Source organism: Pseudophryne corroboree, chromosome 6 (genome assembly GCF_028390025.1).
Source record: "Pseudophryne corroboree isolate aPseCor3 chromosome 6, aPseCor3.hap2, whole genome shotgun sequence".
Classification (NCBI taxonomy): Eukaryota; Metazoa; Chordata; class Amphibia; order Anura; family Myobatrachidae; genus Pseudophryne; species Pseudophryne corroboree.
In genome coordinates this window covers 787,767,780-787,839,868 of record NC_086449.1, presented here as the reverse complement: position 1 = coordinate 787,839,868, position 72,089 = coordinate 787,767,780, and positions in this window count along the sequence as shown.

Below are 72,089 nucleotides of genomic sequence, written 5' to 3'. Positions count from 1 at the left end.
CGACCTCGGTGCAAATTTTAGGACTAAAAATAATATTGTGAGGTGTGAGGTGTTCAGAATAGACTGGAAATGAGTGGAAATTATGGTTATTGAGGTTAATAAAACTATGGGATCAAAATGACCCCCAAATTCTATGATTTAAGCTGTTTTTTAGGTTTTTTTGTAAAAAACACCCGAATCCAAAACACACCCGAATCCGACAAAAAATTTTCAGGGAGGTTTTGCCAAAACGCGTCCGAATCCAAAACACGGCCGCGGAACCGAATCCAAAACCAAAACACAAAACCCGAAAAATGTCCGGTGCACATCACTAGTTAAGACCCCCTTGCCATGGTGACCAGTGTCAAGCTGAATATGTATGTTCTAGAGCACAGCTGCACCCTGCTAGATCTCCTGTGCCACTGCCAGGCAGTCCCTCGAAAGGGTTAACCCAGCACAATGCATTCCTGTGTGTAAGCAGCGTGGAAAAGGCATTTGACTTGATAAATGACATCTCTTAAATATATCCCCTGAAAAGTACATTTTCCACAGTGATACAAGAAAAGCTGCAGTAGTCCTGTTTTGGGCATTTTATATATAATGGCAATCTGATTTACAATACGTAATAAAACATATTCATCTGCAATTTGTCATGAGGGGAAGAGAAGACTTCTGGCTGGGTTATCTCCATATGTCACAGGAATAATGAAGTCTAAATAGATGGTTCTTTATGCTGGGTTGAGTCCCTGGCAGACATACAATTATAAAACAAGATAGCACTGAATACACACTGAGGGTCCTGTATTAAAACTACAGCACCTGGAAATGGTTGCAACAAATTGCTACGTACAAAGGGCAACATATGTTTTAAAAGTGCATTTATGCCGTCCCCTGTGCCCGCTTGGACTCCTTCACTTAGTATTGCAAGGTGATGCTTCTCTGGATGCAGGCTTGTTAAAAATTTATTGAAAAACATCACCATCACGTGCAATTGTGCCACCCCAAAAACAAGGTAAAATGCCCAATAAATACCCTTCATAATGGACCACCTTCGCTTGGTAAGTTGCCATCCTTCGTGTCTAGCAAGGGACTCAACATGTGGGCCACCAGCTACTGTGGAACAACAAATCCCAGCATGCCCCTTTACAGTTTTAGCATGCCCTAATAACAAAACTGTGGCAGGACACGCTGAGATGTGTAGTTCCACACTCCTTGTATCTATGTGATATGGATGAAGATTTCCTATGGATTTCAGAACTGCAAAAATAACTGTACTTCTATGGGAACTATGTAAGGATCAAACATGTACATTAATTGAACCACAGCAGTTGTTTTTTTTTCTCAAACACACAATAAAAAATCTTTCAGAAAGACAATAACGAAAAATACTTACGTAGAAACATAGACACATAGAATTTGACGGCAGATAAGAACCACTTGGCCCATCTAGTCTGCCCTTTTTTTACCATATTTTTATCTCAAACCTTATTTGATCCTTATTTCTTTGTAAAGATATCCTTATGCCTATCCCATGCATGTTTAATATACTCTACTGTCTTAGCCTCTACCACCTCTGATGGGAGGCTATTCCACTTGTCCACTACCCTTTCTGTGAAGTAATTTTTCCTCAAATTTCCACTGAACCTCCCCCCCTCCAGCCTCAGTGCATGTCCTCGTGTCCTATTGCTTCTCTTCATTTGAAGAATGTTTCTCTCCTGGACTTTGTTAAAACCCTTGATATGTTTGAAAGTTTCTATCATGTTCCCCCTGTCAAAGTCAGAAAAATATCATGATGCACACTGCCATATTTGCACCTCATATGTGTCCCCGCTGCGCATGCGTACGCTCTCCCGTGCGTGCGCATACTCGCTGTTATGTGCACCCGCAGGCGCACGGTATGCGCATTTACGGTAGAGTTTATGTGCGCCTAGCGTGCGACTCAATCGTTACATATTTTTACCATATAATGTATTTCGTAGATTATGGTCCCTTTGATAGAAACTGAAAGTTTAGTTAATGTAGCATGTTCATGGACAAAGAGATCCCTCTTTGTTTGATACGAAGGGTCAGACAAGGGTTATACAGTGGTGTTTAGTATCCATCGGAAGAGTATTTAATTAGCAATATTCCGGTGTTGGTTGGAAGCGGATTACTCGCTCGTGCGAATAGTTATGGACATAAGAAGTTTATGGACATTTACTATTATTTGCACTTTATTATCCATGCGGCGGGAAACCTAGTTTCCCACCCACCTGAGCAGTTGGAAATAGTCACAGCCCACCTGTATGAATCAACCTATGACCTTTTGTTATAATGCGAAGAGGAATTCCTGTGTCCAATGAACAATAAGAATATAGGGACCATTGTACTGTATTATGTGTAGGGTATAAAAGGACAAGCCGACCTGATCCAGCTCTCTATTCTCTTCAACGGTTCTCATTGCTGATAATCGGGAGCTGGATATCCAGAGGCGCATGCGATTGTTTCCCTTTGTGCGTAAGTTTTCTCCGCAATCATATTGTCTTTCTTGTTATTGTGAGCCATATATCTCTCTCTCTCTCTTCTCCCTTTTCTCTCTCGTTTCTCTTATATTGTTATTGTACTGCTATTGTATTTCATGTGTAGTTATCTGGTTAGGTAGTCTATGTTATATTGGTAGTGTATGACTTGTATTGTATCATTCTTTTTGAACGTTCATTCATTTCCTTAAAAGGCGTCAGACCCTTAGACCGGTATTGTGTGTGTGTTCATTATATTGCAGTGGGTAATAGGAGCGTCTCTATCGCTCAAACAGCTTTAGTGTAAACAAGGTTAAGCAGCGTTATATCGCTACAGTGTTTCAGTACAAGGTTTACAGTATAAGAATATCATTTCTGTGTGTTACATTCAAGGTCTACTGATTGTTATCTTGTGAGCGTCTGCGCCGCTCGTGATCTCCTCGTGGTCTCGAGCGTCCGCTACGCTGATAGCGTAGCATTACGGTAGTCGCTCACCTATAGTGTGCCCGATACCAACAGCGTATTCTCGCGAGTGTTTGTGTCGCTCGAGCGGCTCGCTCCCGATACAGCGTCCGCTACGCTAAGAGCGTACCCTTACGGTACCTCGTGCACCAGTTGCGTACTGTGTTTCTTAACCTCTTTATAGTGTGTTATATAGGATAAATATTTGGCTTTATCAATTGGCGGCTCGTCCGTCCTTCACATATCTGCACTAGGTAATTTCAGCAGACATTATCCATCAGCAAAGGGCGGGAGGTCATATTCCTCGTAGTGCTGTCTGGATAAGCGTCTGCTTCGCTTAGTAAAGGGTGCTGAAGGAATCCGGAACCGGAGGTAAGAACAACACGCTAGTGTCTTTTAAAACTGTTTATTTCTGTCTTGCGTACGCACGCACGCATATATCTGCATTTCTTTTCATTCGTGTATTTTCATATCACTCTCCTGTTTGCCATTTCACAATTGTTAACGGGCTAAGAAAGATGTGTTGCTATCAGTAGTTAAAGAGTAAAAATGATGCATTAAAGGGTAATTTGTAAAACACACGCACAGCTTTGCCTGAGATACAAGGAGAGACCTGTGTGGTGCTTGGTAGATGATTACAGTTAAAAAATCATCTACATTGATAAACGTGCTAATTGTATTTTTGTGGCCAGCGTACACGTGTCTCTAACAAAAGGGTGAGACTAGCGTACGCAACACAAAGGCCGACGCACGCAGCGTATAATACGCAACGGAGCGTCTGGGTACGCCCACCGAAAACTCAAATCGCACAATAGCATTGTTTTAGTGGGGGCGGTATAGTATAGCCACGCGATAATAGCACAAATTGATTTCAGTTTTCCAAAACTTAGTTTAAATACCTTACTTTACTGTAATGCCTCTGGGGAGAGCTATCAGATTACGGGAAATGATTTTTCTGATCAGAAAACTATAGAATGATAGTGGGTTGAAAACGGTATGAGTGTATTGAACTCCTCTTGGTGAAATCTTGGTGCTTGGTGAATCACGGTCAAGGTGAATACGTGATGAGCACGGTCTAAGTGAAAACGTGCGACGGAGTGTGATAAAGTTTTTCGTTGTATTACGCTCTGGCTGTTTTGGAGCACAGTAGGGAGACTCCAATGATCCTACCATTTATGGGCAACAAGTGTCTATAAGTGGTATGATTGGACCGCACGGTTGTAGGTGTGACCAAATAACGCAACGTGATACGAGGTAAATTGCCCTCATACGTGTTGTGGGAAGCACATGCAAGCGTGATTTGTGTAAAGAAAAAGGAAAAGAATTTTCGCTGGTCTCAGGGAAATCTCTAGGGCCTGCAACGGCTACACGTGTCTGCTAGATGGCGGACCGGGGATACCCGGAGCAGAAGAAGCTGGTGGAAGAGCTTGGAGAACTCCCACCGTAGACTTCTGTGTTTGGTGCATTTTAGGAAGTTTTTCTGTGTTAAAAAGGTCCACAATGGAAGCCAAGTGCACAACACAGGGACGTTTAGCAGTCAGAGTTCAGGCTGCAGAGGCTTGCAGACGCCGAGGGCCTGCTCGGTTAGTAATGTGGGGGAGATATGGTCCCCACACTGAGACCTTTTGTGACGAATGGACACGAATGACTGTGGGGGATAAAGCACCATTTCCTGGGATAGGTAGTTTTGACTCAGAGGTATTGCATAATTTAAGGCGGAGGATCTGTCTCATAAAATCCTGGAAACAACGAGTTAAACATTATGATTGTTTGCAGTTATGGCAACAGGAAAGTGAAATGCAAAGAAATTTAACTTACATACCTGATTTTCATCTTGAGAGGAGAGACATGGCAATGGAGAGGATTATGGTTGCCGAGAAAAGCACAATGTTGTACGATGAAAATGCACGTAGTAACTATATTAAGAATGAAAGTAACAAACGTAATAAGGTTTATAAAAATGAAAGTGTTAAATGTACAACTATTAACCCATGCAAGTCGCACCCCATGTTAAACTTTCCTCAGGATCACCAGCAAGAAAGTGAGCCCAGCACGATGTCGGCACCTTTTCCAGCAGCCATCATACAAGACATCTAGGTGGACGCGACCAAATCGGTAAAGGCAGTAATCAAACCCCCTAAGGTGAGGTCGTGTCCACAGGTACGTATGGTGTTATACATCACGCACAAACAAATGTACCTCATATTGTAGAACCAACTCAGAATGACGTTATTGGACTTAATCCTGTCAGGGTAATTGCAGTACCAAATGGGAAAACTGACACTTCAGGAGTCACTCCTGTCAGGAACATTGCCATGTACAGCCCGTTTTCCCGAATGGAATTAAGAACCATAGTGTCTGAATTCCCTGATCCTAGAAAAGATCTAGTTGTAAGTCAGAAATACATCAGAGACCTAGGGAACACTGTAGAGCCCAATAACAAAGACTGGCAGATATTGCTGAGGGCATGTTTACCCTCCAATGTCGACTCAGCTCAATTTTTAGCTGACTGTGGATTGGATCAGGATGTACCCCTTACGGATGTGTACAACCAAGATAATGTAAAAAGAATCAATCTACAGTTAGGAGTATATTTTCCTGCAGTAGTAAAGTGGAATAAAATCTTTACAATAAGACAAAAAGAAAGTGAACCCACACCAGAGTATTTTCATCGGGCTCTGCAGGATATGGCTAGGTACACTGGTATAGATGACATTGAAACTAATGTACACCACAGAGAGGTAGCTGTGTCTGTATTAATGGACGGCTTAAAAGACACACTAAGAATCAGGGTACAAACCTCTCTACCTCACTGGAGAGGTATCTCGGTGGCTGCATTAAGAGAGTCCGCTATCGAGCATGACCGCAATATCCAAAGAACCAGGGAAGCACAGGGAGAGCGCTTGATGGTAATGAGCATCCAAGCACTAGAGGAGGCATCAAGTCGACCAAAACCCCAGGCCCCTAGCACATGGAGGAAGCCAAGGATTTGTTATCTTTGTAAAAGAGAAGGGCATTATGCCAGCAACTGTAACAGCACACATAAAGTCAGACCCCCTAGACAAAGAAATGAGCAAAGTTATGACACACCAAATTATAATCAGGGATCATATAGGAAGAATTTTGAGCCACACCCATAATATATAGTCAGGAAAGGTGATCATTAGGACTGATGGTAAGCCTGAGGTAACGGTTAATAAATTGGGAGGTCATTCCCTGAAGACACAGGAATGACCGGGAAAAATTTGTAATGTATCTGTGAAATGTTTTCTTTTTCCCCATCTCTGACGGTTATCGGCAGGACTCAAACATTGCATAGCTACTTGGTCTTTGCAGAAGTCTACCAAACCCCAGCATGACCTACCCACATCAATGTATCCTGGCCAGATACAAAGGGTGGAGTATGGAGGTGCTGGTGGGAGGGACCGAGCAAGGATACCATTGGACATGTAGATATGACAGCCTCATGATGAACGGCAGATCTGACAATGTTTTAAAATGTTTGAAAAATGTTGTTTTTCCCTGTTGTTGTTTATTGTTGGTTTATGTAATATATATATATATGAATTGTTCTCTCTCTTTTGGGTTTTTTTTTTTTTTTTTTGTTCTCTCTCTTCTCACTCATGTTTTCATATTTTAAAGATGGTATGTCACCCATCAGTTAGACAAATGGTAATGCAAGATTTTTGCTCCTTACAGAAAGATCGCTGGTTTGGAAGGAATATTGTATCACCAGAGTGTTCGTTTGGAAGACTGAGAGACAGCACCTTTGAGATGACAGCAAAACAAGAAGAACAACAAGACTAGAGAACTAATTATCGTAACAAGTTTCTCTCCCCCTCAAATTTTTTTTTTCCTGTACCCCCATTACAAAGTTCTCCTTTTCTCCTCCTGTAAGATGGACTCGCCTCGAGAGACTGTGAGCCGTGTTTTCATGTTGACCCTGATGTTGACCAGAGCAGTCTGTTTCGGTGAGAGTACCAGTGAGGTTGAGAAAGGATCCAGAATGGATTTCTGATGACTAAGACGGAGGTGTGAATTTCCAATAGCAACACAATCACCGAGCAAAGGCGAGTACCGGAAACGATCTAGCAGCCATGTTATTTGTAAACATTGTGAAGGATTGTAAGCTGAAAAGAACTGTATCTGTAGGCTCTGTGACAATGTAGTTGAGGATGGGTGCATCAAGAAATGTCAGTCCAGTTTTAATATCCACATGGACCGGCATCCATTGAGTGACTATCACTCCTTAGTGGGTAAAGTGTTAAATCAGACAGATTGTTGGGTATGCTCTCAAGTACCTCAAGGCCATAGCAAATCAGGATTAGTGCCTTTCCCGTTAACTATAGGGGAGGTACTTGAGCTAAGTGGTGGGAGGCCGGTGGACAGGAGATTTAATATCTCCAGTCCTCCTAGTTTGAAGCTCCACCAATATCATGTGGATAGATCCCTAGTATGTTTTAACATTTCCAATCCCCAAAAGCCGGGAAATTGGGAAGTGTCATGGAATAACCAAACCATGACCTTTTCATACAGAGCCGATAGAATGCCAACAGATACAGAACTTATACGCCACATAGCTGGTAGTGGAAAATATTTCCGATATAGGTATACCCTAGGAAGTAGGTCCATGAGAGTTGGAGAGGTATCACCAGGATACTGTGCACATATCATACAAACAGATACGTGTACTAGACAGATGGGAGAATTAGGGTTAGGAGATTTCACATGGAAGATGTGTAATATGGTTATGTCCTACTCCGTCCCATATGTTCTCCCCGATGATGCATATTTCATATGCGGGAGGAAGGCGTATAAGTGGCTTGCCCCAAACTCTGAAGGATTGTGTTATATTGGAAAAGTACTGCCTGAGGTAATGACTGTAAAATTAAAGATATTCACCGCAGTGCCCAAGCTCCTTATACTCACACTCATTACGAGCACATCGTTAAACGGCACCTGATAGAGAGAACAGAGCATCCGGCCTCTGACCTGATCAGTGAATCCACCGGGATTCAATTCCTAATCGCGTTAGATATCACTCGCACCGCCAGAGGAGTGATAAATTATAAATATATATCAGCGCTTGCAAATTTATTAGACAATATCACTGAAATGTATGATGACACATTCAGGTATACTGGAAGGGAGCTCCAAGCTTATAAAACAGAACTGGTTCAGCATAGGATGATTCTCAATTATCTCACAGCTGTGACGGGTGGGTATTGTGTCACCCTGGCAACTCAGTATGGAATAAAGTGCTGCACGTATATCACAAACAGCACCGAGGACCCGGTCGAGGTCATAGACCAAAAGATGGACGACATTCTCCAATTAAAATGGGAGTTCCGAAGGAAACACAATCTCACCCTTGCCGCTGTGGGTAATGAGCTGACCAGTTGGGTGTCATGGTTGAACCCGCGAAATTGGTTCTCTGATTTAGGAGAATGGGCTCAAGGAGTCATAATGGATGTAGGGAAGTTTCTTCTATGTATCTTGGGTGTTGTCATATCGATTGGCTTGATATTTAGATGCGGTCAGGCTTTAACGAAGTGCAAACGGAGTACCAGGGTAATGAGTCTAAGGAGTGAGTAAATTGTAATTCCAATGGATTTGATTTATGACCCAACGATAGAGACAATGATGTGATGAAAATGTGATTCTACGGTCCGTTTCTTTCACTTGTTTCTCCTTTTCTCCAAGATAAAAAGACTCGCATGGAAGAGGAATTTGATGACCACGTATACAGACAACAGATGGACTAAAGAAGAAGTTTTGACAACCTTGTACACAGACAACTGATGAACTATGCCAGAGACCCCCTTATCCCTAGTAACGTTAAAATCTACGCTAGCCCAACACTTTTTCTAAGTCTATGGACATTGACAAAGCTTTTGCTCGCACTTTTGACAAAAGCCCAAAGAAGACTGCAGTCAACAGACACCAGACAAGACTTCAATCGACAAATGTTCATTAACCTCACATAGAATACGACTGCATTTCCCATAATTGTTCTTTATCTTCATTTCTACAACCTTCAGGTAATAACACACATAGTCGATAGGGAATACCGGCACAGATATCAGCATTCACATATTCCCCCATTCATGTATCATCAACTAAAATGTGCTCCCCCATTTTGTTTCAACCAAAAGCCGAAAAGAGCTCGGTAAAGTTTGACAGCCCATCCACAGACCCTTAATACGGGATAAGAAGGAATTCAAATGTATACTTCGCAATACCTCGAAGCTTGATTTTAAAACACGTACGGCACGATGATACATGACCCCCCAAACATGGATTCATACACACATGCTGCTGCTATCTCACTAGGTCATACCCTTTTCTCACCTTCTCCTCTCCTCCCCTACCCAACCATAGAAATATTTACACATGACATATATTTTTCTCTTTTTGAAATGTTTTAGGAAGTGGCAGTTATTGGTGACTGCCAAAGGGTGGACTGTCAAAGTCAGAAAAATATCATGATGCACACTGCCATATTTGCACCTCATATGTGTCCCCGCTGCGCATGCGTACGCTCTCCCGTGCGTGCGCATACTCGCTGTTATGTGCACCCGCAGGCGCACGGTATGCGCATTTACGGTAGAGTTTATGTGCGCCTAGCGTGCGACTCAATCGTTACATATTTTTACCATATAATGTATTTCGTAGATTATGGTCCCTTTGATAGAAACTGAAAGTTTAGTTAATGTAGCCTGTTCATGGACAAAGAGATCCCTCTTTGTTTGATACGAAGGGTCAGACAAGGGTTATACAGTGGTGTTTAGTATCCATCGGAAGAGTATTTAATTAGCAATATTCCGGTGTTGGTTTGAAGCGGATTACTCGCTCGTGCGAATAGTTATGGACATAAGAAGTTTATGGACATTTACTATTATTTGCACTTTATTATCCATGCGGCGGGAAACCTAGTTTCCCACCCACCTGAGCAGTTGGAAATAGTCACAGCCCACCTGTATGAATCAACCTATGACCTTTTGTTATAATGCGAAGAGGAATTCCTGTGTCCAATGAACAATAAGAATATAGGGACCATTGTACTGTATTATGTGTAGGGTATAAAAGGACAAGCCGACCTGATCCAGCTCTCTATTCTCTTCAACGGTTCTCATTGCTGATAATCGGGAGCTGGATATCCAGAGGCGCATGCGATTGTTTCCCTTTGTGCGTAAGTTTTCTCCGCAATCATATTGTCTTTCTTGTTATTGTGAGCCATATATCTCTCTCTCTCTCTTCTCCCTTTTCTCTCTTGTTTCTCTTATATTGTTATTGTACTGCTATTGTATTTCATGTGTAGTTATCTGGTTAGGTAGTCTATGTTATATTGGTAGTGTATGACTTGTATTGTATCATTCTTTTTGAACGTTCATTCATTTCCTTAAAAGGCGTTAGACCCTTAGACCGGTATTGTGTGTGTGTTCATTATATTGCAGTGGGTAATAGGAGCGTCTCTATCGCTCAAACAGCTTTAGTGTAAACAAGGTTAAGCAGCGTTATATCGCTACAGTGTTTCAGTACAAGGTTTACAGTATAAGAATATCATTTCTGTGTGTTACATTCAAGGTCTACTGATTGTTATCTTGTGAGCGTCTGCGCCGCTCGTGATCTCCTCGTGGTCTCGAGCGTCCGCTACGCTGATAGCGTAGCATTACGGTAGTCGCTCACCTATAGTGTGCCCGATACCAACAGCGTATTCTCGCGAGCGTTTGTGTCGCTCGAGCGGCTCGCTCCCGATACAGCGTCCGCTACGCTAAGAGCGTACCCTTACGGTACCTCGTGCGCCAGTTGCGTACTGTGTTTCTTAACCTCTTTATAGTGTGTTATATAGGATAAATATTTGGCTTTATCACCCCTTTCCCTTCTCTGCTCCAAACTATACATATTGAGATTTTTTAGTCTTTCTGGCTATGTTTTGTGATGTAGGCCATGTGCCATTTTAGTTGCCCTTCTTTGTACAATGTCTAATGTATTAATATCCTTTTGAAGATGTTGCCTTCAGAATTGAACACAGTATTCTAGATGAGGCCGTACCAATGACCTATACAGTGGCATTATTACCTCTTTATTTCTGCTGCTGATTCCTCTCCCAATGCAGCCAAGCATCTGACTAGCCTTCCTCATTGCTTTGTTACATTGCTTACCTGCCTTTAAGTCACCTGAAATAGTGACTCCTAGATCCCTTTCCTCCTCAGTAGTTTCCAGTATAGTGCCATTAATACTATATTTAGCCTTTGGATTTTTGAGACCCAAGTGCATGATTTTGCATTTTTTGGCATTAAACTGTAACTGCGACACTCTTGACCATTCCTCTAGTCTACCTAGATCCTCAATCATTTGTTTTACCCCACCTGGTGTGTCTATCCTGTTGCATACCTTTGTGTCATCTGCAAAAAGGCATGCTTTCCCTTTAATGCCATTTGCAATGTCACCAATAAAGATATTAAAAAGCACTGGTCCGAGTACAGATCCTTGGGGTACTCCACTGGTAACATTTCCCTCCTGTGAATGCACTCCATTTACAACAACTCTCTGTTTTCTATCCTGCAACCAAGATCTTATCCATTCAATAATCCTAGCATCCAATCCCAAACTTTCTTGTTTATTTAGCAGTCTGTGACGTGGAACAGTGTCAAAAGCCTTACTAAAGTCTAGATAAGCTTTATCCACAGCTCCACCTTTATCCATCACTTTAGTCACACAGTCAAAAAAGTCAATATTTTGACACGATCTCCCCCCAGTAAATCCATGCTGTTTAGAATCCTGTAAATTGCTGAACTTGAGATAATCTATAACTCTTTCTTTTAAGAGTGTTTCCATCAATTTCCCTACTACTGATGTAAGACTCACTGGTCTGTAGTTGTTTGCCTCTTCCTTGCTTCCACTTTTGTGCAGTGGGACTACATTCGTTCTTTTCCAGTCCTCTGGAATTACTCCTGTAGCTAATGACTGGTTGAATAATTCTGTTAATGGTACTACCAGCACCTCTTTAAGTTCTTTTAGTATCATTGGGTGTATCCCATCTGGCCCCATAGATTTGTCCACTCTCAGCTTTGAGAGTTATGTTAGGACCTTCTCCTCTGTAAATGTACTTGTTTCATTTTCCTGAATATCCCTGCAACTTAACTGTGACCCCTTCCCCTCTCTTTCAGTAGTGAATGCTGAGCAAAAATAATTATTAGGGTGATCTGCTATTACATTGTCTCCTTCAGCAAGACTCCTAGTCTCTGTCTTTAGTTTTAGTAATCCGCCTTTTGGTTTTCTCCTTTTGCTTATGTACCTAAAAAAGTTTTGCCTCCTTTACCCACTGACTGGGCCATTTTCTCCTCAGCTTGTGCCCTTGCACATCTGATTACCTTCTTAGGGGTAAATTTACTAAGATTCGTGTTTTCCCGTTTGAGGTCAAAATTCATTCACGAATGACATCGAAAGTGTAAATATGCAACTTTTTGAATGGATTACGACTAATTTACTAAGCTGCCGTATTCTACATTTTCGGGTTTTCCGATGTCGATGTCATTCGTTTTTTTAGGCAGTGTTTTACGTGAGTGACTTGTAAAACACTGCCGACTTTAATACAATGAATCTCGGCCGGATCTGAGAGATCCGTGCTGGGCTTAATTGTGCACTTTGTTAAAAAAATAAATAAAGTTTAAATGTAAAAAAAAAATTGCGTGGGGTCCCCCCTCCTAAGGCAAACCAGCCTCGGGCTCTTTGAGACGATCCTGGTTGCAGAAATATGGGAAAAAAATGGACAGGGGTTCCCCCATATTTAAGCAACCAGCATCGGGCTCTGCACCTGGTCCTGGTTCCAAAAATACGGGGGACAAAAAGAGTAGGGGTCCCCCGTATTTTTGAAACCAGCACCGGGCTCCACTAGCTGGACAGATAATGCCACAGCCGGGGTCACTTTTATACAGTGCCTTGCGGCCGTGGCATCAAATATCCAACTAGTCACCCCTGGCCGGGGTACCCTGGGGGAGTGGGGACCCCTTCAATCAAGGGGTCCCCCCCCCAGCCACCCAAGGGCCAGGGGTGAAGCCCGAGGCTGTCCCCCCCATCCAATGGGCTGCGGATGGGGGGCTGATAGCCTTTGTGATAAGTGTTTGATATTGTTTTTAGTAGCAGTACTACAAGGCCCAGCAAGCCTCCCCCGCAAGCTGGTACTTGGAGAACCACAAGTACCAGCATGCGGCGGAAAAATGGGCCCGCTGGTACCTGTAGTACTACTACTAAAAAAATACCACAATAAAGACATTACACACACACCTTGACAGTATAACTTTAATACATCCATCCACACCTCCATATACACATACTTACCTTATGTTCCCACGCAGGTCGGTCCTCTTCTCCAGTAGAATCCATGGTGTACCTGTAGAAAAAATTATACTCACATAATCCAGTGTTTTCGGCTCCTCTGTAACTCCTTTTGTAATCCACGTACTTGAAAAAATAAAAAAACGGATACCCGACCACGAACTGAAAGGGGACCCATGTTTTCACATGGGCGCCCTTTCCCCGAATGCCAGAAACCCACTCTGACTGATGCCTAAGTGGGTTTCTTCAGCCAATCAGGGAGCGCCACGTTGTGGCACCCTCCTGATCGGCTGTGTGCTCCTGTACTGTCTGATAGGCGGCACACGGCAGTGTTACAATGTAGCGCCTATGCGCTTCATTGTAACCAATGGTGGGAACTTTCAGGTCAGCGGTTGACCGAAAGTGACCTCACCGCTGACCTGAAAGTTCCCACCATTGGTTACAATGGAGCGCATAGGCGCTACATTGTAACACTGCCGTGTGCCGCCTGTCATACAGTACAGGAGCACACAGCCGATCAGGAGGGTGCCACAACGTGGCGCTCCCTGATTGGCTGAAGAAACCCACTTAGACATCAGTCAGAGTGGGTTTCTGGCATTCGGGGAAAGGGGGCCCATGTGAAAACTAGAGATGAGCGGGTTCGGTTTCTCTGAATCCGAACCCGCACGAACTTCATGTTTTTTTTCACGGGTCCGAGCGACTCGGATCTTCCCGCCTTGCTCGGTTAACCCGAGCGCGCCCGAACGTCATCATGACGCTGTCGGATTCTCGCGAGACTCGGATTCTATATAAGGAGCCGCGCGTCGCCGCCATTTTCACACGTGCATTGAGATTGATAGGGAGAGGACGTGGCTGGCGTCCTCTCCATTTAGATTAGGAGAGAGAAAGAGAGATTAACCTGAGGCTGATACTGTAGAAGAGAGTGCAGAGTTTAGTGACTGACCACAGTGACCACCAGCAGTGCAGTTGTTTTATTTAATATATCCGTTCTCTGCCTGAAAAAAACGGTACACACAGTGACTCAGTTACATACCATATCTGTGTGCACTGCTCAGCCCAGTGTGCTGCATGCCTGCATCATCTATGTATATATTATATATCTGACTGTGCTCAGCTCACACAGCTTATAATTGTGGGGGAGACTGGGGAGCACTGCAGTGCCAGTTATAGGTTATAGCAGGAGCCAGGAGTACAAGACAGTCACATACCATATCTGTGTGCACTGCTCAGCCCAGTGTGCTGCATCATCTATGTATATATTATATATCTGACTGTGCTCAGCTCACACAGCTTATAATTGTGGGGGAGACTGGGGAGCACTGCAGTGCCAGTTATAGGTTATAGCAGGAGCCAGGAGTACATATTATATTAAAATTAAACAGTGCACACTTTTGCTGCAGGAGTGCCACTGCCAGTGTGACTGACCAGTGACCTGACCACACTGACCACCAGTATAGTTAGTAGTATACTATATTGTGATTGCCTGAAAAAGTTAAACACTCGTCGTGTGACTTCACTTGTGTGGTGTTTTTTTTTATTCTATAAAAAACTCATTCTGCTGACAGACAGTGTCCAGCAGGTCCGTCATTATATAATATATATACCTGTCCGGCTGCAGTAGTGATATATATATATTTTTTATATCATTATTTATCATCCAGTCGCAGCAGACACAGTACGGTAGTTCACGGCTGTAGCTACCTCTGTGTCGGCACTCGGCAGTCCATCCATAATTGTATACCACCTACCCGTGGTTTTTTTTTCTTTCTTCTTTATACATACATACTACTACATCTCTTTATCAACCAGTCTATATTAGCAGCAGACACAGTACAGTACGGTAGTTCACGGCTGTGGCTACCTCTGTGTCGGCACTCGGCAGTCCGTCCATAATTGTATACCACCTAACCGTGGTTTTTTTTTCTTTCTTCTTTATACATACATACTACGACATCTCTTTATCAACCAGTCTATATTAGCAGCAGACACAGTACAGTACGGTAGTTCACGGCTGTGGCTACCTCTGTGTCGGCACTCGGCAGTCCGTCCATAATTGTATACCACCTAACCGTGGTTTTTTTTCTTTCTTCTTCATACATACATACTACGACATCTCTTTATCAACCAGTCTATATTAGCAGCAGACACAGTACAGTACGGTAGTTCACGGCTGTGGCTACCTCTGTGTCGGCACTCGGCAGTCCGTCCATAATTGTATACCACCTAACCGTGGTTTTTTTTTCTTTCTTCTTTATACATACATACTACGACATCTCTTTATCAACCAGTCTATATTAGCAGCAGACACAGTACAGTACGGTAGTTCACGGCTGTGGCTACCTCTGTGTCGGCACTCGGCAGTCCGTCCATAATTGTATACCACCTAACCGTGGTTTTTTTTTCTTTCTTCTTCATACATACATACTACGACATCTCTTTATCAACCAGTCTATATTAGCAGCAGACACAGTACAGTACGGTAGTTCACGGCTGTGGCTACCTCTGTGTCGGCACTCGGCAGTCCGTCCATAATTGTATACCACCTACCCGTGGTTTTTTTTTCTTTCTTCTTTATACATACATACTACTACATCTCTTTATCAACCAGTCTATATTAGCAGCAGACACAGTACAGTACGGTAGTTCACGGCTGTGGCTACCTCTGTGTCGGCACTCGGCAGTCCGTCCATAATTGTATACCACCTACCCGTGGTTTTTTTTTCTTTCTTCTTCATACATACATACTACGACATCTCTTTATCAACCAGTCTATATTAGCAGCAGACACAGTACAGTACGGTAGTTCACGGCTGTGGCTACCTCTGTGTCGGCACTCGGCAGTCCGTCCATAATTGTATACCACCTAACCGTGGTTTTTCTTTCTTTCTTCTTCATACATACATACTACGACATCTCTTTATCAACCAGTCTATATTAGCAGCAGACACAGTACGGTAGTTCACGGCTGTAGCTACCTCTGTGTCGGCACTCGGCAGTCCGTCCATAATTGTATACTAGTATCCATCCATCTCCATTGTTTACCTGAGGTGCCTTTTAGTTGTGCCTATTAAAATATGGAGAACAAAAATGTTGAGGTTCCAAAATTAGGGAAAGATCAAGATCCACTTCCACCTCGTGCTGAAGCTGCTGCCACTAGTCATGGCCGAGACGATGAAATGCCAGCAACGTCGTCTGCCAAGGCCGATGCCCAATGTCATAGTACAGAGCATGTCAAATCCAAAACACCAAATATCAGTAAAAAAAGGACTCCAAAACCTAAAATAAAATTGTCGGAGGAGAAGCGTAAACTTGCCAATATGCCATTTACCACACGGAGTGGCAAGGAACGGCTGAGGCCCTGGCCTATGTTCATGGCTAGTGGTTCAGCTTCACATGAGGATGGAGGCACTCAGCCTCTCGCTAGAAAAATGAAAAGACTCAAGCTGGCAAAAGCAGTAGCACCGCAAAGAACTGTGCGTTCTTCGAAATCCCAAATCCACAAGGAGAGTCCAATTGTGTCGGTTGCGATGCCTGACCTTCCCAACACTGGACGTGAAGAGCATGCGCCTTCCACCATTTGCACGCCCCCTGCAAGTGCTGGAAGGAGCACCCGCAGTCCAGTTCCTGATAGTCAGATTGAAGATGTCAGTGTTGAAGTACACCAGGATGAGGAGGATATGGGTGTTGCTGGCGCTGGGGAGGAAATTGACCAGGAGGATTCTGATGGTGAGGTGGTTTGTTTAAGTCAGGCACCCGGGGAGACACCTGTTGTCCATGGGAGGAATATGGCCGTTGACATGCCTGGTGAAAATACCAAAAAAATCAGCTCTTCGGTGTGGAACTATTTCAACAGAAATGCGGACAACAGGTGTCAAGCCGTGTGTTCCCTTTGTCAAGCTGTAATAAGTAGGGGAAAGGACGTTAACCACCTCGGAACATCCTCCCTTATACGTCACCTGCAGCGCATTCATAATAAGTCAGTGACAAGTTCAAAAACTTTGGGTGACAGCGGAAGCAGTCCACTGACCAGTAAATCCCTTCCTCTTGTAACCAAGCTCACGCAAACCACCCCACCAACTCCCTCAGTGTCAATTTCCTCCTTCCCCAGGAATGCCAATAGTCCTGCAGGCAATGTCACTGGCAATTCTGACGAGTCCTCTCCTGCCTGGCATTCCTCCGATGCATCCTTGCGTGTAACGCCTACTGCTGCTGGCGCTGCTGTTGTTGCTGCTGGGAGTCGATGGTCATCCCAGAGGGGAAGTCGTAAGCCCACTTGTACTACTTCCAGTAAGCAATTGACTGTTCAACAGTCCTTTGCGAGGAAGATGAAATATCACAGCAGTCATCCTGCTGCAAAGCGGATAACTGAGGCCTTGACAACTATGTTGGTGTTAGACGTGCGTCCGGTATCCGCCGTTAGTTCACAGGGAACTAGACAATTTATTGAGGCAGTGTGCCCCCGTTACCAAATACCATCTAGGTTCCACTTCTCTAGGCAGGCGATACCGAGAATGTACACGGACGTCAGAAAAAGACTCACCAGTGTCCTAAAAAATGCAGTTGTACCCAATGTCCACTTAACCACGGACATGTGGACAAGTGGAGCAGGGCAGGGTCAGGACTATATGACTGTGACAGCCCACTGGGTAGATGTATGGACTCCCGCCGCAAGAACAGCAGCGGCGGCACCAGTAGCAGCATCTCGCAAACGCCAACTCTTTCCTAGGCAGGCTACGCTTTGTATCACCGGTTTCCAGAATACGCACACAGCTGAAAACCTCTTACGGCAACTGAGGAAGATCATCGCGGAATGGCTTACCCCAATTGGACTCTCCTGTGGATTTGTGGCATCGGACAACGCCAGCAATATTGTGTGTGCATTAAATATGGGCAAATTCCAGCACGTCCCATGTTTTGCACATACCTTGAATTTGGTGGTGCAGAATTATTTAAAAAACGACAGGGGCGTGCAAGAGATGCTGTCGGTGGCCAGAAAAATTGCGGGACACTTTCGGCGTACAGGCACCACGTACAGAAGACTGGAGCACCACCAAAAACTACTGAACCTGCCCTGCCATCATCTGAAGCAAGAAGTGGTAACGAGGTGGAATTCAACCCTCTATATGCTTCAGAGGTTGGAGGAGCAGCAAAAGGCCATTCAAGCCTATACAATTGAGCACGATATAGGAGGTGGAATGCACCTGTCTCAAGCGCAGTGGAGAATGATTTCAACGTTGTGCAAGGTTCTGATGCCCTTTGAACTTGCCACACGTGAAGTCAGTTCAGACACTGCCAGCCTGAGTCAGGTCATTCCCCTCATCAGGCTTTTGCAGAAGAAGCTGGAGACATTGAAGGAGGAGCTAACACGGAGCGATTCCGCTAGGCATGTGGGACTTGTGGATGGAGCCCTTAATTCGCTTAACAAGGATTCACGGGTGGTCAATCTGTTGAAATCAGAGCACTACATTTTGGCCACCGTGCTCGATCCTAGATTTAAAGCCTACCTTGGATCTCTCTTTCCGGCAGACACAAGTCTGCTGGGGTTGAAAGACCTGCTGGTGAGAAAACTGTCAAGTCAAGCGGAACGCGACCTGTCAACATCTCCTCCTTCACATTCTCCCGCAACTGGGGGTGCGAGGAAAAGGCTCAGAATTCCGAGCCCACCCGCTGGCGGTGATGCAGGGCAGTCTGGAGCGACTGCTGATGCTGACATCTGGTCCGGACTGAAGGACCTGACAACGATTACGGACATGTCGTCTACTGTCACTGCATATGATTCTCTCACCATTGAAAGAATGGTGGAGGATTATATGAGTGACCGCATCCAAGTAGGCACGTCACACAGTCCATACTTATACTGGCAGGAAAAAGAGGCAATTTGGAGGCCATTGCACAAACTGGCTTTATTCTACCTAAGTTGCCCTCCCACAAGTGTGTACTCCGAAAGAGTGTTTAGTGCCGCCGCTCACCTTGTCAGCAATCGGCGTACGAGGTTACATCCAGAAAATGTGGAGAAGATGATGTTCATTAAAATGAATTATAATCAATTCCTCCGCGGAGACATTGACCAGCAGCAATTGCCTCCACAAAGTACACAGGGAGCTGAGATGGTGGATTCCAGTGGGGACGAATTGATAATCTGTGAGGAGGGGGATGTACACGGTGATATATCGGAGGGTGATGGTGAGGTGGACATCTTGCCTCTGTAGAGCCAGTTTGTGCAAGGAGAGATTAATTGCTTCTTTTTTGGGGGGGGTCCAAACCAACCCGTCATATCAGTCACAGTCGTGTGGCAGACCCTGTCACTGAAATGATGGGTTGGTTAAAGTGTGCATGTCCTGTTTTGTTTATACAACATAAGGGTGGGTGGGAGGGCCCAAGGACAATTCCATCTTGCACCTCTTTTTTCTTTTATTTTTCTTTGCGTCATGTGCTGTTTGGGGAGGGTTTTTTGGAAGGGACATCCTGCGTGACACTGCAGTGCCACTCCTAAATGGGCCCGGTGTTTGTGTCGGCCACTAGGGTCGCTAATCTTACTCACACAGTCAGCTACCTCATTGCGCCTCTTTTTTTCTTTGCGTCATGTGCTGATTGGGGAGGGTTTTTTGGAAGGGACATCCTGCGTGACACTGCAGTGCCACTCCTAAATGGGCCCGGTGTTTGTGTCGGCCACTAGGGTCGCTAATCTTACTCACACAGTCAGCTACCTCATTGCGCCTCTTTTTTTCTTTGCGTCATGTGCTGATTGGGGAGGGTTTTTTGGAAGGGACATCCTGCGTGACACTGCAGTGCCACTCCTAAATGGGCCCGGTGTTTGTGTCGGCCACTAGGGTCGCTAATCTTACTCACACAGTCAGCTACCTCATTGCGCCTCTTTTTTTCTTTGCGTCATGTGCTGATTGGGGAGGGTTTTTTGGAAGGGACATCCTGCGTGACACTGCAGTGCCACTCCTAAATGGGCCCGGTGTTTGTGTCGGCCACTAGGGTCGCTAATCTTACTCACACAGTCAGCTACCTCATTGCGCCTCTTTTTTTCTTTGCGTCATGTGCTGATTGGGGAGGGTTTTTTGGAAGGGACATCCTGCGTGACACTGCAGTGCCACTCCTAAATGGGCCCGGTGTTTGTGTCGGCCACTAGGGTCGCTTATCTTACTCACACAGTCAGCTACCTCATTGCGCCTCTTTTTTTCTTTGCGTCATGTGCTGATTGGGGAGGGTTTTTTGGAAGGGACATCCTGCGTGACACTGCAGTGCCACTCCTAGATGGGCCAGGTGTTTGTGTCGGCCACTAGTGTCGCTTAGCTTAGTCATCCAGCGACCTTGGTGCAAATTTTAGGACTAAAAATAATATTGTGAGGTGTGAGGTATTCAGAATAGACTGAAAATGAGTGGAAATTATGGTTTTTGAGGTTAATAATAATATGGGATCAAAATGACCCCCAAATTCTATGATTTAAGCTGTTTTTTAGTGTTTTTTTAAAAAAACACCCGAATCCAAAACACACCCGAATCCGACAAAAAAAATTCGGTGAGGTTTTGCCAAAACGCGGTCGAACCCAAAACACGGCCGCGGAACCGAACCCAAAACCAAAACACAAAACCCGAAAAATTTCAGGCTCTCATCTCTAGTGAAAACATGGGTCCCCTTTCAGTTCGTGGTCGGGTATCCGTTTTTTTATTTTTTCAAGTACGTGGATTACAAAAGGAGTTACCGAGGAGCCTTCAACCATGGATTATGTGAGTATAATTTTTTCAACAGGTACACCATGGATTCTACTGGAGAAGAGGACCGACCAGCGTGGGAACATAAGGTAAGTATGTGTATATGGAGGTGTGGATGGATGTATTAAAGTTATACTGTCAAGGTGTGTGTGTAATGTCTTTATTGTGGTATTTTTTAGTAGTAGTACTACAGGTACCAGCGGGCCCATTTTTCCGCCGCATGCTGGTACTTGTGGTTCTCCAAGTACCAGCTTGCGGGGGAGGCTTGCTGGGCCTTGTAGTACTGCTACTAAAAACAATATCAAACACTTATCACAAAGGCTGTCAGCCCCCCATCCGCAGCCCATTGGATGGGGGGGGACAGCCTCGGGCTTCACCCCTGGCCCTTGGGTGGCTGGGGGGGGGGCCCCTTGATTGAAGGGGTCCCCACTCCCCCAGGGTACCCCGGCCAGGGGTGACTAGTTGGATATTTGATGCCACGGCCGCAAGGCACTGTATAAAAGTGACCCCCGGCTGTGGCATTATCTGTCCAGCTAGTGGAGCCCGGTGCTGGTTTCAAAAATACGGGGGACCCCTACTCTTTTTGTCCCCCGTATTTTTGGAACCAGGACCAGGCGCAGAGCCCGATGCTGGTTGCTTAAATATGGGGGAACCCCTGTCCATTTTTTCCCCATATTTCTGCAACCAGGATCGGCTCAAAGAGCCCGAGGCTGGTTTGCCTTAGGAGGGGGGACCCCACGCAATTTTTTTTCTGAAAATTTATAACATTCCCCCCCCCCCCTTCCCACTGAAAAACATGCACGGATCTCATGGATCCGTGCATGCCTATACAAACACGGGATAAAAAAGCAGGTCTGTTTTTTTTTAGCACTTTTTCACGATTTGTATTTCAGCACGGCAGTGTTTGGCAATTGTCGGCAGTGTTTGTGTTTTGCACTTTTTAGTAAATTCACGTTTTCTAGCAAATTGCAGGCGTATTTGACCGATGGTGTATTGATTCGTGATTTTTTCCTAGGACTTCCAAAATATTACGAATGCCCTCATCACTGCCGTGATTTTTGCTTAGTAAATTACCGAGATGACACTTTGAAGAAAAAACGGCATCTCGGTCAAAATCGGGACCTTAGTAAATATACCCCTTAGTCTCCTTCTGTCTAACAAGATATATCTCTTTGTCTTCATTATTTGTGTCTGCTTATATTTCCTAAAAGCCATCTTTTTTGCTTTCACAATATTTGCTACTTCTTTCGCAAACCATACTGGCTTCCTTGTCCTTATCTTTTTCCTAACACTTTCGATACAAAGGTCTGTTGCCTTTAATATTGCACTTTGTGGTCTAAGAAATATACAATAAGAACAAAAGTAATGAAGGCTGCCTTCCATTGACGCAAACTTACTAACGGTGTGTTGCTTACACTGCACCCCAAATTAAGCCCCTAACCTATACATTTTATTGACAAAATAATACATTTTAAATGGCAGCAGCGCTAAAGAATAGACAGGACAGCTGACATGCACACACATAAGCTCAACGTTGCTGTTCAACTCTCCACTTACCACAACCCACCTGGTATATGTAAGGGTTTGTTGAGGGGAAATCAAAGGCGATACTTCATACCGAAATGAAGTGAAAAATTATAAAATAAATCAGTATACGTCACATGGAATCCCAATGAACTGCTGTGAATGTTGATTTTTTCTTATCCAATGTCTATGATGAATTTTTCTTATTAGTTCAGACAGATCTCCAACGTGGAATACAAAGAAAGCAAAATGAAAGAGGGGCATACAATGTGTAGCAATGTTTGTTATGAAAATAGCATAAAAATAAGTCCAGTGACTTCTCCAACGGAAAAGAAACTCTGTAAGGTGTGAATCTTGATAGATGAGAAAGGGACAGTTCCTCACCACCTTTTCATATAGAGATGAACGTACCAAAACTCACTTAAGAAAATATATCGCCATACATATCAAGGTATCTTTATAATTTCTAAGAAGAAAACAGAAAAAGAGGTCGAAAATTCGTTCAATTGAACGTACCACACTCACTTTCTTGGAATGCAGGTATCCTCATATAAAGGTATCTTTAGAATGGATGTACGTGAGGCCTTCTCTTTTTCAAAAAAAAGGGTCATTTATTGTTACAAATAAAATTAAAATTACATAAAAGAATTTTTCTCCTTATATGTTACCATAAAAAAGGTATAGATACAATAGGTGGGTCAGATTGAATGAGACTGACAAAGGTGAATTCCGGACTATCACCTAGGTAACACCAATGTACTATACCTTCAAAACTTTGGGTGGCAACAGGAGAACGCAGTAAAAACACGGATAAATCACTGTCTGGGTGCACCAACGCCGTTTCGACCCACAGGTCTTTTTCAAGGTGTGAAACGGTGTTGGTGCACCCAGACAGTGATTTATCCGTGTTTTTACTGCGTTCTCCTGTTGCCACCCAAAGTTTTGAAGGTATAGTACATTGGTGTTACCTAGGTGATAGTCCGGAATTCACCTTTGTCAGTCTCATTCAATCTGACCCACCTATTGTATCTATACCTTTTTTATGGTAACATATAAGGAGAAAAATTCTTTTATGTAATTTTAATTTTATTTGTAACAATAAATGACCCTTTTTTTGAAAAAGAGAAGGCCTCACGTACATCCATTCTAAAGATACCTTTATATGAGGATACCTGCATTCCAAGAAAGTGAGTGTGGTACGTTCAATTGAACAAATTTTCGACCTCTTTTGCTGTTTTCTTCTTAGAAATTATAAAGATACCTTGATATGTATGGCGATATATTTCCTTAAGTGAGTTTTGGTACGTTCATCTCTATATGAAAAGGTGGTGAGGAACTGTCCCTTTCTCATCTATCAAGATTCACATCTTACAGAGTTTCTTTTCCGTTGGAGAAGTCACTGGACTTATTTTTATGCTATTTTCATAACAAACATTGCTACACATTGTATGCCCCTCTTTCATTTTGCTTTCTATGTATTCCACGTTGGAGATCTGTCTGAACTAATAAGAAAAATTCATCATAGACATTGGATAAGAAAAATTCAACATTCACATCAGTTCATTGGGATTCCATGTGACGTATACTGATTTATTTTATAATTTTTCACTTCATTTCGGTATGAAGTATCGCCTTTGATTTCCCCTCAACAAACCCTTACATTTATCTTTATTGTGTGTGATTTGTGGCTGGGCAAATCACAAGAGGAGTGAGATTGGGTTGACACTTTAGACCGCGCCAGAATACACACACCTTACTGCTATACTGTTTCCAACTGGTATATGGCCTAATACAGACCTGATTGCAGCAGCAACATTTTTCTCTAATGGGCAAAATCATGTGCACTGCAGGTGGGGCAGATGTAACATGTGCAGAGAGAGTTAGATTTGGGTGGGAGGTGTTCAAACTGAAATCTAAATTGCAGTGTAAAAATAAAGCAGCCAGTAGTTACCCTGCACAGAAACAATATAACCCACCCAAATCTAACTCTCTGCACATGTTACTTCTGCCCCCCCCTGCAGTGCACATGGTTTTGCCCATTAGAGAAAGATTTTGCTTTTGCGATCAGGTCTGAATTAGTCCCATAATCCTTTCCCATGCAGTTTGCTCACATCATATCCTCCACTATGAAGATCACACCCACTAATCCTAAATCATAGCATAAACAGTCCGACTTCTGTTCTTTGCTGCAATTTGTAGGAACAATAAACCATTAACAAAAGGAAAGAGGGTGGGAAAAACTGGATCGAAGTGGCAGATACTGTGCCTCACAACTACTATTAACTTAAAACCCCTCCACAATTTGACTACTATTGGCTACTTACCAGAGAAATTAAACCGCATTTAAAGGGGAAACCACACCAGCACACTTAAAGTGGCAACACTCCAAAACTCCTTGTGGTTTAATGTCCCTCAAATTACAGCCTTCGGTTAATCTTCTGGGAAACATCCTGGATGATGTCCCCCCTGTAATGGAACAAAATAAATCTGGGCCAGTGTGATGTAACAATGGGACTTCAGTATTACCAGTGAATACTGCACAGTTCAGAAGTATAGGTTGCTTAATTGGGGATCCAATTTTAACATCAAATGGAAGAAATGTGGATGAACCCAGAGTATGATGCTCCACTTGTAGTGGTATGCTGGTCACTGAAAGCAGGACATGGAGCTGAGCGCAAGCATTTAGTTGCATAAAAGGCAAATTCATCACAGACAATGTGCAGTTGCATATTTCATATAATGAAAACAGTCATTAAGCCCCACCCACAGGTTCTGAATGGCGCTGACGTAGTCTGCATACATATACTGACCCCAATTTGTTAGTGTCTTGGCCAGTGGTGTCAAGAGAGAGGCAGGGAGAGGGTACTAATTACCCAGGCCCAGGTCTGATGGAGGGGCCCAGTGAGGTCCCAGCAGGAGCCCCAGGCCCCCTCTCCCTTACGTGGAAGCAGCAGTTGCAGCTCTTCTCCGTAGCCCAGCACACACTGCTGTATGCTGGGCTGCAATGTGGCCAGGGAGGCGCTAAAAATAAAAAAAAATGTTCATTATTTTTTTTCTAAGTGTGCATAGCCACGCCTCCTGTGATTAGGCCTCGCCCCCTGAAAAGTACCTGGGCCCAGCCAGGGTCTCTACTGCCCTGGTCCTGGCTATGGAGTCACAATGTCTCAGATCACTAGGCTGACATGGTTGAAATGTTGACATTTCAGTTAGCGTTAGGGTCAGGGAGAAGATGACACAAAAAAGACATTGTCAATATATCATCAACATTCAGAATATTGCCGTGAACATGATTAGTCTAATGTTGACATTACACACGTGACAGCAATCACACATTGATCTCATGAATGTCAATATAATATGCTACACCCATTCCCTGAACCCTGTTGAATGATGGGAATGTGGGAACGGAATCGTAAGTGATGTAGAGAAAGTAAGAAGAGAATCAGAGAACAAAGGAAGTGCCAGATTCAGGAGTGGTTGGAGGGAGCTTCGCCGCTGCCGCAACAGTGATACACAGATAAGGTAACATCAGTACTTTGCTCCCAGGTCAGCCAGAGCGTAGGGACCTGAATCAGACTCAAAGTGAATTAGGGGCCTATTTATCACCATCCACATCCAGGATGCGGATGACAGGTGGTAAAATCACCCAAACTCGCACTGCAATCATTTATTACATCGCAGGGATGTATCAATTATCGAGTGCAGGGACAGAGCTTGCGGTCAAGCTCTGTCCCTGCGATGATACTCCGCAGCATCATCGGGGGATTTTTCAGAAAAAATACCCAGATGTTCTGCTGCGCATGCGCCGCTACCGCCGGAAAGCTGGGCAAATGCCACATTATCGCAGTGCTGTCCTGTGAACTCGCCAGCCTGAGCTGGTGAGATTATCACTGGGCACACTGCAGTATTTTTTCACTTTTTTTTTTTAGTAAATTTGGCCACATCACATTTCCCATTATAAGTATGGGGAATGCGATGTGGGTTACTAAAAGAAAAGTGATTTAAAGGGTTTGGAGGAGTTTTTCATGAAAACTGCTCCAAATGCCCTTTAATACATTCAGGTGATACTAAAATAATGTGAAATGGGTGTGAAAATACCCTTTTTCACATTATTTTAGTAAAAATAATGTTAATAAATAGACCCCTAAGAGTGATAATAAGAGAGACAACAGCCAAGTGAGTAAGATAGATACAACAATGAGAGGGAGCACAGTGCAAAGCATGAGCAGAAAGCAAAGCGTGAGAGGATAATGACACAGCTGCATAGAGTTATGTGATGCAGAAACACGGAACTTCACTGCTTTGTAAATTCATCATTAAAGTTTTCATATGTTGCATTCTTCCAGGAGTCATATGCATCCTACATGACACGTAACACATTCTATTCCTTATTGAGTAAATTTGGCTTCTGCTTGCCTAAGGTAAGTTTTGACAGATGAGATTTATTCAGATAGATTGGTGCATAGGCTTCCTGTATTCAAAGCAAGAAGAGCAACATAGTTAAGAAGCCAAAGATCAAGTTGGTGTTGGATTTACAGTAACTAATTATTTTTCTTCAGTTTATAGATGACCACATATACATTTGTGCATATCATTGTTACACTAATATAAACCCCAGACAACAGCTTTAGCACCTTTTTTTTTTAAAGCTGTATTTTACTAAGCCCAATTGGTGGTCAAGTACGCCCTATCGGCTCAGTAGCAGGTGACCAGAGTACAATAAAGTGCCCATTTCCTCTAGAGAACCTCAGATGCCAATAGAAATTCAGGGAAGTCTCTTGATCAACGTTTTTGGGTCAGCGCCAGCCCATATTTATGCAGTAGCTAAAGAGTGCGGGAGTACATTACACATCGGGCACCCTATGTAGTTGCCCCTCCTCTACAAAGCCTAGCATTGCCCAGTCTTCAACTGTTAAGGACAGTGGTGGGAATGTATCAAACCTTTTATAGAATGGACTATAAGCAACTTGTCCGGTTCTCCACTCTGGCTGATCTCCTCCTTGTCCTCCTGGTGATTGATGGCTAATGTCACTATGAGATAGGGCCTAAGTCCAGCAGGGGCAGTAGGTGGAGCCAAGATTCGGGGGCGAGGCTTAATGTGCAAACAGGCTGATTGCTAGTGACTGCATCTGCTGCAGTTGCTAGAAGCTATATAGGGCTGCCAGGGAAGTGTCTTCCCATGGGAAGCTCTCTCTGTACTATCACTGTCCAGACTGGCAGTCCCAGTGGGAGAAAACACCTCCCCTTGGGAATGCCTGCCTAGCTGTGGTTATCAGGGAGTGCTTCCAATATGAAGTCACTGCCACTGTTATGCAGTCCCCGTGGGTAGCAGACTTTACTGTGGGTCTGCAGTCCTGCAGCTGCTAGGTAAAATCCACCAATGGTCGGATCCCTACCGGCTTCGTTTAAATTAAAGCAATTCACCTTAATTTGTGTCTGTTTTCTTGCTCCATTTGTACTGCAGTCTATTATGGTTTATTACTTTTTAGTATGTTACTATGATGTGTGTGTTTTGTATTATATGACTGGTGTCCCCGTGTCCCCCTTCTCTCTCCTTCCTTTTTGCTTTTCTGTACCCTCTCCTCCTATTGTACAATTTGAAATGTAAACATTATTGAGGATAAAAAAAAAAACTATTATAGAAACTCCAGCTGCTATCCCTTGGGGACTGTGGGTCAATGGCTGCCGGTATTTTGACCGTCCGGATATTGATTGTAGGTAAAATGACTGCATCCGATCCCTTGGTTAGCATATTTTTGTACATTCACAAATTGTGATGCCAAAACATTTATATACTGATTAAGCCATAAATGAGACTAAACAAAGCAGTAGACTACATTTCTAATTAGAATATTGGCTCTAAAGTCCTAGGAGGTCAATCTTTTGACGTGGCGTTTCCACGGACCTATATTATATACATTCAGTGCAAGTTATAGGCAGTGCAACTAGTGCGCTATCCATGGTACTTACATACACAAGGGAAATCCACAACCTAACTGGATGCCATCGTGTGACACCTGCTTGTAGGTTGGGCAACTACTTCAGACAATGAAGTTTTAGGGGCATTGGCCTATATAGGAGCCTGCCCTGTATACAGTCACATGGTATGTCCACAAAGTAAGCTTTTTACTGAATATACTTACATCTATATTGTCACATGAAATCCCAGTTATTTCTGGGAACATAATGGTTGCTAAACAGTTCATCAACAGCCAACAAAGATAGAGATGGCGACAAACACTTCGCTAAATCTTTCTCAACAATGATTGGATTAAAAAATGAACAGTAACAAACATGTACTACCTGGGGAAATTACAATGTGGATCAGTGACAGACTGATCATGGCGCAGCGATGATGCAAAAAAAGGCACTTCTGCACATGCGTATGCGGCGCAATGCGCATGCGCGACGTACTTTCACAACAGCCGAAGTAGTATCACGCAAGGTCTAGCGAAGCTTTTCAGTCGCAGTGCTGGCCACAGAGTGATTGACAGGAAGAGGGCGTTTCTGGGTGTCAACTGACAGTTTTCAGGGAGTGATCGAAAAAATGCAGGTGTGCCAGGAAAAACGCAGGCGTGGCTGGGCGAACGCAGGGCGTGTTTGTGACGTCAAATCCGGAACTAAACAGTCTGAAGTGATTGCAATCTAGGAGTAGGTCTGGAGCTACTCTGAAACTGCACAATTTTTTTTGTAGCCGTTCTGTGGTCCTTTCGTTCGCACTTCTGCTAAGCTAAAATACACTCCCAGAGGGCGGCGGCTTAGCGTTTGCACGGCTGCTAAAAACAGCTAGCGAGCGAACAACTCAGAATGACTCCCTATATACTGTTTTTCAGTAGTTTAATGTGTGCATGTCATATATAATTGAATTCCCCCCATAGTGTCACTGATGGCCCATCGATGACTCACCTGCTCCTGACAGCTGCATAAGCTCCAGTGCATCTTTGTGCTCCTTGCAGTCATGTGACTGTGACTTCCAAATCAGAGCTCCGGTCCCCCAGCTTTCCAGAGAGTATTTCTCTCCAATCCCTACCCCTAACCATCCCTTTAGTACCTAACCATAACCCCCTCCCACATCCTGGCCCTAACCTTCACCAGCTGACTAACCCTAAACTTCCCACCTACAGCCTAACTCTAATGTAGACTTTCTGACTGTTGGGACTTCACCTGTCAACATTATAACAATGTCAACGTCATGACTGCCAACATTGTGGTATTGACGCTGTGAATGTTGACATTGTCATCTTTTGACTACATCCCTGTACACACACGTCTAAGAATACCTGTTGGGAAATATTAAATAATAAAAATGCCATATGAATTGGAGCACACAGTTTAAATGTATGCTGCTGTAAAAGTAAAAACATGGCGGCCATTTACCAGATGCCAAAATGCCAGCTGTTGCACAATACAAAAGTACTTTCTAACCTGCCACGCGCCTCTAGGTAAGCAAGTGTGACTACATTTTTTCGCCATAGCGCATATATTTGCGTACAAGTGTAAACACATTTGCAAATTAGCAGCAAGCTTCCTACAGTGGGGGGATTTTAATGTTAGTATGGCCAACCCATGAAGAGGACATAATTAGCACGTAACAAGCTATAGTCTACCTCATATACGATGCAGTGTTCAGTATGTAATACTCCAGGACCAGCGATCACAGTAAGGCAGGCATGTCCAAACTGCGGCCCTCCAGCTGTTGTGAAACTACATATCCCAGCATGCCCTTGACACAGTTTTGCTGTCAGAGAATGCTAAAGCTGTGTCAGGGCATGCTGGGATGTGTAGTTTCTCAACAGCTAGAGGGCCGCAGTTTGGACATGTCTGCAAGTACGGCAGTACGGCCCGCACACTTCAGCTGAATGTTATTCTATTCCAGATGCAGGCACCATTCCACAATCCAAGGCCCTCACTCAGAGCTGCTACTATTTAGTCTCCACCTCTGAATCAGGTCCATATTTAGCACATATACAGTAAATTATACAAATTGTCAGAAAAATTTGGAACATGCCGTAATAAATATACAGTACATATGTAATATAACCAGTAGGACACAGAACTGAGATATCTAAGCACAGACTCTCCCACCTCATGGTAGGACACCTGTCTCCCCTTACTGGCAGCTGCTCTCTCTTCAAGAGTGGTGACTTTCCACTACACTCCTCTTGCTCTAACTGCTGTTTGACCCCACTCCCACCCTCCACCCACTCTTTGCTCCATCCTGTCTCCTTCATTCTGCATTGCTCCAGTCTCACCCCCCTGTGCTCTGTCCTGTCTCTGCTCCCATACTTGCCCGTGCTGGCTGATTGGGTCCTACGGTGCTAGGTACGTCTCATCTCTCATGCAGTGGGAGCCGTTGGGGAGCATGTCCTGGCCACCACTGCACAGGAGACAGGACAGACCTTACAAAAATATTACATATATATATATATATATATATATATATATATATACACACACATATACATATATATATATATATATATATATATATATATATTCAATGCAAAGCCTGGCACTCCCCAAGCATACTTTCAACTGCAGCCGGTGCCCTCATAGAAATATAAACATGTGTAGCAAAGATGCGGCACTCCTGGCTTAAATAATTCACCAAAAGCAAGTTTTTACTTATCCAGCAACGTTTCAGTAGTCGCTCCTACTGTCGTCAGGCTTTATTACAAAATTCAAGAAGTGTACATACCTTTATACTGTCACCCCCTGTGTGAATTCCCGCCGACTCGTGCCGGGACTCCTCGCCCGCTGAGCCGCATAGCGTCTGACGTCATCGTCAAGCGACGGCGCCGTGAAACAAACACCCATCGCCATAGCAACCAAGAAGCGTACAGTGTAACATACGAGGTTAGCTGTAACAATGTAATAACAGTACATTATCCCATATACTCATTTCACAAAATGTTAAAAAAACTTCTATGTAACCTTGTTATCTTAATTTAATAAATATTACACCTTGTATCAACAGAACCTCTCGATAATTGACACTGTCGGATATTACCCATTATGCTATTTTAAGAAACATGAATATGAGATACTTTCATTGAGGCCTTTCGGATATATTACATCTAAACGTAATATCCATCTTGTTTCTATTTGCAACAATCTTGCACCTCTGTTGCCTCCTCTCATGTCTCCCACTACACAGTCTATCATTCTATATCTAATGCTGTGCAGTGGATGTTTATTTTGGGCAAAATGCCGGGCCACAGGTTGTTCACTATCACCTGTATCCAAGGCATTCCGGATGGCTGACCTGTGAGCTGACATTCTTTCTTTAAATTTTCGTTCGGTCTTGCCGATGTAGCTCAGGCCACATGGGCAAATTATTTGGTATATTACAAAACTCGAATTACAAGTTAGCTGATATTTAATGGGGATTCTTTGTCCCGTATGTGGATGGTTAAAAAAATCTCCTGCCAGAAGATACTGGCAAGTCACACAGGCACATTTGATGTTACCTAATTTCACTCTCATCGGCAAAAAGTTTTTTTGTTTTTTTTTTTTTGGGGGGGGGGGGGGGGGGGGCGTGGCCTGGAGGCTGGTGGAGCAGGCGGTGTTTTATGAGAGCTCTCAGGGATCTGAGAGTTTGTGCCATAAAAACACAGAATATACGAGAGATATCGGCCCAAAACATCTGGTATACCCTCCTGGAGTGTTGGAGCAGGTGGCGAGGACGAGCTGCGGAATCGGGGAGCCGGTTTCCTGGCTCCCGCGGATTGCGGCCTACTCGTCGCCCAGAAGCCGGGACCTAAATTACACGCTGTCCCCCGGCCGGGTGGACGGCCTGCTCGGGGCGCTAGACAGACCCGCCGTGACCCTGATACCCGCGGGGACATCACTGCTCGCTGCACCAGGACCCTGACCGGCTGGTTAGGGGAGACGGGGGTCCGGACGGCTGCGGGACAGCGCACCTCGGAGCGCGAACGGCGGCCATCTTGAAAAGAGAGGAGATGGGAGACGAAGCAGCGGTGGACCGGGGGAAGAGCCCGGCGGCCCTCAGAGGTGAGAGTCTTACTGCGGCTGCTATACGGAGGTGGCAGAACATATCCCCCCCAGGCAGTGACACCACCCAGAAAGACCACGGGCCCGGCCGGAGCTCCCCCCCTGCCTATTAGGCTGATAGTACTTGGCCAATTAAAAGGAGTACCCCCCTCAGTTACTGCTGTACCGGAGATAGCAGGTGTACACCCGGAGGGTCAGATTCCCCTGGAGTGGAGGTGATGCCCCCCTGCGGTCACGTTCTGACCTGCTGAAAACCTGCACTTGGTGGTGGACCCGGTGTGCCTCGGCACTCTGCGGGTCCGCCCGCGGATGTGGGTGGCCCGTGAGACGGAACAGAAGAGCGGCGCAGACCGCAGTATTTAGCAGAAGCCCACCACTGACCCTTTTGACTGACCCTGTTGACCTCGGGACGCATCACTCAGTAGTAGCAGATGAATCCTCCATCTGACTGGACCTCTCTTTTGCAGCAGTGCCACACTCCTGGCCCTACACCTGGTGCCACCAAGAACCTTCCCTCGGCAAGTTAGTATTATCCTTCCGGGTGGCCTTGGGCTTTATCCCGACCCTCTGCAAATTGCGGCCCGACCCTTAGTGTACCTGGGCGGCCTGGGGTGCGGGACAGAAGTTCCCCCCAACGATACATAGGCACAAAGAAGAGGATGGCTAGTTACATAGCCTTGCAAGCCTTGCTCATGCCAATGTAAAGCGAGCAGTATCCCCTACCCTTGCCAATATCTACATGACATCCTGGTAATACCAGAGACAGCGGAGCCTTTAACTTTCCATATCTTACGTGATCAGAACTGCCGAGCTCTCTTACCCTGGCCTTAGCATGCCTTCCAGACGCAGCAAGCCGTCTAAGCCCGTGCAGCAGCTTTCATTTTTCAAGTCATCCCCTAAGTTGCCGGGCCCTAAACCCACTGGGTCCTCTGTTACAGAGACAGTACCGCAAACTCCCCCCTCTCTGGAGATACCTCCGCTCGCTTCCACAGCTGCTACAAGCCTGGATAAAGTTGGAGATGGAGATGCTCTGACCGTGGGCACTATGAAACTCCTTCTGTCTCGCTTTAAAGACGACGTGGCAGCGGAGTTCCGTACCACATTAACAGCGTGTCAACAATCCATAGATGACCTAGGGGGACGTACTGACCATTTGGAAAATAAAATGGAAGAGGTCGTGGGGTCCCATAACTGCCTACTAGACTCCCATGACGCTTTGGAGGCAGAGGTGAAGCTTCTGCGGGACAAAGTCACAGAGCTGGAGGACAGATCACGACGCGGCAACCTTAAATTGCGGGGAGTCCCCGAATCAGTGTCACATAGCAGTTTACACGATTATGCTGTGGCCCTATTCAAAGCTCTATTACCCCAGTCCCCTTCGGCAGATTTCATTATTGACCGAATACACCGATTGCCAAAGGCGAGAGCGGCCCCAGGAGACGCGCCTAGAGACATCCTGATGAAAATGCACTACTTTCACGTTAAGGAGGCATTACTGAAAGCATCAAGACCGACGTCGGACAACTCTTCAGCCCTTAAGGGACTTCAGCTTTTCGGGGACTTGTCTGCAGCTACTCTTTACAAACGGCGTTCCTTTCACCCCATTACGGCAGCTCTCAGGAAGGCGGATATCCCTTACCGCTGGGGCTTCCCCACCAAGCTACTGATCCATCGAGATGGCTCCACTGTCTCTATTTCTACAGCAGATGAAGGGGCAAAGTTGCTCAAATCCTGGAACATTGCGGAACCCTCAGCGGACTCCTCACCCCGTCGACTTCAGCAGGACTGGTCCGCGGTGAAGTGAGGTGGCATGCTCGGGATCGGATACCGTCCGCAGAAGCTATCTCGGTAACGTAATGACTCTAGTGACTCTCCAGTTATGGGTATCGGAGTTTGAGGTATAAGATGAGTCGCTGGAGAGATCCTAACGACGCTTCTGACGTCAGTGTCTGTCTCTATGCCTTGTGTCCAGACTGGACAGTTTTTGTTAAGTAATGTTTGTTCCTCATGTTCTATTTACATGCATATGCCCCTATATGCCTTAATATTACCAGGATGTTTATGTTTATGTGTTTAGTATAGAAGGTAGTATAAAGTATGGCAACGGGTAGGCGCTACGCCACTAACCCCCCCCTTAGCCTACACAGCCGCCTTATCATGGCGACTGGTTATGATCTCAAGGGAGATCAATTCAGTTTTGTTTTTTTAGTTTTTTTTCTGTCTGCCTTCCCACCCCCGGAAATGTTTCCCTTCCCCTATCAGGTATATCAGCTTAAGCACGGAAATCGGTCATCGGAACTATTAGCTTTTTTTGCAAAGGATTATGGTTAACATAGTTTCTATCAATGCCAAAGGGCTCAATTCCCCTCACAAACGAAGAATTGCCTTAAATTTTTTTTATAAACTTAAAGCACATGTGGTGGCAGTGCAGGAGACACACTTCCAGAGCCAAAATCCCCCCTCATTTACTAACACACGTTACCCCCTCTGTTACATGGCAAATGGGCCCGCCAAGAAAGCTGGTGTGGCTCTCCTTATAGCACAACATTGCTCGTTTGTTCTGTCTGATAAATATGAAGACCCAGACGGGAGATATCTAATCTTAGTGGGTAAATTGGATAATGTAGAGACTACCTTGGTCTCCTGTTATGCGCCCAACGCCAAACAAATCCCATTCCTTAGAACCTTCTGTAGAACTCTCAAGGAACGTATGAAGGGAGCCCTTTTGATCTTAGGGGACTTCAATATGGTACTGGACCCCGTTGTTGACCGCTCCCGTCCGACCCGGGCCCTCCGTAGCAGCCCGCCTCAGGACCCCTCAGGCAAATTTAGCCAACTGCTGGCTGAGTACGCGCTGTATGATGTCTGGAGGGCTAAACACCCACGAGAACGAGATTACACTTTTTATTCCCATGTCCATAGTTCGTACTCTCGTATAGACTTAGCATTAGCGGATAGATGGACATTAGCGACTATTAGCAAGATAGACATATTACCTATGTCTTGGTCTGATCACTCTCCGATTATTGTTGTTTGGGATATTAGTAAGAGGGTGGTTCCCCACGGCCCCTGGAGAATGGGCCAACACCTGTTGGCTCATCCTGAGGCTCACCAGGCCATTCAGCAATCTCTGGACTTATATTTGGCCACTAATTGTCCCGGAGACACATCTGTTTTTACCCATTGGTGTTCCCTGAAGGCCGTGATTAGAGGCTCTGCAATTCAAATCGCAGCTAGACTTAAGCGCGAATACAGGAAGAGACACGAATCAGCCGACAGAGAGGCTGCGCGGTTGGAAGCGGCCCATAAAAGAAGCCCCGACAATAAATCTCTTTTTAAGCAACTCCTTACTGCCCGAGACAAGGTAAACGCCTTTGCCTTAACCGAAGTACATCGCAACCTGCAGCGGCTAAATCAAAATTATTATAGGCTTGGTAATAGAGCAGGAAGGTTATTGGCGCGCAAATTAAGAGGACGCAGAGCCAAGGAACGCATACATGCTGTCCATACATCTTCAGGAGTCAAAGTAACTGACCCGGTCGAGATAGCGAATGCGTTTGCTGAATACTACTCACAGCTGTATAACCTCAAGGATGACCCTGACACCCCTCAGCCCACTTTAGCAGACATCAATGGTTTTTTAGACGGGCTATCACTCCCCACTATAGATGCCCAGACCCGTGAATCCCTTAGCGCCCCCTGGTTACTTGACGAAGTCATAGCAGCTATAGATTCCTGTCCAATAAATAAGGCCCCTGGCCCAGATGGGTATCCCTCCAACTTCTACAAAACATTTAAACTAACCCTTGCTCCACTCTTATTGTCAGTATACAATGAAGCCTCTGATTCCACATGCTTCCCGAGAGAGATGTTGGAGGCCCGAATAGTCACCATCCCTAAACCAGGAAAATCCCCTACAGTGGTTCAGAACTACCGCCCTATAGCATTGCTGAACACTGACCTTAAATTGTTCGCCAAGATGGTTGCAAATAGGATCGCCCCTCTCCTGCCAAGTTTGATTAACCCGGACCAGGTAGATTTTGTTCTGGGCAGGCAAGCGTCGGATAACACACGTAGAGTTATTAACTTAATTGACCGCTGCCAGGCCCGGAACGAGCCTCTTTTGCTTCTCTCTCTGGATGCAGAAAAAGCATTCGATAGGATCCATTGGGACTACCTAAGGGTTACCCTGGGCCATTTTGGATTTGCGGGTAGAATACTCGATTCTATATTAGCTTTGTACTCCTCACCCTCGGCTTCGGTTTTCACCAATGGGTACAACTCCTCCATATTTAATATTACTAATGGGACCCGGCAGGGTTGCCCATTATCACCCCTTATTTTTGTACTAGCGGTGGAGCCTCTGGCGGAGCAAATTAGGATGTCAGGTTCAATTATAGGCCCAGAAGTGGGGGGGATGCCGCATAAAATCTGTCTTTTTGCGGATGATATTCTGGTGTGTCTTAGAGAGCCTGAAGCGTCTTTACCCCATCTACATTCTCTATTAGACTCATATGCAGCGGTTTCTTACTACAAACTGAACACTACTAAGACCGAGGCCCTCCCTTTGAATATCTCCGACAGCGCTCTTAGTCGTCTAAAGAATGATTATAAGTATGCGTGGCAACTTAGATCACTTAAATATCTGGGTGTTCATATATCTAGGGGGCGGGACTTAATAGGATGCAACTATGACCCTCTTTATCGTACATTTGAATTGATGATTAAAGATTGGATGATGCAAGAGGTCTCCTGGGTCGGACGGGTGGCGGCGGCGAAGATGGTCCTTTTGCCAAAGTTGATGTACCTGTTTCGCACCATCCTAAGGGCTTTCCCCAAAGATGTTTGTAACAGATTCAATCGTCTTTTGACTAAATATATATGGGGGGGCTCGAAGCCGAGAATAGCGAAATCCACATTGACGGCACCTAAATGGGTCGGGGGTGTCGCGTATCCAGATCTAGAGAGATACCATATCGCTTGTTTACTTACACAGGCTAGAGACTGGTTCACTCAGAGCAATTTTAAACCATGGGTATCCCTGGAGCGGGACGCGATATCCCCCTTCACATTATCGGATTTGTTGTGGTTGCCCACCAACTCAGTTCCAACCAGAGTTGCTGAATGCCCCGCAGTACACACAACCCTGATGGCATGGAAAGAAGTAATTAAATCTCTCCCTCCTGGTGCTATCCCCTCCCCCCAGTTGTCCCTCCACACTATAGCCCTACTGATACCAGATATGCAATTATACCATTGGCAGGACTTAGGCCTCACTACTCTAAAGGATGTCCTCCGGGACGGCACCTTAGTTTCCTTCTCCCTGCTCCAAGAACAGTTTCAGATTCCCAAGCAGGACTTTCATAAATATCTACAATTGCGACATTGGCTTCAAAGCTGCTCGCCAAATCGAGTCCCACATACTGATTTCCCTAAATTACTGATGTCACTCCTTACACCCAGCGGCAACAGGGGAGGCATATCCCGATGGTACCAGCATCTTGTGTCTGAGGCCCATCATGGAGTTTTCCCTGCACAGACCAAATGGGAAAAAGATCTCCCTGCAGCCTTCACTGAAGATATTTGGAGAGATATCTTTAAATTAGTGATGAGCGGGTTCGGTTTTACTCGGTTTTACTCGGTTTTACTCGGTTCTCAAAACGGCATCTTATTGGCTCACGGATGTCACGTGTTTTGGATAGCCAATAAGATGCCGTTTTGAGAACCGAGTAAAACCGAGTAAAACCGAGTAAAACCGAACCTCGCTCATCTCTACTTTAAATCTTGTTTTAGAATTTCTAAATGCGTAAATCATTGTGAAATGTATTACAAATTGGTCCATAGGGTATATATAACACCAGATCGCCTGCACAAAATTTGGCCCGATGTCTCCGCTAGTTGCTGGAGAAACTGTGGGATGGTGGGGGATATCCTACATATATTTTGGTTGTGTCCAGTAATTCGGGCGCTATGGAGGGAAGTGTTTCTACTTATTTCCCACATACTGGGAGTGGTACTTTTGCCCGAACCTCTCTTGGCACTTTTCCATTACTATGGGAAGGAAATGTCCAGCGGAGATAGATACCTCTTAGGCCATATCCTTATAGCCTCTAAAGCCGCCATCGCCTCCAAATGGAAATCAGCAGTTGTTCCCACTATTTCTTTGATAGAAAATAAAGTTCATCAACATTATGTTTTTGAAACAGCACAGGTCAAGTATTCCTCAGGAAATACCTATATTAGCAAGAAATGGATTAAATGGTCCCTTTACAAGGAGGGTTCGGGCAAGATAGGTGCCCCTTGGGCTTCGATTACTACTCCAGACCTCTCCGTACTTCACTCCCCCGGTCCATACCAGACATTAACGGGTTAAAGTGAAGTAGACCTTTTGTTTTACACTCTACTATGTTCTCATTGTTGTATTATGATACCCCTGATATGTACTTCCCCCCCAATGTCTTTATTAGTTTTGTTTTATGTATGTCTCTTTAGCCTCATCCAGATTTTGTATACCAATTTACATATACATATTCATGTAATCTGTGTGAAAATTCAATAAAAATTTAATATTAAAAAAAAAAAAAGTTGTTTTTCTAGTGGAGTCTCTCTTTAATTTTGCCACATCTGTTTTTACAAGTAAGTCTCGCAAGTTTTGACCTCGCGAATAACAGGGCATTAATTTAGTATCACTAAGATGTAACATACTGTCTGAACTTACAATAGGCCAATGTTTTTTGGATATAGAATTAATATGCGTAGAATTAACATTATATTTATTGACCCATGGTAAAACTGGCCTATCTGCCCTAGTTTTCTTAGTTGTATTTAATAATGTGTCTCTATTGAGGGCCATGACTCTGTCTTTTGAGCTTTTTAGACTGTTTATAGAATAACCTCTGTCTACCAATTTGTCTATTAGACTATCTATTTGTTGTTCTGCCATCTTCTTGCTGCTGTTAATACGTCTAATTCTAACCATTTGAGAGTACGGGAGACCTCTCATCATTGATTTTGGATGACAACTCCTAGCATGAAGCAGTTGTTGTCTATCAGTTGGCTTCATATAAACAGTAGTGGTAAGTGTAGAATTTTTAATCTGAATATTCACATCCAAAAAATTAATAGCCTGCTGATTCATACAATAGGTGAGCTTGATGGGTCCCTCTGTGGCATTGTACTCAGTAATAATATTTTCCAATACTGTATGATTACCTTTCCACACGATGATTAAATCATCTGTATATCTATTAAACAGTAACGCCTGAGCATTAAACAATGCGTTGTTATAAAACAAATCCTCTTCTACCCCAAACATCACTATATTAGCGTACACTGGAGCCACAGAAGAACCCATCGCACACCCCCTAACTTGCATGTAGTACTGTTTATCATATAGGAAAAAATTCATTGTCAGAATTAATTCTAGTAATTGTAATATCACATCTACCTTGGCCAAAGTAAATGCATTTTTCTTCAACAAAAATCTTTTAACAGCATTTAATCCAAATTGGTGCGGAATCGATGTATAAAGACTTACTACATCTACTGTAATTAACCATGTATCATCTGGAATTAAAGTTAATTCCTTTAAATTGTTAAGTAAGCTAGTTGTATCTAGCAGAAAACTTGGTTCGTTCCGAATTAACGGCTGCAATAGAGAGTCCAACAGACAGGCTGTCAGTTGTAATAACGACCCTCTGGCCGACACAATTGGACGGCCCGGCGGGGGATCCACCCCTTTGAGGATCTTAGGAATCAAATAAAAAATTGGTACCAATGGATACTCAGGAATTAGAATCTTAAATATATCTTCTGATATTAAACCTACTGTTAATGCTTGTTGCAAAATAACTTCCAATCTCTTTTTACAAAGATTTGTGGGGTAAGATTGCAACTTTCTATAAACCTGTGAATCAGACAATTGTTTGAGAGCCTCCTTATTATAATCAGTAAAATCCTGGAGGACAATTGCTCCCCCCTTATCAGCTGACCGAATTATTAAATTGTGATTGTTGGACAAGGTTTTCAACGCCTCTCTTTCTTGTAAGGTTAGATTGGGATGATTGGAACCATCACTCTTGGTGACAGCTTCCACATCCTGTTCTAGCAGTCTCATATAAGTTTTGATACTAGGGTTATATGATATTGGTTCAAAAGAAGATTTCGGGACAAATGATCTTAATTGTTTTGGAATTGGATTTTCATCACTTCCTAATTGTCCTTTGTCTTTGAAATGTTTTTTCAGCTTAATTTTTCTCTGCGAAGAATGTTTCTCTATATTCCATTGTAATGGATCAAATTGTACTGAGGGAATAAAAGATAGGCCTTTATTGAGCAAACTGATTTCTGTCGGTGTCAGTTCATGAGAAGACAAATTGACTATGTTGTCTTTTTGGCTGTTGGAGGACGTCCTGCTCTTCCTCTGCCTTTCGTTTTGCCCACTTCTCCTGGTGCGCCATCTTTGTCTGGGAATCTTCCTCCCCGTGTTTTCACACCTAAAGGGGCAGCGGCCTTATTAGATCTATCAGTATCGCTGTTGGTCTCTTGTGATGACTCTGTGTCAAACCTAGCAAAGGGTCTCCGATCTCTGCGGAAGAATGGTCGTCTCCTCTAGTGATGAGCGAGGTTCGGTTTTACTCGGTTTTACTCGGTTTTACTCGGTTCTCAAAACGGCATCTTATTGGCTATCCAAAACACGTGACATCCGAGAGCCAATAAGATGCTGTTTTGAGAACCGAGTAAAACCGAGTAAAACCGAGTAAAACCGAATCCGCTCATCACTAGTCTCCTCCCCTCAGGTCTAGTGTCTGAGAGCCATCTATATACAGAATGTTTTTCATAGTCCTGTTCCACCTTTTTAAGTTTCTCTTGTTTAAAGGCTATTAATTCCCTCTTGTATTGGGACACTTGTTGTTGGATCTTTTCCATCCAATTTTCCTCCTTGTCGGCTACAAGTGCCGAAGTGTGCACCAATTCATAAGCTGATATCTTATTTTTGATCACTTCCATTTCTTTCTTGGACTGCTCTATGACCAGAAGTATTAGATCTAATGAGCATTTGTTTAATATAGCCGTCCAGCGTCGACAAAATTGAACATCATAGCGTCCAATAGTAGGACAATTCCTAACCCGAAACCCTCGGGGGATCTTCTTCATCTTATAATAATCGCTATAGAAGTCTACTTCTTTCTTTTTTAATTTAAGTAGTTCTTTAAAAATATATTCTACTGGCGTGGCTTCCGCTTCGTCATTAATACCTTTATCACATAGTGTTCCCTCTACTTCTGATTCAGAAAAAGTCCACGTGTCACCCACAGGGAATTTGAAGTGTCCAAATTGATCATCCGCTTGCTCCATGTTAACAGTAGGGTAAATATCACCCCGCAGTGTAATCACAGTACTGCCTGTAACTGAGACCTCCTATAGAGCACTGCACCAAACACTTAGCTGTGTGACTGTTAAAAACAACAAGTTCTAGATGATCCAGAACCACAGGAATTGCCCGGTAACAGAAAATTCTTTCAATAGCTGGGTGCCTTGACAGGAAATCAGCACTATTCAGTGATAATTCTAAATATATTCAATGCAAAGCCTGGCACTCCCCGGGCATACTTTCAACTGCAGCCGGTGCCCTCATAGAAATATAAACATATATAGCAAAGATGCGGCACTCCTGGCTTAAATAATTCACCAAAAGCAAGTTTTTACTTATCCAGCAACGTTTCAGTAGTCGCTCCTACTGTCGTCAGGCTTTATTACAAAATTAAAAAAGTGTACATACCTTTATACTGTCACCCCCTGTGTGAATTCCCGCCGACTCGTGCCGGGACTCCTCGCCCGCTGAGCCGCATAGCGTCTGACGTCATCGTCAAGCGACGGCGCCGTGAAACAAACACCCATCACCATAGCAACCAAGAAGCGTACAGTGTAACATACGAGGTTAGCTGTAACAATGTAATAACAGTACATTATCCCATATACACATTGTTACAGCTAACCTCGTATGTTACACTGTACGCTACTTGGTTGCTATGGTGATGGGTGTTTGTTTCACGGCGCCGTCGCTTGACGATGACGTCAGATGCTATGCGGCTCAGCGGGCAAAGAGTCCCGGCACGAGTCGGCGGGAATTCACACAGGGGGTGACAGTATAAAGGTATGTACACTTTTTTAATTTTGTAATAAAGCCTGACGACAGTAGGAGCGACTACTGAAACGTTGCTGGATAAGTAAAAACTTGCTTTTGGTGAATTATTTAGGCCAGGAGTGCCGCATCTTTGCTATATATGTTTATATTTCTATGAGGGCACCGGCTGCAGTTGAAAGTATGCTCGGGGAGTGCCAGGCTTTGCATTGAATATATTTGGAATTATCACTGAATAGTGCTGATTTCCTGTCAAGGCACCCAGCTATTGAAAGAATTTTCTGTTACCGGGCAATTCCTGTGGTTCTGGATCATCTAGAACTTGTTGTTTTTAACAGTCACACAGCTAAGTGTTTGGTGCAGTGCTCTATAGGAGGTCTCAGTTACAGGCAGTACTGTGATTACACTGCGGGGTGATATTTACCCTACTGTTAACATGGAGCAAGCGGATGATCAATTTGGACACTTCAAATTCCCTGTGGGTGACACGTGGACTTTTTCTGAATCAGAAGTAGAGGGAACACTATGTGATAAAGGTATTAATGACGAAGCGGAAGCCACGCCAGTAGAATACATTTTTAAAGAACTACTTAAATTAAAAAAGAAAGAAGTAGACTTCTATCTTCATGGATTATCACTCAGCGATTATTATAAGATGAAGAAGATCCCCCGAGGGTTTCGGGTTAGGAATTGTCCTACTATTGGACGCTATGATGTTCAATTTTGTCGACGCTGGACAGCTATATTAAACAAATGCTCATTAGATCTAATACTTCTGGTCATAGAGCAGTCCAAGAAAGAAATGGAAGTGATCAAAAATAAGATATCAGCTTATGAATTGGTGCACACTTCGGCACTTGTAGCCGACAAGGAGGAAAATTGGATGGAAAAGATCCAACAACAAGTGTCCCAATACAAGAGGGAATTAATAGCCTTTAAACAAGAGAAACTCAAAAAGGTGGAACAGGACTATGAAAAACATTCTGTATATAGATGGCTCTCAGACACTAGACCTGAGGGGAGGAGACGACCATTCTTCCGCAGAGATCGGAGACCCTTTGCTAGGTTTGACACAGAGTCATCACAAGAGACCAACAGCGATACTGATAGATCTAATAAGGCCGCTGCCCCTTTAGGTGTGAAAACACGGGGAGGAAGATTCCCAGACAGAGATGGCGCACCAGGAGAAGTGGGCAAAACGAAAGGCAGAGGAAGAGCAGGACGTCCTCCAACAGCCAAAAAGACAACATAGTCAATCTGTCCTCTTATGAACTGACACCGACAGAAATCAGTTTGCTCAATAAAGGTCTATCTTTTATTCCCTCAGTACAATTTGATCCACTACAATGGAATATAGAGAAACATTCTTCGCAGAGAAAAATTAAGCTGAAAAAACATTTCAAAGACAAAGGACAATTAGGAAGTGATGAAAATCCAATTCCAAAACAATTAAGATCATTTGTCCCGAAATCTTCTTTTGAACCAATATCATATAACCCTAGTATCAAAACTTATATGAGACTGCTAGAACAGGATGTGGAAGCTGTCACCAAGAGTGATGGTTCCAATCATCCCAATCTAACCTTACAAGAAAGAGAGGCGTTGAAAACATTGTCCAACAATCACAATTTGATAATTCGGTCAGCTGATAAGGGGGGAGCAATTGTCCTCCAGGATTTTACTGATTATAATAAGGAGGCTCTCAAACAATTGTCTGATTCACAGGTTTATAGAAAGTTGCAATCTAACCCCACAAATCTTTGTAAAAAGAGATTGGAAGTTATTTTGCAACAAGCATTAACAGTAGATTTAATATCAGAAGATATATTTAAGATTCTAATTCCTGAGTATCCATTGGTACCAATTTTTTATTTGATTCCTAAGATCCATAAAGGGGTGGATCCCCCGCCGGGCCGTCCAATTGTGTCGGCCAGAGGGTCGTTATTACAACCGACAGCCTGTCTGTTGGACTCTCTATTGCAGCCGTTAATTCGGAACGAACCAAGTTTTCTGCTAGATACAACTAGCTTACTTAACAATTTAAAGGGATTAACTTTAATTCCAGATGATACATGGTTAATTACAGTAGATGTAGTAAGTCTTTATACATCGATTCCGCACCAATTTGGATTAAATGCTGTTAAAAGATTTTTGTTGAAGAAAAATGCATTTACTTTGGCCAAGGTAGATGTGATATTACAGTTACTAGAATTAATTCTGACAATGAATTTTTTCCTATATGATAAACAGTACTACATGCAAGTTAGGGGGTGTGCGATGGGTTCTTCTGTGGCTCCAGTGTACGCTAATATAGTGATGTTTGGGGTAGAAGAGGATTTGTTTTATAACAACGCATTGTTTAATGCTCAGGCGTTACTGTTTAATAGATATATAGATGATTTAATCATCGTGTGGAAAGGTAATCATACAGTATTGGAGAACATTATTATAGAGTACAATGCCACAGAGGGACCCATCAAGCTCACCTATTGTATGAATCAGCAGGCTATTAATTTTTTGGATGTGAATATTCAGATTAAAAATTCTACACTTACCACTACTGTTTATATGAAGCCAACTGATAGACAACAACTGCTTCATGCTAGGAGTTGTCATCCAAAATCAATGATGAGAGGTCTCCCGTACTCTCAAATGGTTAGAATTAGACGTATTAACAGCAGCAAGAAGATGGCAGAACAACAGATAGATAGTCTAATAGACAAATTGGTAGACAGAGGTTATTCTATAAACAGTCTAAAAAGCTCAAAAGACAGAGTCATGGCCCTCAATAGAGACACATTATTAAATACAACTAAGGAAACTAAGGCAGATAGGCCAGTTTTACCATGGGTCAATAAATATAATGTTAATTCTACGCATATTAATTCTATATCCAAAAAACATTGGCCTATTGTAAGTTCAGACAGTATGTTACATCTTAGTGATACTAAATTAATGCCCTGTTATTCGCGAGGTCAAAACTTGCGAGACTTACTTGTAAAAACAGATGTGGCAAAATTAAAGAGAGACTCCACAAGAAAAACAACTTTTTTGCCGATGAGAGTGAAATTAGGTAACATCAAATGTGCCTGTGTGACTTGCCAGTATCTTCTGGCAGGATATTTTTTTAACCATCCACATACGGGACAAAGAATCCCCATTAAATATCAGCTAACTTGTAATTCGAGTTTTGTAATATACCAAATAATTTGCCCATGTGGCCTGAGCTACATCGGCAAGACCGAACGAAAATTTAAAGAAAGAATGTCAGCTCACAGGTCAGCCATCCGGAATGCCTTGGATACAGGTGATAGTGAACAGCCTGTGGCCCGGCATTTTGCCCAAAATAAACATCCGCTACACGGTATTAGATATAGAATGATAGACTGTGTGGTGGGAGACATGAGAGGAGGCAACAGAGGTGCAAGATTGTTGCAATTAGAAACAAGATGGATATTACGTTTAGATGTAATATATCCGAAAGGCCTCAATGAAAGTATCTCATATTCATGTTTCTTAAAATAGCATAATGGGTAATATCCGACAGTGTCAATTATCGAGAGGTTCTGTTGATACAAGGTGTAATATTTATTAAATTAAGATAACAAGGTTACATAGAAGTTTTTTTAACATTTTGTGAAATGAGTATATGGGATAATGTACTGTTATTACATTGTTACAGCTAACCTCGTATGTTACACTGTACGCTTCTTGGTTGCTATGGTGATGGGTGTTTGTTTCACGGCGCCGTCGCTTGACGATGACGTCAGACGCTATGCGGCTCAGCGGGCGAGGAGTCCCGGCACGAGTCGGCGGGAATTCACACAGGGGGTGACAGTATAAAGGTATGTACACTTTTTTAATTTTGTAATAAAGCCTGACGACAGTAGGAGCGACTACTGAAACGTTGCTGGATAAGTAAAAACTTGCTTTTGGTGAATTATTTAAGCCAGGAGTGCCGCATCTTTGCTACACACATATATATATATATATATATATATATATATATATATATATATATATATATAGCTTTACAGTAGATGGAGCTGGCAACATTTTTAATATTAATTTTATTTTCCTAAAATATGGTTGCACCTTATAGTCTGTTGAGTATTACCTGCAAAATATGGATTTTCTGTAAGTACTCCGTATAAGCAAAACACCACCTGGGGATTGACAAATCACCGCAATAATTTGGCTGGGTTTAATAATTATGGGAAACACCTGTATGAAATCATTTCATAACAATGTGCAGCTGTTGCCAGCAACTTCACCAGGAATCTATGTATAGTCCCTAGCTGATTATAGCATCCATCAAATTAAATTAATGCTAACAATTTGCATACACAATACAATGTTTATGATGCTTTAACAGTCAACTCTCTTAAACAACGTTAATATAAGAAAATATGCGAAGATGTCACAGAAAGTTATATGAGCTCACAGTTGTCTTGGCAACCAAATTATTCTAAAATGACTTTCATTGTATTTTATAAAAAATTCTTATTATTAAAAACACTGACATGGCTAAAATTAAACACTGCATTGTTAAAGGTTTAATAATGCAAATGATGTGATTACTGCAAATGATCTTAATTTGAATAAATGAATTGCGCCAAGTTACGCTTGCAACGCCTTTCAATTCAAAGTAAAAATAAATAAATAAAACACATTGCAATAAAGGAAAGGAGTACTGTACGGGCGAATAACGATGCGTTTTCATTGTGTCATATTTAATGAAGGATAAAGACTTAAAGCCGAGAAAAAATCTTTAAAGTGTTTTGTATCCTTCTATTCTTATTACTGTTCAATAAAAGGAGATCTCATTCATCTGAAAATGCCCGCCACCAACATAAAAGCTGCAGTATCTTGCTCATTAACCAGAGAATAATTTAATCATGTTTATAAATGAATATTATTATTCTGCAGGGACAATGGATGTCCAAAAGTGAGCTCAGTATTTTCTTTCTGCTTCAATGGATTTTAAAAACAGTATTCAGAAGCCAGGCCTGTTATCAATGATACAGTACTAGAGGATAATGCATTGTGTTACAGGCATCAGAAATGCAGAAATGTGATTTTCATTGGTACTGGAGGCCCGCGTGAAAATTCCAGCTGTGCCGCCTAACTAATATTACGGGATTTGTGAGCCATTAACCCTTATTTGAAAGGATTGCACAACAAATATTCTTAAAATGTTCTGAAAGGAGACCCTGAAGAGACAATTTAAAAAAAAAATTAGTATGGGGGAGAGTGAACATTTAAATGCGATGTTTCTCAGGCTGTGCATTTCCTATTTGCAATGTTGTGCAGTCAGGGTCTTCTCTAGGGGTGAGCGGTGCAGTTGCCCAGGGCGCAGGGCATTGAGAGTGGACCAGTCACTGCCCAACAGCATTTACTTGTGAATAGTAAGTTTCCTGGAATGAACTCTCTGGGCAGTGCTGAATTTCCTGGTGTCAGCGGCCCTACCCCCTCAGAGTGACATCATTGCGCAAATCTGTCCTGTTCCGGTGCCGTGTGTCGTAAGGTTGGATCAAAGGCTATTAGTTAGTGATGTTATCTAGTGATGGGTGTATCACCATTTTCTTTCTGCCATCATTAACTGTTACATAGTGGTAAGGGTCAATGCTTAGGGTGTGTACACACGGTGAGATCCCTGCTATGCCCGATTTTCACTTTGCTTTTTCCCTTGGACTCCCCGGAGCCCTGATAGCACAGATTTTGACTAACTTTTCTTGAGATATGGACTATGGGGGTAATTCCAAGTTGATCGCAGCAGGAAATTTTTTTAGCAGTTGGGCAAAACCATGTGGACTGCAGGGGAGGCAGATATAACATTTGCAGAGAGAGTTAGATTTGGGTGGGTTATTTTGTTTCTGTGCAGGGTAAATACTGGCTGCTTTATTTTTACACTGCAAATTAGATTGCAGATTGAACACACCACACCCAAATCTATCTCTCTCTGCACATGTTATATCTGCCCCCCCTGCAGTGCACATGGTTTTGCCCAACTGCTAAAAAAAATTCTGCTGCGATCAACTTGGAATTACCCCCAATGTGTGCTTACGATTTTGGCTTAAGTGAGATTTTGGCTTATGTGAGATGTCATTGACATGTGAGATGAACTAGATAATACACCGATCTAGCAAGGATTGACCTGCCTGCACAGTCTATCTTTTCTTAAGATGCCGACCTGGCGGGACCGCGCATCGGGATCGAATCGGGATTGCAAGGTGACTTTCACCTTGCGATCTGCACTAACTTTTCTTGCGAATTTGACTATATAGTCAAAATCGAAAGAAAATATCTCACCGTGTGTACACACCTTTAGAGTCATTACGGAGTGCATGTGGGGCTACTGGGAGTTTCCCCTGCAGGCCAGTCTGACCGTGCGTGTATATATATATATATATATATATATATATATACATACAGGTAGAGATATATAGAGATACATTTATATATATATATATATATATATATATTTTCTGTTTCTGTATTTAATTTTCACATTTTCTTTTAATCATCATCCTTTCTTCAAAGGCTTTCTTTTCCCCCCAAATCATGAATATTGACAATTCTACCCATTGGGGGTCATTCCGAGTTGTTCGCTCGCAAGCGGATTTTAGCAGATTTGCTCATGCTAAGCCGCCGCCTACTGGGAGTGAATCTTAGCTTCTTAAAATTGCGAACGATATATTCGCAATATTGCGATTACACACCTCGTAGCAGTTTCTGAGTAGCTCCAGACTTACTCGGCATCTGCGATCATTTCAGTGCTTGTCGTTCCTGGTTTGACGTCACAAACACACCCATCGTTCGCCCAGACACTCCCCCGTTTCTCCGGCCACTCCTGCGTTTTTCCCGGAAACGGTTGCGTTTTTTCCCACACGCCCATAAAACGGCCTGTTTCCGCCCAGTAACACCCATTTCCTGTCAATCACATTACGATCGCCAGAACGATGAAAAAGCCGTGAGTAAAATTCCTAACTGCATAGCAAATTTACTTGGCGCAGTCGCAGTGCGGACATTGCGCATGCGCATTAAGCGGAAAATCGCTGCGATGCGAAGATTTTTACCGAGCGAACAACTCAGAATGACCCCCATTGTCCCCATTTCCAAGCTTCTATCCTGGAGAGTTTATCCCAGTGTTCTCTATATAAACACTGTTATTCACACAAAATGGGTTGCCAGATTTATGTTAAAATGCTGTTCTGATTAAAATTCTCTGTAGTTTAATTGACAACTGATCCATTCATGCCAACGTTACTTTATATAAATCCACATAAAGGGTTCTATTTATTAAGCCTTGGATGGAGATAAAGTGGATGGAGATAACATCGCAGCCAATCAGCTCTTAACTGCCAGGTTACTGGCTGGGTTTGAAAAATGGCAGTTAGGAGCTGATTTGCTGGTACGTTATCTCCATCCACTTTTTCTCCGTCCGAGGCATAGTAAATAGACCCCAAAGTCTTTCACGGCAGATGCCTGTTATGAGATTTTGGTCAGCCCACTAAAACCCATAACAATCCAACGAGAAAATGAATGAGGTAGAAAATAGAATGGTGGCAGAAAAGAGGAGGTGAGCAGATCATCAGTAGACTGTAAGGCTTTAAAATATGGAACATAGGATGATAAGTCCTTTCCACTGGTGCATAGCTCAGATGGTTTCCCCTGTTCCTTAAAGTCATGTCTAAAACAACGACCCATCCGCTATGATGGTGTTGATGTCTCCAAGATGTGAAATATCAGCCAAGCCTGTCTGTAGAAAAGTATACCAGCTAAGCACCACTAATTTGACTGATCAATATGCCCCTATATAGACACCTGAGGCTCAAATCTATTCCCGTTATAAATCTGACTGACCCAAAAGGTAATTTGTCCCTAGCTAACAACTACACAGGCCTGTTCTCATCATATAGGCTGCCTAGTCTCAGGATGTATCCCCCTTTATGCTTAAGGAGCCTTCCGTGAACCTTTAACTATGATCGTATTAACATATAAACCTCAAATTCCATATGAAAGCTCTTTTTATATTTGTGGTCACTGATATAGATATAGGTATGGTATACACACAGCTAAGCACAATTAGTTAATCGCTTACTTATAGTGTTAGATTAAGTAGAGATGACCCCAACTAATTGTATCTATCGCTCTAGGCTTCTTTTAACAGTAATTATTTACAGCGGCATATTGTGTTTAAGATTATTGTCATACTATCGAATATTCCACCAGTATTTTCCATAACTTACCTGTCCAGTGAGGTTCTGCGGTGTGCCCATCCTCTACAGTGTCCCTTGCTGAGTTGCCGTCAGCCTTCCACTGCTGGCAACGGGTTGCTGAACAATGCATATGTGCATGAGTATAGTACTGCAGCCTGCAAGAATTCACCAAAACCAGAAAGGCTATTCTGGGTCCCCATCACTGGCAATAGGGACCATACTGTACCTCTAACATCATCTATAGATGGAGTAAGCAGGGCAGGAATGAACAGCAGTAAGCTAAGCTGACCGCTGTTTGCTAAATACTGAATGGATGTCATAAACATTTAAGCAAGTTCTAAAGAGGTTATGAATCATTCTTAATTGGAGACCTATGGGGTAGATTTACTATGCATTGGGTTTACAAAGCCACCAATGATCAGATCAGTGGTCTTGACCAATGGATTTTAAGGGGTAAAAGTAATTAATGCTAAGTAGAAATGTGTGGTTCGGTTCTCCAGAAATCCAAATCCACACAAATTTTGTAGATCCAAACCGAACCAAAACCCGGTCCAGATCTCCCGAGAAGATCTGATGTGAACCAAGTCCGGTTCTAATCTTCCTGTGGTTCAGAATTCAGATTTTAAATCCGAATTTCGGCTTTGGATTGTGAAAATTATGATTTTAGCTGTTATGGATTTTTATCAATTATTATTTTTTCCATCGATTTTTAAACCGAAGCAAAATCCAAACCTGAGTCAAAACAGTTGAGAGTGGTTTTGCATAAACCAAAACACGGTGATGAATTAGAACCAAAACTGCGCACATCTCGTATGCTAAGCCAAACTGATTCATAAATCCATCAGTTAAAGCTGACAAACATTGGCGGCTGTGTAACCCGATGCATGCTTCATCTACCCCTACGTATCTTAACAGCTGCACTGGAAAGTAAACATAACACTGATATATGTATTTTGCCTCCATGACATAGGCGTCACTATTGTGGGTGCACCCAATCACATTGCACCATACCTGGTCTGCTGGGAGTGACTGATATCCATGAGCCGCTCCTCCCAGCATCAGAGAGATGGACCGTGCAGGTCAGTGCAGGGCAGCTCCCACCTCCCAGTGTCCCTCCTTCTATTGTCAGAGACTGACCATGCTGGGATGCCGTGACAGCCAATCACCTCAGAGAAACTGGCGAAATGGAGAGGTGAGTGCTCAGCAAGAGCTAACAGCATGTGTATTAAAGTTTGGAGAGAGATAAAGTACCTACCAATCAGCTTCTGTCAGTTTTCAAACACAGCCTGTGACATGGCAGTTAGGATCTAATTTGTTGGTACTTTATCTCTCTCCCACTTATCACTCTGCAAGCCTTGATACACATGCCCCATTGGGAGGGCTGGCGCAGGCCTTGCGGGAGGTAAGCTGTCGAGAGAGGCAACTTTTTGGTGGTGGTGGTGGTGGTGTTAGGCCCATAGCAAAATTTTGCCAGGGGTCCCACACAGATGTAGGTATGCCCCTGCTCCACGATATCTCAAGAATCTGTAGAAATTATTTTATATGTTCAGTAAATAATGTCAGTACATACTGTGTACCCAGTGCAAAGTCAGGTAAAGCTCATGGAAAAATGGAATGTCGCAAAAATCACCAGTTGACGCACAAGGACCCTGAGACTCTGTTAGCTTCTCGCGCCTTTTCTGCATCTTTTTTGTCAAAAGTGTAGCTTAGACGCACGCAATGTGATGCGGCTAATATGCACCAGGAGACTGTGCTGATTAATATATGACACTTGTATATTGTATGCGAAGGAGTCTCTCAATCTGCGTATCAGTGCTGCGATGCAGCGGTCATGGCTTATTTCCATACCAAGTTCTGTTGGGCTTCACATACAGACTCAGCAGAGTCTCCTAGTGCGTCGTAGCTGCAACGCATTGCATCTCAACTAAAATAGACACCCCGCACTAGCAAAGCTGCACGGGACCTGGCGGCTCACTCAGGTCAGGCATTTCCCGCTGCATGCTACGGATCGATGTATGAGAACACATCTGTAGATGTAGCGATTTTATAGTGATTTTGTTCAAACCCCCGGAAAAAAAACAGATGGACATAGACAGTGGGTTGCAAAACCCCAGCTAAACTACCAATTACTAAATTTACCCCAAAGACTTGTGATCACACTATGGAAAGTATGTGATTTATATGGACTGATCAACCTCTGGGAAAAACACAGCATAACTGTGATATATCTTCACCCGAATAATAATGGTTAGGTAGCCGGGATTATTTTGTCTTGATTTGGCGTGTCTAAATATTGGGAGACATCATCTACAAATGAAGCTGGCACAATGATGGTCTATTCATTCTGCCCTGTGGTATTACTCAGTAGGAACTCAATGGGGGAGATTCAAATGTTTGAAAAGTCAGTTGGGAGTCTGTTTTTTCCTATCTTATAGACAGGAAATAACAGACACCCAACCGACTTTTCAAACATTTGAATCTCCCCCAATGTGTGATAGAGGTAATTTTGCATGGAACACGTAAGGCCAAATTTAGTCAGAGAAATTTGTCAAATTTGGAACCCAATAGCGGAATGAGGCAAATACGTTATGGAACAGATCTGAAAATATCTCTCTACTCTAGTCCACAGAATTACTGAACATTTCCATCCTAAGGACCATGTTATGGAAGATATTACAGTAAAACGGCTTATCTCTGATACAGGTTGAGTATCCCTTATCCAAAATTCTAAATCACACATTTTTGGTTCCCCTACTGAGATAATGACACATATGTATATATATTATATAGCTGCCAAGGTCCGGCACTCCAATATAGCCAGTCATTACTGCACTGGTGACTTCACAAAAATGTATGCATAAATCTCCACAAGGTGCGGCACTCAGTCTCTTCACTTTTTTATAGACATGCACATGAAAAGAGAAAACCAAAGATGCCGCCCACGCTGTGTTCCATGACCACTGCTGACGTCAATCCCGGCCACCCATAGGAGCTGTGTCCATCCTGGACCTTCTATGGGCGGCCGAGATTGACGTCAGCAGTGATCACGGAACACAGCGCGGGCGGCTTTCCCGCCCGGCATCTTTGGTTTTCTCTTTTCATGTGCATGTCTATAAAAAAGTGAAGAGTCTGAGTGCTGCACCTTGTGGAGATTTATATATATTATATATCTATATAATATATCTATATATACACATAATATATAATACATATGTCATTATCTCAGTAGGGGACCCAAAAATGTGGGATTTTGAATTTTGGATAAGGGATACTCAACCTGTAATTATATATATATATATATATATATATATATATATATATATATACAGGTTGAGTATCCCTTATCCAAAATGCTTGGAACCAGAGGTATTTTGGATATGGGATTTTTCCGTATTTTGGAATAATTTCATACTATAATGAGATATTATGGTGATGGGACCTAAATCTAAGCACAGAATACATTTATGTTTCATATACACTTTATACACACACAGCCTGAGGGTCATTTTAGCCAATATTTTTTTTAACTTTGTGCATTAAACAAAGTTTGTGTACATTGAGCCATCAAAAAACAAAGGTTTCACTATCTCACTCTCACTCAAAATATTCCGTATTTCGGAATATTTGGATATGGGATACTCAACCTGTGTATGATAAATATATCTCCGACTCAATTAAATACAGTTTCAGAAATCCACAGAATAATTATCTACAACCACCGTGTACTTTCTAAGCTATACTGTAGACTCATTAGTGGTAATTGGACAGATCTGTAGATATGCAGAATATTTGCAATGACTGTTATGAGAGGAATCGCTGGTAATGAAGCAATAGATTCATATGTTGTAAAATCCACAGCAGAAGATTACATTTACCCCACTCTGAATGCTTGTAAGTTGTAACAGTTACTGTCATGTGAAAACAGCAAAAGTGCAGAATTATATCAAGAGTTTATTTGTTATCTAATAAACTGCGGTCTTCATGTACAAACATTGCACCTACTAGGCCTGGCTCTGTCGAGCTGGGCATATTGCTGAATTACTTAAGGCATTTTATATGCATGGAGAGGATTAGGATACTCTGAGTTGTTGGCGATGAGTTAACAGTTGGCCCTTGATGATGGTCTCGGATCCCGGTGGTTGGGATGCCAGCAGGCAGAATACCGACAGCGACATCACGATGCGCAGAATCCCGACACCTTGTTAGTAAGTCTTTGCACCCTCCTCTTCTGCCCCCCTAACCCTAATTGTCCATTCCCGCAGCCTGACCCTAACCCTCCCCCCAACAGATTTACCCTAACTCTCCCTCCCCACAGCCTAAACCTATCCCTCCATGCTTAATGCCTAACCCTAACCCCCCCTTCTTAGTGACTAAACCTAACCCTCCCTCTACGCAGCCTAACCCTAACCCCCCCACTTGCAGCCGAACCCCCCCCCCCCCCCCCAATATCCCCCCTTCCACCCACTGCAGCCTAAACCATACCTCCCAACTTTAAAGGGGCAGGAAGATGGACCCCTACGCGGCGAAGCCACGCGCGACCCGAAAAGGGGGCATGGCTTGCCACGGAAGGGGCGTGACCTCAGCCGAGCGGGCGTGGCCGAGCGCCACGGACTTGTTTTTGCCATTTTGGGGGCGTGCTCAGCGCTCCCCTCCCAGCTGGGCAGCCCCCTGCTCCCCTCCCAGCATTGAATAGATGCCGTACGCTCATCTATTCAGTAATCACCGGCTGCTTTGCAGAGCAAAGCAGCGGGTGTTCAAAGCATCCCCCAACTGCCCCACCACCCGCGGGACACTGAGACCCGCGGGAGGGACAGCGGAACAGTGTCCGAATAGCGGGACTGTCCCGCTTAAGTCTGGACAGTTGGGAGGTATGCCTAAACCGACCTGGCTTATTTACATTCAGGATACCAGCAGTTGGGGTTCCAGTGCCGGCATTGTGATCAATGTCTGGATCTGGACATTGGCCTTGTGACCGATGTTGGGATTACAGCGTCGGTATTCTGACTGCCGGTATCCTGAACGTCGGTAGGCTGACCTGCTGACGGATCCCGTTGGCCCCATCTAGGCTTGTTGGTTTGTGTTTGCTGTTCTTTCTTTGCCATAATGCCCAATTTGAATTTATAAGATAAAGCTGACCCATTCACCCACCATTTAAATCTCGTGTGTCTTTATTTTAGGAAAATTTGATTTTGGTTAAATGTTAGGATGGGCGAGCTGACATCAGCCGTTAGGGCATTTAGAAATCGGTTTTGCCTAGGATACGATTTCCGCTTTAACAATACGGGCAGACTTGCAGGAATTCCTGAACAGCCTGCATCTCGCGTGCCATTACGTTTTGCCCCTTGTGTCCAGAGGTATTTAATGTCTGCTATCAATATCACAAAAGTGATTTCATTTTTTTTTACGTATATGTGGACTAGAGATGTGCGGGTTCGGATGTACTTGGATCTCAATATGGCATCTTATTGGCTATCAGCTCTCACATGCTTTGATAACCAATAAAAAATTCTGGAAAAATCCGAATATTTGCTATTTTTGGGGAAAAGAATCGAGTAAATCCGAATCCGCAAATCTCTAATGTGGGTACAGTCGTATACACAGCCATATGGCTCTGGTCCTCAGGTTCTCACATTCTTGATCATTTTCAGCCTGAGGCCCATTTTGTCCCTTATCTGGCCCTGTACACAGAATAGAACCCTGTCAGTTGCTCATAGTGCTAGACAGTGGCGGAACTACCACCAGTGCAAGCAGTGCCTTGCACTGGGGCCCGCCACTGTGAAGGGGACCAAAGCCAGCGCGGCATGTAATGAGTCAAACTGACTCATTACATGCCGCCTGTCGCTGCGGGCCGCCGAGGAGGAGAGCGCAATCAGCGCAGGGACACAGCCACTCCACGGGGAGGAGGAGGGAGGGGGACTGGAGCCGCAGCAGCGCACTGTAATTATTGGAGGCGCTGCTGCAGCTGTCCTCTCCTTCCATATAGGCTGTCCTCCGCCGCTGTGAATGATGGGATGCGCTTCCCTCATCACAGCAGCGACGGCCAGCCTATGTGGAAGGAGAGGACAGCTGCAGCAGCGTCTCCACCAATTACACTGTGCTGCTGCGGCTGCTTCCTCCACCTCCCTCCTCTTCCTTCACTGCCTGCCCGGGATCATCATCTGCCTACACCAAGGAGCCAGTAAGTATTATCTATTCTCTTTCTTTCTTTCTTTCTTTCTTTCTTTCTTTTTCTTTCTTTCTTTCTTTCTTTCTTTCTTTCGTAATGTGTATAAAGGGGGACGCTGTCTGCTGTAATGTGTAAAAAGGGGACGCTGTCTGCCGTAATGTGTAAAAAGAGGACGCTGTCTGCCGTAATGTGTAAAAAAGGGGACGCTGTCTGCCGTAATGTGTAAAAAAGGGGACGCTGTCTGCTGTAATGTGTAAAAAAGGAGACGCTGTCTGCCGTAATGTGTAAAAAAAGGGGACGCTGTCTGTCGTAATGTGTAAAAAGGGGGAATCTGCCTGCCGTAACATGTAAAAAAGGGGACGCTGTCTGCTGCAATGTGTAAAAAAGGAGACGCTGTCTGCCGTAATATGTAAAAAAGGGGACGCTGTCTGCCGTAATGTGTAAAAAGGGGGACGCTGTCTGCCATAATGTGTAAAAAGGGGGATGCTGTCTGCCTTAATGTGTAAAATGAGGACACTGTCTGCCGTAATGTGTAAAAAGGGGAATCTGTCCGCCGTAATGTGTAAAAGGGGCTCTACCTGGTGCAGTGGTGCTACTGTGCGGCGTAATTTGAATAATGGAGACTACTGTGCACTGTAATATGAATTAGTATTATTTTGTGGCCACACCCCTTCCCCATGAAGCCACGTCCCTATATTTGTTTTGCGCGTGCACTGCCCCTATTTTACATTAAGGGGGGGTGCCAATACCGTTTCTTGCACACAGCACTAAAATGTCTAGTTACAGCACTGTTGCTAGGTATACATTTCCCTGGCCCTGAGCAGGTCCCCCTCACCAGATCCTCTCCAGGGGTGAGGGAGTGGACTTGGACGGGATGAGGGGGAGTCCAAAGCATTTTTTTGCACCTGGGCCCACCGCTCGCTAGTTCCGCCACTGGTGCTAGATAAATATTAAGTGGAATCTGTTTGGTTGCTATGGCATCTCCACTTCTAAAAAAAACCTCACACCATAGTAATTATACCACTAGGTGCTTAATTGGGGTCCACCTACAGCTTGTCCAGTGAATACATGAAATAATGCTTTACTGTCAGCGTAATAAATATAACATAACAGACAAGCTAGCTCCTGCGTAGGGCACCACCTCACTGCTTGTTGGCCCCTCTCTATATGGGCAGCTAGCCTGCAACAAAGTCTCTAGTACGTCTCAAGGAAGACTTGTCTGTATGAAAATCAAGGACACAGAATGCTGTATGCTCTCCGCTAGTCGCCATTTTCCTCAGCTGGCTCTTGATGGATGTTAGAGGAATCAACGTAGTTAAGTACACATCTCCCAACAAGAAATACTTTACACTGAGCATAGCAACCGGGAACATCATTTTGACTTACCCTGTATTAATTAAAACAGGGTTCAAAGGAAAACTGTACCCTCAGAGCTGGTCTGGTTTTCAGGGGGTCACACAGGTTTGATTACCTGTTATCAGTTTACAAGAATTCTGAAGTAAAACATTTTACAGTGTAACATCTAAAAGTCTCAGATTAGTTTCAGAAAAGAAATTGGCATCGGCTTCCAAGGAGTTGTAAGTAGCCTACAGTATGTCCTGACAGGCAAAGGTGTTCCGTAAATGTGTCACTATCCCACTGTGCTCACCAATGTAAAATACATTTCTTGAGTGTACCGTTTGTTTGAAGGCTAAAGCATGCATCAGTGATGTGATACAAGAACCGATATTATAGGAAATGTTCATCATGCTAATATATATTCTTACTAACTGATGTGCCCAGTTTCAACCGTGAAAAGGTTTGCTGAGCGGAACATTTTATCCCTTTTCACCCCCTTAGGAGTCGAATTTCGAAAAATACTTAGGGGCCTATTTATCACCATCCGCATCCAGGATGCGGATGTGAGGTGATAAAATCGCCCCAACTCGCACTGCGATAATTGACTACATTGTGGTCAAGCTCTGTCCCTGCGATGCCTCTTCGGAAAAAATACCCCGATGTCCTGCTGTGCAAGCGCCGCCCCCGCCGACATTGCCGCTACTGCCGCCGCCCAGTTGACCTTCCCCTGTCGCGACTACCCCCGTGCCCCCCCCCCCAGAAAATCACTACACTCACCTGTCCAGGGAGCCGGTCCGCGCTGCTTCGGGAGTATGCCGGGCGCCGGGTCCTTCTCCTGAGCTGTGACCCCCGGTGCTGTAAAGTGCGCTGCCATTTTGCAGGGTCAATTTACTGCATCGGGGTGACAGCGCAGCATATGCGGGACCCGGCACCTGACAGCGCTCACCGGAGCAGCGGACACCGGCTCCCTGGACAGGTGAGTATGTTTGTTTGTTTTTACACTGTGATCACTCTGCCGGGTCCCCGCACAGCTTTCTCTGCCAGGGGCAGAAAAAGCTGGGCAAAAGGGTGCATATCACAGTGCTGCCCTGTGATCTCACCAGCCTGAGCTTTTTTCATATTTTTTTTTAAGTAAATTTGGCCACATCACATTTCCCATTATAAGTATGGGGAATACGATGTGGGTTACTAAAAAAAAGTGAATTAAAGGGTTTGGAGCAGTTTTTCATGAAAACTGCTCCAAATGCCCTTTAATACATTCAGGTGATACTAAAATAATGTGAAAAAGGGTGTTTTCACACCCTTTTCACATTATTTTAGTAAAAATAATTTTAATAAATAGACCCCTTAGTGAGTAGCTGCAAATAACTGTCACAGTTTATAGACCACCCAGCAGGTCACATGTTCCAGGTCGCCCTACAGGTGCACAGGGAGAGTTCACCAACTGTCACATTTTCCAGAGCACAGTGGGGATGCATTGTAAATGGCAGTTTTGCAACATAACTCTGAAAAGAAGCAACCAATTACAATGCAAACATTTACTTCAAATCTACATACCATGAGCTTTAATTTGGTATGGCAACATAGAAATATGTCACTCATAAAAGACATCCTTCTGCTATTAGTATACAGATATGTGACAAATTCTGCTTGGAATATGGAAAACTGTCTATATAAAGAAATATATCCTTTGCAGAACTTCCCAGCACTTACGGAGTTAAGCACAATATATATATATATATATATATACATATATACATATACATATATATATATATATATATATATATATGCCAAATCTGAACACTAGGTGGCACCATGGTACCTTGGAAGAAAATCATCCTGTCCAGTAAGCCAAATTTACATTTGCCCTAGTAAAACAAATTCTGGAATATTAAACAGGGAAACGGTGGCCTGCATATCTATTACTAGGCTAATAAGGCAAATCAGAAGGTCAGTACGCAAGTGAAAAACATTAAAATTATGTTTTTAGATAAGGGGTGGGGGGGTGGGGTGATATAACAAAGTACAATCAATGTGTGGTTGCCATAACAAACATTATGTTGCATACACAGTTGTTTTACAATAGTGTAGCCATTTACCTTCAGGACTGTGTGACTGCAATGGTTGAAATGTTTATATTTACCATGAGATTGCGTAAATTCGACCATGGGGGGTAATTCCAAGTTGATCGCAGCAGGAAATTTTTTAGCAGTTGGGCAAAACCATGTGCACTACAGGGGAGGCAGATATAACATTTGCAGAGAGAGTTAGATTTGGGTGGGTTATTTTGTTTCTGTGCAGGGTAAATACTGGCTGCTTTATTTTTACACTGCAATTTAGATTGCAGATTGAACTCACCACACCCAAATCTAACTCTCTCTGCACATGTTATATCTGCCTCCCCTGCAGTGCACATGGTTTTACCCAACTGCTACCAAAGTTCCTGCTGCGATCAACTCAGAATTACCCCCATTATTTGCTTTTTCAGACCTTAAAATTAACATATTGGCCCTCATTCCGAGTTGATCGCTCGCAAGGAGATTTTAGCAGAGTTACACACGCTAAGCCGCCGCCTACTGGGAGTGAATCTTAGCTTCTTAAAATTGCGACCGATGTATTCGCAATATTGCGATTACAAACTACTTAGCAGTTTCAGAGTAGCTTCAGACTTACTCTGCCTGTGCGATCAGTTCAGTGCTTGTCGTTCCTGGTTTGACGTCACAAACACACCCAGCGTTCGCCCAGACACTCCTCCGTTTCTCCGGCCACTCCTGCGTTTTTTCCGGAAACGGTAGCGTTTTTAACCACACGCCCCTGAAACGCCGTGTTTCCGCCCAGTAACACCCATTTCCTGTCAATCACATTACGATCGCCGGAGCGAAGAAAAAGCCGTGAGTAAAAATACTATCTTCATTGTTAAATTACTTGGCGCAGTCGCAGTGCGAATATTGCGCATGCGTACTAAGCGGAACTTCACTGCGATGCGATGAAATATACCGAGCGAACGACTCGGAATGAGGGCCATTGGTTGCAAAATATAGTGTTAGCTTCTATAGAACTGCTCAATGGAAACAAGTTTTTGCACAGACTGCAAAATATCATTTAAGTTAACTTCACTCAATATATATACTTTTATATATATATATATATATATATATATATATGCAGTTTTTTGCAGCCGTGCGATCGGGTCTCACCAGCGCATGCGTGCGAGCTGCAATGCACAGGTGCGTCCCTGGGCCGTCGCCTGGCAGTGACGAGAAGAACGAAGAAAGCGTTTGCAGCGGCGAACGCAAGAAGATTGACAGGAAGAGGCCGGCTGGGGGTGTCAACTCATCGTTTTCAGGGAGTGTTCGACTGAACGCAGGCGTTCCCGGCCGTTTCCAGGGAGGGATTCCTGACGTCAGCTCCAGGCCGGATCGTTGCAGCGGCTGAGCAAGTCCTGAGCTGTTCAGAGACTGCACAAACTTTTGTTTGTGCAGCTCTCTGCACAAGCGATCGCTCCCCTGCACAGCGTTTACCCCCTCCCCTGTAGGCGGCGATTACCTGGTCGCAGCAGTGAAAAAATCCGCCTGCGTGCGACCAGGTCGGCAGGTGCGTGTCACTTCCGGTCCAGTGAACCACAGGCTCCGATCAGCGGCCGCGGCACGGGTGTACGACGGCCATGGAGGATAGGAACGGAGGTCTGAGGTACACACTAGGGTAGGTTGTTTTAGGCATCAGTGAGTTTAGTAGTTCTATTTTTGAATTATTGGCCACATATACTTTATACGATACTTCCGGTCACGGAGGGTACTTCCGGCCGGCATGGTATAAAAAGCACACACCGAGGCTGGTGTAATATGCAGCCATTCACCTGATGACTCCTGAAAGATGTAAGTGTTATGTGGTTTTATGGTTACTTTGATGATCCGGTGTGTTCCTACACTTGCTGTTTGTTCCAATCCTGATGTGGATAATGTATGACATTATATTTTAGGCATTTGTTGACCTGTATAGTATCGTGGCTGCACATATACTATCTGAGACCATAGAACAGGTATTTAATATATAGGATTGCCCAGTTGGTGTTTGTGTGATTGGGTGGGGGGTTTTGGAGGTTTTGCACTAATGCTCTCCGTGTGTCTCTCATATTTTATTACCTCTATGACAGTTTGTTGGATGTCCTGTCCTGTTCCCTTGGCCAATAGTTGGTAGTTTGCTGATGGGTTTATATGGAGTATTTATTTACCCAGCAGGTATGTCGAGGTGTCTTATGGGATTAGGCACACTGGTGATCTCTCTATATATATGTGTATGAGCACCATCTGTTGAATGATCTTGGTGGTTTGAATTCTTTTGGGTCTATTATCTTCCAGGGACCGGCGAGGCTTGCGATTAATAGTGTGAATATTGGTGGTCATTCCGAGTTGTTCGCTCGGTAATTTTTTTCGCATCGCAGCGATTTTCCGCTTATTGCGCATGCGCAATGTTCGCACTGCGACTGCACCAAGTAAATTTGCTAAGAAGTTTGGTATTTTACTCACGGCGTTACGAGGTTTTTTCTTCGTTCTGGTGATCGGAGTGTGATTGACAGGAAGTGGGTGTTTCTGGGCGGAAACTGGCCGTTTTATGGGAGTGTGTGAAAAATCGCTGCCGTTTCTGGGAAAAACGCGGGAGTGGCTGGAGAAATGGAGGAGTGTCTGGGCGAACGCTGGGTGTGTTTGTGACGTCAAACCAGGAACGACAAGCACTGAACTGATCACACTGGAAGAGTAAGTATCGAGCTACTCAGAAACTGCAAAGTAATTTCTATTCGCAATTTTGAGAACCTTTAGTTCGCAATTTTGATAAGCTAAGATTCACTCCCAGTAGGCGGCGGCTTAGCGTGTGCAATGCTGCTAAAAGCAGCTTGCGAGCGAACAACTCGGAATGAGGGCCATTATTCTTTTCAGATAAGAAATTGTCTTTCATTGCTACATGTGAACTGTTAATTCGATATACCACCTGTCCTGAGGAAGGTCTGCTATTGGACCGAAACGTCGACATTAAAATCTGGTGGACGAGATATGTCTTTGGCTGATTGACTTTATTAGCGAGAGTGCACCTTCCATGTTCCGGAATCTTTTGTGTATATATATACGGGCCGGCAGTGTGAAGCCTGTAGCTGCATCCAGAGTGCACAGAGAGCGTGCCCGGCGGTTCCCATGGTTACCGGACGGAGGCGCGTCCCAATGACGTCACTGGTGAGCAACGCGGAAATGCTGCTGAGCGTCCGGCGGGTCAGAGCAGCGTGGGAGAGCAGGTGAGTAGGATTAGAGTCTTATTGGTAATTGTTATGGGTATATATGTATGGTGTTTGGCTCAGTTTGGCTATGATGACCCTGAGGACGGGGTGCTTACCCCGAAACATGTTGGAATAAACTGACCACAGTTACACTGCTATCTACGTCTGTCTGAGTGCCGCCTTCTTTACCAATCATATATATATATATATATATATATATATATAATATGCTGGCTGGGTGAGGCACACTGTCCCGATTACCGCAGCAGCGTGTGGATGGGTGCAGGAGTTTTGCTTTCTGTTATTGTGAGTGCATGTATGTACGGGTCAATCTGACCCGTTCGCTCGCTGCGTTTTAACGCAGCAGAGTGAACGGGTCCCTACGGCGCATGCCAGACAGCCGAAGGCCGTAGCAGGGATACGATCGCCTCTGCCTGATTGACAGGCAGAGGCGATCGTTGGGCGGGGGGGGGGGAAAGGCGGAACGGCGGCGTTTGGCCGCCGTTTAGTGGGTTTGGTCCGGCCAACGCAGCCGCTGCGGGCCGGGGAGCGATGAGTAGCTCCCGGCCAGCACGCTAAAGCTGCGCTGGCCGGGAGCTACTCTTGAAGTGCAAAGGCATCCCCGCTGTGCGATGCCATTGCACTTCTGCAGGGGGGGATCGGCCTGACATGCGGGGCGGGCTAGCCCTGTGCTGGGCGTCACCCCGCATGTCAGTGTGAATGATCGTAGCTGTGCTAAATTTAACACAGATACGATTAACTCGGAATGACCCCCTCTGTGTGTATGTATGGTATGTGTATGCTGTGCGTATTTTTGTAAGTAAGATGTTTGTTTGTATGTGTGTGTATGTCTACATATGTACAGATGTACTGTATGTATATGTGTGTGTGTGTGTGTGTGTGTGTGTGTGTGTGTGTGTGTGTGTGTGTGTGTGTATATATATATATATATTTTGCTCAAAGTGGGCCGGTATTGGGCCCTACACAATCGGCAACTGGCCGACGAGCTGCCCAATGGCCGATACAGCCATCGGACAACCCAGCATCGGGGGGTTGTGACGGGGCAGTGAAGTTTCTTCACCCTCCCACCCCGGTCACCCAGCCCCATAGCCCTGCATGCTAATATGGATGAGATTGTCCATATTGGCCTGCACATATAAATGACCTGGCACTAACGAAGAACAAGCTCCTGATTGGCTGCCGGTCCGCAGCAGATTTGAAATAGTAGCGCCGCGGACATAGGAGCCGCAGTGCCACCAACAACAGCTTCCTCCTCCTTGCACCGCCACCGCCCTCTGCCTCCTACTCTGCTACATCGCCGCTGCCCTCAGCCGCTCCGCCAGCGCTGCTCCGCCACCGCCTTTAGTCCTTCTGTGCACCTCCGCCTCCTTCGCACCATGCCGACCACAGCCTCCTCATCTATCGCACCGCATACCACATCATCCTTACCACCGCCGCTTCTAAATAGGTAATCTTTCCCTGCTGCTTTTCTCTCTCCCAGTCTCTATGTCCCTGCTGTCACTTTCCCTGTAACTCTCCCTGTCCCTATGTCCCCGCTGTCACTTTCCCTGTCCCTCAGTCACTCTCCCTGTCCTTATGTCCCTGCTGTTACTCTCCCTGAATTTTGTCTCATTCCATGAATTTAGGCTCATACTGTGTGCTATAATGTGAATTTCGGCTCATTTTGTGTGCTATAATGTGACTTTCGGATAATTCTGTGTATTATAATGTTTATTTCGGCTCATACTGTGTGCTATAATGTGATTTTCGGCTCATACTGTGTGCTATAATGTGAATTTCAGGCTCATACTGTGTGCTATAATGTGAAAGGGGCATCAGTACTAACTAGATAGTATAAGGGGTCCTACTATTGTGGTGCATAATGTGTATAAGGGGTATATGGTGTGGTAAACTACACTGAAGGACACGCCCCATTTTGAGTGGCCACATCCACTTTTCTGGTGCGTGCATAATTGCAACCTTCACTTTTCCATACCCCCACTTCAAAATTTCAAAAATGTTGTGTGTTATGTTCATGTTTGTCTTATCTGAGCAAAGCCTGATGAAAGGTCCCGCTGTGGCCCGAAATGCTGCATTGTGATTACGCTTGTGCTGATGTTACTACTGCTTCATGCCACACATGAAATACACTCCTGAACTTGCAACCCTGGATATGTATGTATACATGCTTTGCTGTTGTGGCTATTAAATCTGCTTATATGAAAGACCTGGAGTGCCGTGTCTGCTCTGAATCAGACATCGTTCAGAAATATGTATACACACAAGGTATTGGAGAAACAGCAGGCACGGGATGTAGTTATGTGACCGCTGGTCACAACACCTCCCCCTACATTCCACCCCTTGGGGGGTAGGGGGGGCGCAGCAGGCTGAAGTTTTGCCTAGGGCGTCGAGAAACCTTACACCGGCCCTGCCCATGAGACCGAGAAGGAATGTAATACTGTGTGCAGATAAGAACAATTTGAGAGCAGAGGGCTGTGACCCCTGATATCACTGACCAGGTTCACCCCTCAGTTACCACTGGAGTGCCTCTCTTGCAGGTTCCCTTGTGTCCCTGGTCCCAACCCCTAGCTGTATAGGCTACTGGCTCTGTAAAGATCAGCCCTGTATTTGTGGCTCCAGCATGTAGAGATCCAATATAAAGTTGCTGCTTTTGGTGAGTTTTCTCTGCTGTGTACCCGCACTGTGTATATTACAGTTTTTATGTGTTATTCATGTGTACAAATGACCCTTTTGTGTTGTGTATTGTGTGTGTACTATTAGTCATAATGGTTTACTGTTTATACTGTACAGTTCATGATCAATGTCCTCTGCCCTAGCGTGCAGCTGATGGTCCTGGAATGTGACGGGCATTTTTGTATCTGGTAGGAAGAGAGTTCTGTCTTGTGTTCTGCACGACATTCTCACTACTTGTTCAGATCAATCCTGGGAGGGAATACAATGAAAGAATTACACATTATTTTATATGGGTTGGCTATGCGAGACCGACGGTTGGGATCCCAGAGGTTAGCATACCGACCCCAGGATCCCGGTCTCTAGATTGCCAGCAGGGGGGCGAGTGCAGTGGGTTCGGTGGCTAACTGCGCTCGCCACAGGTTCTATTCCCTCTCTGGGAGTGGAAATAGTCCCTGTTAGTCGGCATGTTAATCGGAAAGCCATCCGGCTTTCCCCCGCTCAGGATTCTGGCATCGGTATGGTGACCACTGGTCACATAATCCCATCACATTTGAAATGCATCATTATATACTGTGCTGGGTAGGATTCACTTGGGCTGTCTAATAAGATGTCCACCGGCTGCAGCTCTAATCCACCGTGGTGCGCACAAAGGCGTGCAATCTAGCTGACAGCCGCAACACTGGACTTCTGAACAAACCTGTGGTTGTTCAAAATGACCAATGGTATTTGACTGCGGGTGTCCCTGACACATGCCCACCGACTTGAGCTACTCTCTCTGTCACCTCCCAGAAACACCTATTGGAACTGCAAGGTTGGCCATCATCAGGACGCATGCTTGCACCCTGATGTTTTACTTGTGTCCACTTCTGAATTGGGTGCAGTTCAATAGATCTACAGCAAACAGATAGACAGTCAGTCAATAGGTCGACCCCAAATGGTCATCATTCAAACGGTCAACAGGGTCAAAAAGGTTGACATTGAAAAGGTAGACAGTAAAAAAAAAGGTTGACAGTGTCAAAAGATCGTTTAACCATATCTGAGAAAAAAATGAGTGGAAACTCACAGGCTCACTTCACTCGCCATGCTTTGGGCAAGGTGCCTCGCTCCACTACTGCTGCACTTGGCACAGGTGACGATTCCCAATCGTAGTCTTCTTGGATGGTAAAGTATGACTTTACATAGTTTGAAAAAAAATGTGTCAACCATATGTGTTTAAACCATTGTCATTTCGACCTTTTGAATCTTTTGACCTATTCCATGTCGATCATTTTGGGTCAACTTATTGACTGTCTATCTTTGTATTGTAGATTCTAGCATCCAGATACCTCTGAATCAGGCTTATTTTTTTGTGACATCCAGTGGGCAGGGACATTAGTTTTATCGATAAGAAAATATTCTCTAGGGCAGTGATTTCCAAACACGGTCCTCAAGGAGCATTAACAGTCCAGGTTTTAAAATTATCTATGGCTTAGCACAGATGGTTAGATCCAGTGGTGGTTCCAGAGGTAGGGCTGCAGCGCAGTCCAAAATTCAAATAGGGGAGTCACACCATCTTCCACCAACTGCCACCCCAAACACTGCAACACATCGCCGGCCGGGACTCACTGGGAGTTGGTTTGGCTCTCCTATTTGAATTTTGGACAGCCCTAAAGCCCAACCTCTGAAGCCGCACTGCTTAAATAAAATTGACTGAGGTAAAAGTTAAGTCACCTTTGGTCAAACCTGGATATACTTAAAACTAGAGGTGTGCGGCACAGTACTCCAGAAATACGAATCAACACAAATTTTGTGGATCCGAACTAAACCAAAATCCAGACCAGACATCCTGAAGAGATTCGATCCAAATCGAGTGCCAATTTGAAATTTTGGATTTTAAATCCAGATGTCAGGTATTGCATAGCAAAAATTACAGGATTTTACCTGTTTTTATAGATTTTTATCAATGCTTTTCGATTTTAAACCTAACCGAGATCTGAATCCGAACTGAAACACGTGAGGGTGGTTTTGCCAAATCCAAAACCTGATAATGAATTAGAACCAAAACACTGAGGTCCGTGTACAGTACATGTCTATTTAAACCCTGGACTGTTCTAGACTAATAAGTGGCTCAGTGGTTCTTTCTAGTTTATTATGTGCTGTAAGTGGAAACACAACTTATCTCCAGGTGCCAAAATATTCCAACATACTAGATGGGTGCTGACTAGCTTTGACCCCTTGGATGCAGATTGGGTGAATTTGCATTGCCAAAAAAGTACAAAGCTTATGGCAGATGAGCATTTTGCTTGAACCACTAAAATATGTGGTTGTTAGACCTCTTCTAAAAAGAACCTGACGGCATTACTAACTACAGTCAGCGAACAAACCTTCCTTATCTGGGAAAGGTTATTGAGAAAGTATTTGCTATTCAACTGGAAACCCATCTGTCAACCTTTGCTTTGATATTTATAATCCATTCCATTCAGGATTCGAGGTAGCACTAAAACAGCCCCTGGTGTTTGTGCTTAATGATCTTCTGACGGCAAGAGACAGAGATAACTGTTCACTTAATCCTTTTGGATGTCTTTGCAGCATTTGATATCATTGTTCATGGGATTCCAATTGAGTTCTTGAAAAATGTCTGTGGACTGGTTGACATTAGAGATGTGCACCGGAAATTTTTCGGGTTTTGTGTTTTGGTTTTGGATTTGGTTCCGCGGCCGTGTTTTGGATTCGGACGCGTTTTGGCAAAACCTCCCTTAAAATTTTTTGTTGGATTCGGGTGTGTTTTCGGTTCAGGTGTTTTTTTTCAAAACCCCCTCAAAAACAGCTTAAATCATAGAATTTGGGGGTAATTTTGATCCTATAGTATTATTAACCTCAATAACCATAATTTCCACTCATTTCCAGTCTATTCTGAACACCTCACACCTCACAATACTATTTTTAGTCCTAAAATTTGCATCGGGGTCGCTGGATGACTAAACTAAGTGACCCAAGAGGGTGGCACAAATACCTGGCCCATCTAGGAGTGGCACTGCAGTGTCAGACAGGATGGCACTTAAAAAAATTGGCCCCAAACAGCACATGATGCAAAGAAAAGAGAAAAAGAGGTGCACTGTGGTCGCTGGACGGCTAAGCTAAGCGACACAAACACCTCAATATCACAGGAATTATTCGTTCTAATCAATGGTATTATTGGTCCAAATCACTGGAAGAAAATGACAAAATCACAGGAATTATTCGTTCTAATCAATGGTATTATTGGTCCAAATCACTGGAAGAAAATGATAAAATCACTGGAATCATTTGGCAAGATCACTGTAATTAATAATTAATTATAAATCACTGATATTAATTGGTAAAATCTCGCTATCGCCTGCCTAGTGAAGTGGAATCTAGATGGGATTTTGTACCGGGGACACAATAACTTCATCAATTGTCTAAATCCCATCCCAATGCACTAATGGTGGAAAACGGGCGCACGTCTAACAGCGCACTGATTATACTGAGAACTGATTATACTTAGCACTGATTTGACTGAGCACTGATGATACTACAGAGAACTGACACTGAGCAGCGAGAACAGCACTGGACTATTGTACTGTAGTATACTGGTCACCACAATGCTGCACTGTACTACTATATATATACTGCTCACAACAATGTAGCACAGATATGGATACTTGAAGTGACACCGCGGAGCTGCAAGATACAACAATAGCCTACTGTACTGTACAACTATATACTGTTGGTCACCAAAATGCTGCACTGTACTACTATATATACTGCTCACAACAATGCAGCACAGATATGGATACTTGAAGTGACACGGAGCTGCAAGATACAGCAATGGCCTACTGTACTGTACAACTATATACTGGTGGTCACCAAAATGCTGCACTGTACTACTATATATATACTGCTCACAACAATGCAGCACAGATATGGATCCTTGAAGTGACACGGAGCTGCAAGATACAGCAATGGCCTACTGTACTGTACAACTATATACTGGTGGTCACCAAAATGCTGCACTGTACTACTATATATATACTGCTCACAACAATGCAGCACAGATATGGATACTTGTAGTGACACGGAGCTGCAAGATACAGCAATGGCCTACTGTACTGTACAAGTATATACTGGTGGTCACCGAAATGCTGCACTGTACTACTATATATACTGCTCACAACAATGCAGCACAGATATGGATACTTGAAGTGACATGGAGCTGCAAGATACAGCAATGGCCTACTGTACTGTACAACTATATACTGTTGGTCACCAAAATGCTGCACTGTACTACTATATATATACTGCTCACAACAGTGCAGCACAGATATGGATACTTGAAGTGACACGGAGCTGCAAGATACAGCAATGGCCTACTGTACTGTACAACTATATACTGGTGGTCACCAAAATACTGCACTGTACTACTATATATATATACTGCTCACAACAATGAAGCACAGATATGGATACTTGAAGTGACACGGAACTGCAAGATACAGCAATATCCTACTGTACAACTATATACCGGTGGTCACCAAAATGCTGCACTGTACTACTATATATACTGCTCACAACAATGCAGCACAGATATGGATACTTGAAGTGACACGGAGCTGCAAGATACAGCAATGGCCTACTGTACTGTACAACTATATACTGTTGGTCACCAAAATGCTGCACTGTACTACTATATATATATATACATATATATATATATATATATATATATATATACACACTGCTCACAACAATGCAGCACAGTTATGGATACTTGAAGTGACACGGAGCTGCAAGATACAGCAATGGCCTACTGTACTGTACAACTATATACTGGTGGTCACCAAAATGCTGCACTGTACTACTATATATATATATATATATATATATATATACTGCTCACAACAATGCAGCACAGATATGGATACTTGAAGTGACACAGAACTGCAAGATACAGCAATGGCCTACTGTACAACTATATACTGGTGGACACCAAAATGCTGCACTGTACTACTATATACAGTATACTGCTCACAACAATGCAGCACAGATATGGATACTTGAAGTGACACAGAGCTGCAAGAAACAGCAATGGCCTACTGTACTGTACAACTATATACTGTTGGCCACCAAAATGCTGCACTGTACTACTATATATATATATATATATACTTCTCGCAACAATGCAGCACAGATATGGATACTTGAAGTGACATGGAGCTGCAAGATACAGCAATGGCCTACTGTACTGCTATACTGGTGGTCACCAAAATGCTGCACTGTACGACTATATATATATATATATATATATATATATATTATATACTGGTCACACAACAATGCAGCAAATATTGAGCACCGATGATCAGGATACTGTCTAGAACTGAGTCTGACACGGAGCTGCAAGATACAGCAATGGCCTACTGTACTGTACTACTATAATTATATACTGGTGGTCCCCACAATGCAGCACACTGAGCACAGATATTTGCAGCACACTGAGCACAGATATGGAGCTTTTCAGGCAGAGAACGTAGATATTTGCAGCACACTGAGCACAGATATGGAGCTTTTCAGGCAGAGAACGTAGATATTTGCAGCACACTGAGCACAGATATTTGCAGCACACTGAGCACAGATATGGAGCTTTTCAGGGAGAGAACGTAGCCACGTCCTCTCCGTTCAATCTCCAATGCATGAGTGAAAATGGCGGCGACGCGCA